Raw genomic sequence first — 72089 nt, forward strand, 5'->3', positions numbered from 1 at the left:
TGGACCTCACTGCCTCTGAGATCAGAATTGAATACCTGATGGGTTGTGGGGACAGGGCCACCCACAAGCTGTCACTCTACAACTATGCCCTGAGCCACCCCATCATCCCTGTGAACCTGGCAGTGGAGAACATCATGGACTATGCCACTCTGCTCCACCAGAAGGAGAAGGCCACCAGCACTCAGTTCTCCTGCATCATGGCCGTGCTGTACACCATCAACCACACAGAGTGTAACAAGGAAGACACGGAGGAGTGAGGCCCTCCATCCTGGTCCCCTGTTCCTGCTAGAGGTATGTGCCTCCTTCCTGACTGATGCCAGTGGTACAAAGGTGACCAGGCTCCTGGACACACCTCATCTACACCATGAATCTGGATGAGCCTAGGCCATGTGAGGTTAATTTGAGCAACCAGTCTGTGTGAGACACAAGGTGTTCTGGCTGATTAAAACAGGACAAGAGAATCACATCCCAACAATGGCAGGACTTTACTCATTCTCTTGGTGGCAACACAGTCTGAGAGGAGGCTGCAGATTTTTGCTGTATAGAGAGGAAAGGTTTCTACTACATGCTGACTAGGTTTTAATATATTTAACTTTTGATGTTAATTCAATTTACCTAATGGCTAGAGACAGTAATTGAGATGGGAGGGAGAGACAGATGGGGAGAGAAGGAGACACACCTACAGCTTTGCTTTCCAGCTTCTGAAGCTTCCCCCCTGCAGGTGGGGATAGGGGCAAGAACCCAGGTCCTTGCTCACTGTGGCATGTATGCTCACCAGGTGGGCACCACTTAGCCCTTTCATGTATTTATCTCCAAGGAGACATTCTCCCTTTGACTTATTTCTTCAGGAATAAAGAGTTAGCTAGTATATGTGAATGTGATTTGACTAAACAGCTCTCTGTTTTTCATTTCAGGCATGACATGAAGACAACCTCCTAATTCCAAGCCAGGAGAGTGACACCTACAAAAAGCAGCAGTGATGGACCAACTCATGCCTCTCTGAGCAGGATCCAGAGAGCCCCCTAGAAACACCCTGCTCAGCTTAAGGGCTAGGGCTCCTCTCAGCACCTTGCTGGGGGCTCCCCTGGCAAATCTGCAGTCAGTGAGGCCACCTGGGTGTCTGCTGGAATGCCAACAGACAGCTTCCCCTTTCTAGAACTGGCCCTTTCTTTACCCTGTTACTTTATAATATCCAATTGAGAACAATTATTCTCTTAATCCTTTACAGGATTTTGAGTTAGTCCTTAGTCCTGCCATCTATGTGAAAACTTCCTAGTGGAAGACATGAAGCCCTCTGACTAATAAAGTTCTTTTAAACTTTTTATCTAGTGTGGTCACAGTAAAAAATATCAACATTCTACATCCAGCTCATTTCATTTGAGGCATCTTCCTTGATCCCCTCTTACATCCTGCTTTGAAGGTCTTTTCACAGAAATCTCCCTCTTATTCCTTTCACTGTATGTATGTAGTTATAGAGTCTTTTGCTGTATTTTCTTCTTGTTTGTACTGCCATAATAAATATCACTTCCTCACTCTGTGCCTTATACGACCACTCTGTATGCACAGGGCTCATAGGAAACCTTGGTGGACTCCTCTGGGCAGCACTGCATTAGCTGAGGTCCCATCGTGTCTGCAGACAGCTAACACCTCAAATGGATCTATTTTCTGTGTGTTGCCTGTTCCTCAAGCTTCCACAGGGTGGCACCTAGATTCTTCAGTGCTGGAAGAAGGGCTCCCATACCATAGCCAGACAGCCACTGGGGTCTCTGCCTGCTTCCCATTTGTCCATGTTCCATGGGCCAGAGCAAGTACATGGCTGAGTCTGCAGTCAGCCCAGGAGGAGACAGTAGCAGAGACTAAAGTTGGCACACTTCAGACTTCTGGATGGCTGTTACTGTGATCAGCACATTTCACTGCAAAGTTCAAGTGACACTCCTAGTGCCATAGGCCCTCAGCTACTAGCCTTTTACTCCTTAGCCCAGCACTTCCCAGACAGTAGCCAAGTGTGGGAACAAATGGTCATGGAATAGCCACTCATTATGCTGACACTGGCCTCTCTGCACCACATGCAGGTCAGAAGTTCACAGGTCAAAACTGGCTTCCTGGGGAAATGAAGGTCACTGTTCAACCTGACTGCCCTTTCTCTTTTTTTGGAAAATTTAGTACTACACTAAGAACTTTAGTAAATATAACACCCAGGAGTCGGGCTGTAGCTCAGCGGGTTAAGTGCAGGTGGCACAAAGCACAAGGACTGGCATTAGGACCCTGGTTCGAGCCCTGGCTCCCCACCTGCAGGGGAGTCGCTTCACAGGTGGTGAAGCAGGTCTGCAGGTGTCTATCTTTCTCTCCCCCTCTCTGTCTTCCCCTCCACTCTGCATTTCTCTCTGTCCTATCGAAGAACGATGACATCAATAACTACAACAATAAAACAACTAGGGCAACAAAAGGGAATGAATAAATAAATAAATATAAAATTAAATTAAAAATTAAAAAATAATAAAAAAAGAAAATATAACACCCAATGTCCTTTCAAAGAGAAGTGACATTTTTAAACAAGCAAGTCCACATTTTCCAAAATTAAAAGCACAAATTTTCTAAAATTTCAGAGTATGCTTTTGTAAAAATTAAAAAAATGAAAACCTGTGTACACTACTACTACACCTGAAAATTATAAAAGTTTAAGATCAGGAGTTGGGCAGTAACACAGCTGCTAAAGCACAGGTGGCACAAAGCAGGAGGACGGGGTAAGGATCCCAGTTAGAGCTGCCAGCTCCCTACCTGCAGGGGAGTCGATTCACAAGTGGTGAAGCAGGTCTGCAGGTGTCTATCTTTCCCTTCCAGTCTCTGTCTTCCCCTTGTCTCTCCATTTTTCTCTATCCTATCTGACAAGATCAACAAAAATAGTAACTAAAACAACTAAACAAGGGCAATAATGGGAATAAATAAATTTTAAAAAGTTTTCACTCTCTGAAAGGCAATAAAAAAAGATAGATACAACGAGTTGGGCAGTAGCGCAACGGCTAATGGGCATGTGGCGTGAAATGCAAGGACTGGCATAAGGATCCCGTTTCTAGACCCCAGCTAGCCACCTGTGGGGAGTCATTTCACAGGTGGTGAAGCAAGTCTTCAGGTGTCTATCTTTCTCTCCCCCTCTCTGTCTTCCCCTCATCTCTCCTTTTCTCTCTATGCTATCTAACAATGATAACAACAATAATTACAACAACAATAAAAACAGTAAGGGCAACAAAAGGGAAATAAATATATAAATAAAATTTTTTAAATGCACCATAAAAATCTTTTTTAAAGAAAAGATGGAAACAATTATTTCAGTCAGTTCCAAATCACTGAGCACGGGAGTTTTCTTTTATATTTTTCAATACTGACCCACTTTTTTAAAGCTACTTATAAATACAATCAACATTATAGTTTCTTTTGCACCCCCCTAATAACAAGTGTAATATTTTTATGTATTTATTGTCTACCTGTACTTTTTCTGTACCCTATTCATAATATTTGAAAAACTCTAAAGGCCCATGTGTCTTTTTCTTCTTGATGTTTCACTATTGTTGCTAATGCTATGGCTTCTGCTCATTAGCTATAGACTCTATCATCATTATCAGCTATCTACATTTAATTTAATTTATTTTATTAATATATAATAAATATATCATTTATGTTATTTTTATTATTAGCTACAGGACTCTAACATCATCAGCAGCTGTCTTTATTTTATTTATTCATTTTGAATGTATGTAGAGACAAAGATGAAGAACCGAGGTGTGGAACTGTTCTACTATTTCGAAAACTTTCCCCCATCCACACCTCGCGGGTGGGGACTGGAGCTGGAACCCAGTCACCAACATGGCAACTTAAGTGCTCTACTGGGTGACACACAAACTGCCCACTTTTCTCAATTTTTAAGAACTCAGATGGTCTCCAGGCATGTCACTCATCTAACTTCCTTATCTTCCACTGTCCCTGCTGGGGAGCCAGCATAATGCTTCTATATGTCAAAGGCTTCCATGCCTGAGGCTCCAAAGTCCCAGTATCAATTTTCAGCTCCACCATAACCCGGAGCTGAGCAGTGCTCTGATCTTTCTCTTTTTGCATCTCTCTCATTAAAAATATAAAAAATTAAGAGTCGGGTGGTAGCACATCGTGTTAAGTGCACGTGACTCAAAGCACAATGACAGGCATCAGGATCCCAGTTCGAGCCCCAGGCTCCCCACCTGCAGGCGGTTTGCTTTACAGGCTGTGAAGCAGGTCTGTAGGTGTCTATCTTTCTCTCCCCCCTCTGTCTTCCCTTCCTCTCTCCATTTCTCTGTTCTTTCCAACAAGGACTACAACAGTAATAACTACAGCAATAAAACAACAAGGGCAACAAAAGGGAATAAATAAATATTAATAAAAATCTTTAAAAATTATATATATATATAATTTAGGGTCCAGGCAGTGACACATCTGGTTGAGCGCACATGTTACAGCACACAGTGACCCAGGTTGAGGCCTCTGATCTCCAACTGAGGTGGAGAAAGCTTCAAGAGTGGTGAAGCAGGGCTACAGGTGCCTCTGTCTCTTGCCTTTTCCACCTCCCCCTCCCTTCTAAATTTCTCTCTGCCGTTTCCAATAATAACTGTCTGTTAAAAAACATATATATGTACTTTAATTTCTAATATTTAATTGTATGCTAGTCCCAAGACATATGCATAGCTATGTTTATATAGCTATATATTGGTAAATCAAAATATGGAAGCAACCTAAACACAGACAACTAGGTAACCATATTAGAATGGGGCATGGCTGGTGATGCACACAGCTGAGACTGCTGTTATCATACACAGGGACCTGGGTTTGAGTCCCTGCTTCCCACCAGCAGGAAGGATTTTTAATGAGTGGTGAAGTAGGTTTAGAAGTCCCTCTCTCTCTTTTTTCATTTTTACTTAATTCCCCATGCCAGGGTAATTGCTTCAGCTCAGTGCCTATGCTACAAATCCACTGCTCCTGGAGGGTACTTTTTCCTTTTGTTGCCCTTGTTGTGTATCTTTGTTGTGGTTATTATTGATTTTTATTTCTGTCATTGTTGTTGGACACGACAGAGAGAAATTGAGAGGAGGGGAATACAGAGGAGGGAGAGAAAGATATGATTAGTGAAGTAAATGAATAAATCAATCAACAGATTTTTCCTTTTCCTTTTTTTTTTTGCCTCCAGGGTTATTTATTGCTGGGGCTCAATAAGAATCTACTTTTCCTGGTGGCCTATTTTTTCATTTTATTGGATAATACAGAAATTAAGAGGTGAGAGGGAGGGAGAATGATGTACACACTAGCAGACCTACTTAGACTCTTGTGAAGCGACCCCCCTGAAGGTAGGGAGTGGGGTTTGAAACTTGAACCTTGCATTGGTCCTTGTTCTGAGTACTATGTGTGCCTAACCAGGTACACCGCCAGCCCATTCAATATACGTACTTAAAAATATTTTATTATCTTTATATATTTATTGATGGGATAGAGACAGCCAAAGTTGAGAGGGAAGGGGATGATAGGGAGAGAGACACCTGCAGCACAGCTTCACCACTCATGAAGCTTTCATCCTACAGCTGGGAGCCAGGGGCTTGAACCTGTGTCCTTTAGCATTGTGACATGTGCTCTCAACTAGGTGCACCACCACCTAGCCTCTCTCTCAAAATATTTTTTTCAAGACAGCATTTCTTTGTGAAAAAAAAAATAGATAGGAGACTTCACCTCTCTGGCTAACACCATCAAGCGTGGTTAGAGGTGCAGAGGTGCAGGTCTGAGGCTTGTTTTTTTTTTCCCTGAGAAAATGTAGCTGAAATCATGGAAAATGGGATGAAAAAGATACTGGGAACAGGTGAGTTTGGGACAGGGGTATTGATGCCTTTACATTGTACAATGCCTGTTTTCTACTTTCATTATTTTAATAAATCATTTCACCTAAAAGAAATTACACTGTGATGACAAACAGAAAGACCCAGCAACTATAATGTTCCCCAGATGTACAAATTATTATATTATTGACAACAACAACAATAAAACAACCGTAAACTAGGTGTTTATAAAGTAAGACTCATCCTGCTAAAAGGTATTTTATGCAATTTTCATTCTTGGTGCAAAATCTTCCTTCTTAAGATAGAGACGAAAAACAGAGGGGCAAACAGACAAATAGACAGGGAGAGAGAGAGAAAGAGAAAGAGAGAGAGACAGTGCCAAAGCTTTTTTCATCGTGGAGGCTTTGAGGCTTTGTCATAAAAAAGCAATGAAGTACACTATCTAAGACAGCCTTTTGCCCTTCCTCTGATGCAAATTCTTATCAAATCATTTTTTTCTTTCGTAGGCATATTAGAAGCATAACATGTAAGCATGTGGGAATAGGAAGCTGGAGAATTACAAAAAAAAAAAATTAGCTCTGACCATCAACATCCAGTCAGTATGTGGGAAGTAAGTCAGGGAGGAGTGAGGTCAGAGCCACATTCTAGCTGAGTCAAGGCCACTTCAGCCCAGGCTGTGCTCAGAGTCCCTTTCATCCCCTCCCAATAGTCCCTGTGCATGGGAGTCCCCAGTATGGATTGACAGGCCTGGCAGTGCATCTGCTCCCGGGGTTGCCAGGATACTGGACATACCCTGGGGTGGGGAAGGCCTCCTCCCAGGTCCTAAAGGCCCTGCTCAAATGAGAGAACAAAGCACCTACACAGAAGCTCACGCAGAACAGGCTCTTGGCACCCAGCATAGGAGCCACTGTCACCATACACAGGTGGGGACCTCCAGCCGGTGGGCAACACGAGATAATGCAAACAATATTCTTCATAAGAATGCAGCTGTCTCTAGGAAGAGCCAGCTTGTTGGGGACCCTGAAACTATAATGTCTCATCACTTATGTGACCCATTTCTCTCGTACTGGCAGCTATGTATTAAAACTAGTTATGATACAAATTCTTTGTCATCTTTGTAGTTCTGTTTCCAGCTTTCACAGTGTTTTGGACACATCAGGGTAAACTCAGACAGTGGTCACCAGGGCCTTTTAGGCTAAAAATAAGCCTGTCTTATTTGATACCCCTGAATTATGCCTACTTCCTTGGCATAAGGTCAGAATTTGAAAAGTAAACAGAGAATCAGATATAGTCACTAAAATGGAGATAACAAGTCTGATATAGAACAGTTAAAGATGAGGAGAGAGACCATTCTACTGTGTATGCCCTTAAGATATTTATACTTGACATAGCTACATGTATACACAGTCAATATATAAAGAAAAATGCTGCCAGTGCAGAACACATACAGGGCAGACTCTTTTTTTTTTTTTTTTTTTGTCTCCAGGGTTATTGCTGGGTTCAGTGCCTACACTATGAATCTACTGCTCCTGAAGGCTATTTTTTTCTTTTGGTGCCCTTGTTGTTAGTGCTGACATTGTTGTTGGCTAGGAAAGAGAGAAATGGAGAGAGGAGGGGAAGACAGAGACAGGGAGAGAAAGATAGATACCTGCAGACCTGCTACACCGCCTGTGAATTGACCCCCTGCAGGTGGGGAGCTGGGGGCTAGAACCAGGATCTTCACTCAGTCCTTGAGCTTTGTGCCACATGTGCTTCAACAGGGCAGAATCTTGTTGTAAGAGGTACACCATGTGCCTGCCAATCTTCATTATAGAGCTCAGGCTCCAGGCATCTGGTCCTTAAACCCAACACTATTCTACAATACCAGCTACTATTGAGGGCATAGGAATAATTAGAACAATATGAACAAGAAAACTGGGATACGGTGCAGTGGAATAAGTGCTAGACTCTTGAGAATGAAGTCCTAAATTCAGTCCCCAGCACTGCATATACAGAACGATGCTCCAGTTCTCTCTCTTCCTCATATTAACAAATAAGTAAATTTTGGGGACTGGGCTGTGGTGCACCAGGTTATGCACATATATAACCATGTGCAAGGTTCTGGGTTCAAAGCCCTGCTCTACACCTACAAGAGGGACACTTCCCAAGCAGTGAACCAGGTCTTTCTTCCTTTTTCTCTCCATCTTTCTCAATTTCTGTTTCCTATTCAATCAAATAGAAAGAAAAGTAAATCTAACAAAACAAAACAATGTGTCTAAATGGTCCTGCTAAATTATTGCTAGCCAATTAAATTTTTATACTTATTTATTTTCCCTTTTATTGCCCTTGTTTTTGACTGTTGGTCTAGTTATTATTGTTGTCACAATTGATGTCGGCTTTGTTATATAGGACAGAGAGAAACGGAGAAAGGAGGGGAAGACAGAGAAAGAGAGAGAAAGATCGACACCTGCAGACCTGCTTCACCGCCTATGAAGCAACCCCCTGCAGGTGGGGATCCAGGGGCTTCAACCAGGAACCTTACACTGGTCCTTGTGCTTTGCGCCATGTGCGCTTAACCCGTTGTGCTACCACCAGGCCCTGAAATTTGATTCCTTAATAAATCAAAGATACAGTAAGCACATTCAGTAATATTACCTTAATATTTTGGACTTCATATACTACCCTGTGGTCAGTGACACTATTCTGGGTGATATTGTATGTCTGAATTCTTTCTGACTGGGTTCTTGTTCCAACCTGTGCAGACATAGAAAGGAATTCACATTTTAACATAATTACTATCTTTACTACAATGGAAAAGGCACCCGCAAATTCTTTTCTAAGAATTTCTATTTCTGAAGGTCAGGCACATACATTGACAAAGAGCAAGAATGGAAGGAATTTAATTGTTTAAGACTCTTGTTATGACAGGTTTATTTATGGAGTAAGAGTGTTTCTTTTTATTTTTTTTTCTTCCTACACTACAAATCCACTGCTCCTACAGGCCATCACCCCCCCACACCTTTTGTTGTTCTTTTTATCATTGTTGCTGGATAGGACAGAGAAATTGAGGGTGGGGGGAAGACAAGGAGTGGGAGAGAATGACAGACACCTGCAGACCTGCTTCACCACTTGTGAAGTGACATCCCTGCAGGTCGGGAGCTCAAAATGGGATCCCAACCCCTATCCTTGAGCTTTGTGCCATGTGCGCTTAGCCAGCTCGCTGCACTACCACCCAGCCCCCAATAGTCCTTCTTCAGTAGTTCCAATTCCAATCAAAGCCAAATTATCAGTGGTCTGGGAGAAGGAGGCAGAGTGGATAAAGTACAGGATTCTCAGGCATGAGGTCCCAAGTTCAATCCCCAGTGCCACATATACCAGAGTAACGTGCTGATCCTCCCTGCTCCTCTCTCTCTCATTAATGAATAAATAAGATCTTTAGGACAAAACAAAACTATCTCTGAAGATGGGTAGGTTGCACCATGGAAGAAATTAGAGCTTCTAAATTTTAGGTCCTGAGTCCAATCCCAATCACTGCATATGCTAGAGTGCTGCTTCTGTGCCCCTCAACCCCCTTCTGTAATTCATGAAATTCAAATAATTTAAAAACTCTATTTTACCCTCATCAGTCCGTTCTCCAGAAAGTTTACTAATGTGTTAACTCAAATTTCTTCCTCAAGTTATTTCTATTCAGGATTTGTATCATAACTGTCTAAAGAGAAAATTGGTTTAAAGGTCATTTTTATGAAATTTTTTATGGAAATTAAGATACTTTCAAGTTTTAAAATAAAACATATTATTACAAAATTTTATTACAACTCCTTGTGGGTTCAGAAATAAATAGCTCTGCCAAAACCATACTGCAAAGTGCAAGGACCAGCGGAAGGAACCTGGTTCTGGCCCCAGCTCCCCACCTGCATGAAAGTCACTTCACAAGCAGTGAAGCAGGTCTTCAGGTATCTGTCTTTCTCTCCCCCTCTCTGTCTTCCCCTGCTATCTCCGTTTCTCTCTGTCCTATCCAACAACAACAACATCAATAACTACAACAATGTTAAACAAGGGCAACTAAAAAGGAAAAATAAATTAATTCATTTAAAAACACCATACTGTAATATTTTCTGAGAGAATCTAAGGTCGAGGGTCAGGAAAGGGTTTTTCCCCCACTTCATTTTTCTCTATTTCCTAGATTTTGAATTACATATGTATGTAGTTTTATTCAAATGTATAAGTTCTACTAAAGTGTATGTATCATTTAAATAAGCAAAGTATACTCTTGTTCTCTTCAGATTGTATAAATCTTTTGCCTCTTAAGTAAGCAAAGTATCATAATATTTTAAATTATAAAAAAATAAAGGCTGCCACTGTCTGGGAGGTTGTGCAGTGGATAAAGCTTTGGGGTTCTTATGTGTGAGGTCTCAAGATTGATCTCTGGCATCAGATGTGTCAGAGTGATGCTGCGGTTCTCCTTCTTCCTCTCCCCTAATTCTCTCACTAATAAATAAATCTTTAAAAACTAAAGTAAAACCTGAATGTGGTTGAAAGAGAATTTTGGGGTTGGAAGCGCAAAATAGCCATGTTTTTGAGTTATTTGCAGTAAACCTTGTAGCATTTTTGGAAAAGTGGGCTGCATAACAGTAAGCATTATAATAACTGTCACAAGTCACTTTGATTTAGATATCTTAGTTTTCCCTACTTTTGGTCGTTCCACTTTCCCTACCCTTGTTTTAGCCTGCAGTAGTGTAACTGACAGCGCAAATAATATATTTATCCCTTGCCTGTGATGGTCTCAGATTGTAGAGGAGCATCAGTAGGTAGACTTGAAGCTATGAATTCACATTTCCAAACCACTACTTCTTAGCAAACCCCTTCTGGCACAGACACAGAGAGCCTAAACATTCAAGTTATTTCTGATCCTCCACACTCTAAGTGCACACCACAGGTAGGCAATGGGCGGGACTCCGTGCATAGAGGAGCAGTGCTTTGCATGTCTCTTAAAGGATACAGAATGGAGACTGGCAGGGAGGCTTCTCAGTTGTCCCATGCAGGTGCAAGGTTCTGGGTGGGATTGATCCCCAGGCACAATATTTGAGAAAAAATTTTAAAATGACTTTGTACTGCTTAAAAGATTAACAGTTAAGAGAACAATATTACCATGATTTTATTCAAAAAAGCCAATCTGCAGCCCTGGAGGCTGGTACAGTGGTTGGAGTTTTGGACTCAAGCATGAGGTCCTGAATTCTACCTCCAGCATCACATGTTCCAGACTGATGCTATAGTGTTTTTCCTCTCTCTCTCTCTCTCTCCTCCCTTTCTCCCTCACTGATTAATAAATCTTTTAAAAGAGCTTCAGCATATGTAGAACCAGAGTTCAGACAGACCTGGGATCCCACACATACAAATCTAGATCTCTTGCCACTGAACCACCTCCCAGGTTGCATTAACTGGCTCTTAAAAAGATTATAATTATTTATATGTGTGTACATATATTTTATTATCTTTTTTTTGAAAAAATATGGTATGCCTCATGAATCTGTGTGTAATCCTTGAGCAGGGGCCATGCTAATCTTCTCTGTTATCATGCCAGTTTTAGTATATGTACTACCGAAGCTAGGACTATATTATAATCTTATTTAAAAAGTGTTAAGAGATGGAGACAGTTGGAGTCAGGCAATGGCACAGTGGGTTAAGCACACATGGCGCAAAGCTCATGGACCAGAGGAAAGATCGCGGTTCTAGCCCCTGGCTCCCCACCTGCCCGGGAGTCCCTTCACAGGTGGTGAAGCAGGTCTGCAGGTGTCTGTCTTTTTCTCCCCCTCTGTCTTCCCCTCTTCTCTCCATTTCTCTCTGTCCTATCCAACAACAACATTAATCACCACACAATGTTAAGCAACAAGGGCAACAAAAAGGAAAAATAAATAAAAATAAAAAAAGAGTGGAAAAGAATAGACAAGAAAAAAAGAAAGGGAGACAATGAGACCTTGGTGACAACAACAACAAAAATAAAATAACCTATTTATACTTTAGAATTGCAGAATGGCTAGGGCAATGGATCTGTACGAATTAAGTCCTGAATTCAATCCCCAGATTTGCATGTGCCATAGTCATGCTCTGCTTCTCTTTTTTTGTATTAATAAGTAACATTTTTCCTTTTTTTAATTTCCTTTAAAAAAAAAAAAAAAACCACGGTTCCTGCCCGGTTCCTACCCAGCTCCAAGATCGGCTCTTGCCTGGCTCTGTGGGGCTCCTAGTGCAGCTCCCACCTGCCAGCACCCTGGCTGCCCCACTGTGTGCGCAGGCAGACTGCAGTCTCCCCAGGACTGTCCCCACAGACACAAGAACCCCAGGCAACCACTGCCCACCCCCCACCACACATGGAGCCTTGCCAAGCCCAGGCCACCTGCATGAGGGGGGTTGGGTGTGGGCGTTCACTGTGGCCTCCCAGGACCAGCAGGTTGCAAAGTGCCAGACCCTCAGCCCAGACCCAGTCCACAGCCCGGGCCCAGGGCTCAACAAGGGTTGGAGGCAGCTGGCCTGGGGCACCCCTCTGAAATGCATGTCTCTTCCGAGAGAGACAGAGTCAGAGAAAACACTCCAGTTCTAGAAGTGTGAGGAGAGCCCCAACCTGGACCTGCACCCTGTGCCCAGCCTCCTTCACCCTAGTCTGGGAGCTTGGCTCCCCATGTTGCCCCAGACCAAACTCGAAGTTCAGGATTCCTAACAGTCATTCCCCGAGGACCTCATAGTGGGCCACAGAGAGAGCAAGGACAATGGGCGCACATTTCGGGTGGGCGGGTGTGCGGAAAGTTCTCTAGGACTGGTCGCTCCCGAAGCCAGGTCGGTGGGTTCAGGGGTCCCCTCCTGCCCAGGCGATTGGGGTGGGCAGGAGGCGCACTGCCCGGACTCCAGCTGAGCTGGCGGGTCCTCACCCTCAGGGCGCTTGGAGCCACCAGCACTGACACACTAGGTGAGGCCCAGGGACCAAGGACCCCTCTCCCAGCAGGAAGGAAAGGGAAGGCCCACCTCACAGACTCTCCTGCAGGGTCCCTGCACTCATGGAAGCTGAAAGCAGCTCAATCTGAGGGCATGCAGGCACCCTTCCAGGGTGTCCCTGCCAGGAGTGTGGGGTCTGGGGGCTCGTGGACACCTCCCCTGGGTTCCCCCCTGCCGGGGGTGCGCATGGCCTTGATCCAGGGGAGCGCCCCGCTCAAGGCCACTGGGTCCTGCAGGTTTCTGGGTGTGTGCAGCCACCTCTAAGGGGTGCGCCTGGCCCAGAGTACTGGTTCCTTGGGCGCTGGCCCCTCTTCGGCTGTACCCCGACTTTGCCCCTCCCCCCACCCAGCACCTTCCCAGGCGGGCACAAAACCCAACCTTCAAGGGCACAGGAACCAGGGGCCACTTACTTGGAATTGGAGGAATCTCACTAGATGGGCTCCAGCACTATGGACCTGGCTGCTGGCTGCTGGCTGCTGTCTGGCATAGTACCTTGGGGAGTCCCCAGCAGTACTTCCACATGGGGGGCCTCCGCACAGTTCTGGCTGGGCGCTCAGGGCACAGGGCCCAGGCCCCAGCGCTGGAGCCTATGGGTGCGACCCAATTACCAAATAATGTGATGGTAACATTAACTATTGATTGTCTTTTTGAACCCTAAGACAGCAGGAACCTCACATCTCCACTATAGAACCTCTACTTCCCCCAGTCCTGGAACCCTTGGATAGGACCCACTTTCCTGTATGCCTCTCCCAATCCATATCAAATAATATTGCATCTGCCGATCACATCCTAATCAACACAACGATTGCCACCTCAACATGCTTCACTTCAGACTGTGTCCAGAGACTTCATGTGTGGAATGACAACCCTTCAGCTTCATTACTCGGGTGAGACATTTCCTTTCATAGTATACTCTAATTCCATCTCAGGTGGTTCACTTTCTAACAAAGTCCCATAACCTAGATATACACCAGATTCTGTGAGAGAGAGCATATGTTCACACGTATCCATAAACTACTGCAAAAATATATACCTGAAAGCAGAAGTACACTAGAGTTTGCAGTGAGTATCCCCCTAACACTTCCTCTCCACTACTCCAAGCTTTGGGTCCATGATTGCTTAACAATTTGTTTGGCTTTGTATGTTAACTCTCTTTTCAGTCACCAGGTTCCAGATGTCATCATCATGTCAGCCAGGCTTCCCTGGACTGAAGACCCCACCAATGTGTCCTGAAGCTCCGCTTCCCCAGAGACCCACCCTACTAGGGAAAGAGAGAGGCAGACTGGGAATATAGACTGACCAGTCAATGTCCATGTTCAGTGGGGAAGCAATTACAGAAGCCAGACTTTCTACCTTCTGCAACCCACAATGACCCTGGGTCCATGCTCCCAGAGGGATAGAGAATGGGAAAGCTATCAGGGGAGGGGCTGGGATATGGAGATTGGGTGGTGGGAATTGTGTGGAGTTGTACCTCTCCTACCCTACGGTTTTGTTAATTATTCCTTTCTTAAATAAAAAAGGAAAAAAAAGTGAAAGACTTGTATACTGAAAATTATGAGTCACTACTCAAGGAAATTGCAAAAGACACAAAGAAGTGGAAAGATATTCCATGCTCATGGGTTGAAAGAATTAACACCATTAAAATGAATATACTACCCACAGCCATATACAATCTTAATGCTATTCCTATCAAGATCCCAAACACATTTTTAGGAGAATAGAACAAATGCTACAAATGTTTATCTGGAGCCAGAAAAGACCTAGAATTGCCAAAACAATCTTGAGAAGAAAGAACAGAACCGGAGGCATCACACTCCCTGATCTCAAATTGTATTATAGGGCCCTTGTCATAAAAACTGCTAGGTACTGGAACATGAATAGACACACTGACCAGTGTCTCAATAGAATTGAGAGGCCAGAAGTAAGCCCCCACACCTATGGACAATTAATCTTTGACAAAAGTGCCCAGACTATTAAATGGGGAAAGCAAAGTCTCTTCAACAAATGGTGTTGGAAAAAATGGGTTGAAACATGCAGAAGAATGAAACTGAATCACTATATTTCACCAAATACAAAAGTGAATTCCAAGTGGATCAAGGACTTGGATGTTAGACCAGAAACTATCAGATACTTAGAGGAAAATATTGGCAGAACCCCTTTCTACATAAATTTTAAAGACACCTTCAATGAAATGAATCCAATTAAAAATAAGACTAAGTCAAGTATAAACTTATGGGACTACATCAAATTAAAAAGATTCTGCACAGGTAAAGAAACTACTACCCAAACCAAGAGACCCCTGACAGAATGGGAGAAGATCTTTACATGCCATACCTCAGACAAGAGGCTAATAACCAAAATATGTAAAGAACTTGCAAATCTCAACAAGAAAAAAATAACCCCTTCCAAAAATGGGGGGAGGACATGGACAGATTATTCACCACAGAAGAGATCCAAAAGGTCTAGAAACACATGGAAAAAAATGTTCCAAGTCTCTGACTGTCAGAGAAATGCAAGTAAAGACAACAATGAGATACCACTTCACTCCTCTAAGAATGTCATACATCTGAAAAGGCAACAGCAGCAAATGCTGGAGAGACTGTGGGGTCAAAGGAACCCTCCTACACTGCTGGTGGGAATGTCAATTGGTCCAGCTATGGAGAACAGTCTGGAGAACTCTCAGAAGGCTAGAAATGGACCTACCCTATGATCCTATAATTCCTCTCATGGGGATATATCCTAAGGAACCCAATACACCCATCCAAAAAGCTCTGTGTACACATATGTTGGCAGCACAACTTGTAATAGCCAAAACCTGGAAGCAACCCAGGTGTCCAACAACAGATGAGTGGCTGAGAAATTAATGATATATATATATATATATATATATATATATATATATATATATCAGTTATAAAAAATGGTGACTTTACCATTTTCAGCCAATCTTGCAATCTTGGATTGACCTTGAAAAAATTCATGTTAAGTGAAATAAGTCAGAAACAAAAGGATGAATATGGGATGATCTCACTGTCAGGCAGAAGTTGAAAAGCAAGATCAGAAAGGAAAACACAGGTAGCACCAGAACTGGGATTGGCATATTGCACCAAAATAAAAGACTCTGGGTTGGGTGGGTGGAGAGAATCCAAGAAGGATGACAGAGGACCTAGTGGGGGTTGTATTGTTATATGGAACACTGGGAAATGTTATGCATGTACAAACTATTGTATTTACTACTGAATGTAGAACATTAATTCCCCAATAAAGAAATTAAAAAAAAACACTTATGCATGCCCCATCCTCCCTCTGTACAAGGAGGGTGTCCTGGGGAGTCATTCCAGGCTGGTCCCTGTCGTTAGCAAGAAAGATGCTGCTAATCAAATCCAACAGGGACCCAAAAGAAAGGAGAAAAGATGAGCTGTTAGTCTGTTTTTCCCCCAAGTCAGTATTTGTTGCTACTATGTTTAATATCCTGTGCTACTTTTCAAAGTGGATGAACATTCTTATGAAGTCAAGTCTAAATCTCAGGAAAGTAAGGAGTTTTAGTTCAGGCAAGTGAGGGAGCCCTGGAAAGTATGACATGGTCTGTGAGGCTGGAACTCCAGATCTGCAACTTCTCTCAACTTCTGACCGAGAACCCATGGCCCAGGACTCTGGGGAAGGAGGGAAGGAAACTTGATTTGAGAATCATACAAAGGGGAAACCTGGGCCTATTGATTCACTCAACAACAGTGTGTGTGTGTGGGTGCAGGATTAAGGGTGATGGTTTATGGTCTAGTTGTTCTCACATGGGTAAAATTTCCCATCTCACCATGATAAGTGTCTGCAGTTTATGGAATTTCAATTCACCTTTGAAAATAGCTGTTGTCTCCAATCACAAGTTGTAAGGAAGGGAAAATAAAGAGTGCTGACCACAAGTCCCTCAGAAATCCATAATGGAGTATGGTACATATGTGAAGGAGGGACCAACACCTGCCTGATTGGCAGGTGGCTCTAAACCAGAACTCACCACCATGGGGCAGGGCAGGAGAGAGGGCCACACTGCTGTACAGATATCTGCATTATTTCATTACACTTGTACTGGCAAAAATACCTCTCCAGACAGGAATGCCACTCTTGCTTTTGCTGAACATACCTGCAGTGCAAGATCAACTCCACACAATACTGATGTCCATATTTTCTTTCTTTGTCTGCTGGCCCTCTCGTGCATGATTACACTGTCCCAGATGACCCATGCTTTCTTTTGTTTTTCCCTTTAAATGTTCAGAAGAGAAAGAGAGAGAAAAACAAAGACTTCATGCTTGAGCAATTGGCTTTACAAACAACCAGATAAAAATGTTTTAGATGTAAAAGTCATGACCACATGGAAAACCAAGATGGAGGTCTTACGAGAAAGTGACCACGAAGCTTTTCCTGGGCCAACCTACAATGAGTGACCTCCGGTCTCTGCTGGTGGCTCTCCTGGACCTCTCCAGGTAGGCAGACACCCACAGGCTACACAGGGGCACCGAGTGCTTGATCGTGAAGTTGCTTTCAAACCTGGAGAGACAGCAAGAAGACCTCAGTCACTCTGCCCTGTACTCCCAGCCGAGCCCATGAAGACCTGCTCCTGCAGCTCTGTCCTCATCTGGCAGCTCAGCAAGAGTGGGGAGAAGGGCCTGAGCACTGTGTGTGATGACTGATCCTGGAGACATCTCACCAAAGGCAGGAAGCAGCCAGCCCTCAGAGCTGAGGCTCCAGTGTGGCCGCACTCTGTACTTCAGTGTTTATAAATGCCACTCAGTGAACAATGAGTATCCTTTCCTGTTGCTGAAATTCTGACACTTATATTTTTTTACATTTAATTGTATATACTATATAAATAAAACTCATAAATTAATAGAAGTGATGCACTTTTTACTTCAGACCTGCTAGTTTATTTTAGGCCTTCATACAAAAGAACACAATTGGAAAAAAAATTCAATTCCTTTTCATAAAGGAAAGAAAAAAGATTATTTCCAGTTTTTTTCAAGTATTGATTTAGGATGAGAGGAATAGATCACCAGGTAGCCTAATTTAAAAATCCATTTGGTGACTGATGAGAGAGACAGAGAGAGAGAATAATACATGACACAAGCATATGCAGTGCCACAGACCAGACCTGATATTTATGCTGGCCAGTTGTTTCTACCCAGTGCCAGAAACTTCTCCAGTCACAGTCACTCTCCTTCTCTCTCCCCTCCTGGTATGTACATTTTTTTTTTTTGCACTGCTGGGGCCTTGCACATGCATAACGTAACCACTACAGCCAACCAGCCCAGGAGGTGGCACCAGGAGGCAGCATTCAGTGCTGCTTTGGCCCACATGGCCTGCACTGTCCCCACCCCCAGGTCATACGTGGAGATGGAGCATCTACATACTTTGAGCTAGAGATGAGCAAGACGTGTGAGTATAGGTGCAGCTGTGGCGCCTGCCTCCTGTGACCCCTTTTGACCATGGCTGTGGTGGCCAGCAGCAGCCTGCCACAGGGCCCCTCCCAAGCATACTCTCCTTCAGAAGTGGCTGAGTCCTCAGAAGACCCCCTGGAACACATCAACCACAGCCAGTAAGGGCTCAAATAGACAGCAGGTTTGTATGCTTGACATCCTCAGTGACACGACAGGCTAGTCATTTATTTTAATCTGCCAAACAGAAACCCAGACTTCCAGTCAGGAGTCCCTGGGTTATAGAGAGCCCCTGTGAGAGATGAGGTCGCTCAGGGACTGATGGAGAAGGGAGCAGTTTGAAGTCAGGACACTGGGCCTCGCCATCTTAGACGGGAGGGCAAGAGGAAGCAGCTAGGCCACTCAGAGCTGCGAGGAAGAAAACAAGCAAATAGACAAAGGGAGAGAGAAATAAAAAATCTCCAACACAATAAGAAGGTTCTCTGGGAACTAGCAGAGGTTACATTAAATGGCATGTAGAGCTGTGGAGAGGTGAGGGCAATGTGGCTGCAGGTGAGTCTAAAAATTTAGGTAACAGGAATCTGGAAAACTGACTCCAATCTTGTCTAAAGCAATTATTACACTTTGGGGAAAAATTATCAGAATCAGCAAATAACACTAAAAGATCCACATATCTCTAACTGCAAGGAAGTGGCTAGATAATACTGAACTATGGGTGGACTTCAATAGGACTGTCCAGTCTTAACAGCTATGACAACTCAATTCAATAGAACATGAAAGTTCTTGACAAACACGGCAGATTATTTTACTCATTTCATTATTTATACAGAAAACCCTCCCCTGGACCCTGAGAAGTGTCTGCCTAAGAAGGTCTAACCTGCTTTCTCATATTCCGCAGGACTGAGTGCCAGGAACAGGACTCTCTCTTCATGAAACCAGAGCTGAAGACCAGCAGAGTCTGTTCCCATGTTTCAGAGGGAATGAAGCAGAGCACTTCCCATCACTGCCCTGCTCCTCTGACAACCACACCCAGCACAGGGAGAGCCTACCTCAAGCAGGAGAGCCAGCCAAGACACCCTGAAAGCCTTGAGGACTTTTGGGTAGAAGCAGACATCCTTCACTCTTACTCCTTGACTTTGAAGTAAAGTAAGAGTACAATACCCCAAGTACTGCCAACTTCGTCCTCAAGTCTGAAGATTCTGCAGTAGCCTTGGCCACTGGAGCTGTGATGTCACAGTCTAAGGCTCTTGACATCACTGACACACTGCAGAACAGCCTCCTGGGACCAGCAGTGCCCCCAGCTATTGATCTTTAAAAACCAGTATTTCGCTTGTGAGATGATGGCAGCCTCACATGCAGGTATAAGAAAGGACTTTTAGTTCTACTGACCCAGTGGTAGTACTTGCCTAGATTATAGTATCATGGTCAGGATGTTCACAAGGACAGAGTCAGACATATATATTTATCTGCTCATGATACCTTTAAACTCACCTAAGCTTTTTTTTCCACCTCTATCACTACTTTCAAATTTCAAAAATGTTTTACTGAATTCCTCCTTCATCTCTTTTTTAAGGGGGGATTAATGGCTTACAATAAATGAAGTTGTTAGTACCTGTATAACATTCCTAATTTTTCTGTATCCTTCTGTCTCTGTCTTCCTCTTTCCTCCTTTCTTCTTTTTCCCCTCATTTAGGAATACAGTTTCTCACTGCTCCCATTACCAAACATCTGTGTCCCCACCTCACCCCCTGGTAACCACTATAGTTCTCCCACATTCTCAGATAAAGCTGAACATCTTTTTTTTTTCACATTTGTGTGTTTAATTCTCTACATTCTGAATGTGAGTGAAACCATTCTGAAGCTGTCCCTTACCTCCTTACTCATCCACTAAGTATAATCCATTTTATCCCAATGGACACAATATCATCTTTTTTATTTTCCAAGTGATATTTCATTGAGTATATGTCCCATAACTTTTTTATCCAGTGATCTGTCATAGGGCATTTGGGCTATTTCTAAATGGGGGCTATATAGTTCCTAAACTGGAGAACTGTGGGCTGTGGTTTTCCTAGTTGTTAAGGAAGCTTGATGGACACCTGTCTTTTATTTACCACTAGACACACAACCACCTCAACATTCTGCCTCTGTCAAGCATCATTAACAGTTTTGGATGAGACCTTGGTTTGCAAGACTGTATGTTTCAGACATGTCCATGCAGCTTCCAGGGGAAGTTTCCAACACTGTCCAGGTTCTGGACCCCAAGGTGCTAATGACTGTCCACCACAAGTGGCTACTAGTGAATTCTTATCTGCACCTACAGATTGGCCTACCTATTTAAGTTATTTTCCTGAAGAAATGAAATAGTGTCCTATAGTGAGAACAAAAAAAAAAGGCCCAATTCTCATGCAACCAACTTTTGAATGGGGAAGACAGAAATTCAACAGAAGAGACCACCAATCACAGTGTGATTCTAGACTCCTGGAAATATCACCCAGAAAAAAACAAAGAGGGAAGTGAGGGAGTAAAGGTGGAACATGAAACCTGACTGACACTGTGGAGAGGAAAAACAAGGAAGGCTCCTTGGAAGAGCTCATTAGAAAGGAGACTTATTTGAATTTAATTTCTTTTTTTTTTTCAGAGCTCTGCTCAGATCTGGCTTATGGTGGTAGGAAGGTTTGAACCTGGGACCCTGGAGCCTCTGACATAAATGCCATTTGCAAAACCATTATGCTCTCTCCCTGGCTCTTGATTTATTTTAATCACTGCAGGGAATAATCCTGGCCCTGCCATCTGTACAGTGCTACTGAGTGGCCCTAATGCCCAACTGTATAATATTTAAAATAAATTTTCAGAGAGAGAGAGAGAGAGTGCAGTTGGAGAAAGAGAGACAGAGTCATCACAGCACCTGTCACCACCCATGAAGGGACTGAGGCCATGTATGGTGCTGATGTTCCAATGCAGGGACTCAAACATGGGAGGCATGCACTCTAACAGATGAGCTATCTCCAGTCACCAAAATGTAGTAAACACACTTTGAATTCATCTAAAATGCCACTGTGAATAACTGCAGGAGCAATATAAACTTGGGGGAGGGTTTACAATTCTCTCTGGCATTTTTAGCTAAAATTAGTATAAGACCTGTTCCCAGACATCAACATTGCTAAAATATTTTATTTATTTATTCCCTTTTGTTGCCCTTGTTTTGTTTGTTTCTTTGTTTCAGCTATTATTGTTGTTCTTACTGATGTGGTCGTTGTTGGATAGGACAAGAGAAATGGAGAGAGGAGGGGAAGACAGAGAGTGGGAGAGAAACAGAAACCTGCAGACGGGCTTCACTGCTTGTGAAGGGACTCCACTGCAAGAGGGGAGTCGGGTTTGAACCGGGATCCCTACTCTGGTCCTTGTGCTTTGCACCACCAGCACATGACCACCAGTGCTACACATGGGTTCAAGCCAGCCAGCCTGGGGCACTTCTCTGAAATGCATGTCTCTTCCGAGGGAAACAGAGGCAGAGAAAACACTCCAGTTCTAGAAATGCCAGGAGACCCCCAACCTGGACCCACACCCCGTGCTCCAGCCTTCACCCTAGTCTGGGAGCTTGGCGCTCCAGCCTTCACCCTAGTCTGGGGGCTTGGCTCGCCATGTTGCCCCAGGCCAAACTCAAAGTTCAGGATTCCAAACCACCTTCCAAGAGGACCTCATCGTGGGCCACACAGAGAGGAAGGACAGCTGGCACACATTTCGGGTGGGCGGGCGCCCAGAAAGTTCTCTGGGCTTGGCCACTACTGAAGCCACAGCAGGCTGGTGGGTTCCGGGGTCCCCTCCTGCCCTGGCGGTTGGGGTGGGCAGGAGGCACACTGTCCGGAATCCTCCTGCATGGGCGGGTCCTCACCCTCGGGGCGCTGGGAGCTGCTGGCAAGGACACACTGGGGAAGCCCAGGGACCCAAGGACCCCTCTCCCAGCAGGAAGGAAAGGGAAGGCCAGCTGCCCAGACTCTCTGGCGGGGTCCCTGCGCTCCTGCTCCCAGAAGCCAAAAGCAGCGGGATCTGGGGGCGCCAGCCACCCTTCTAGGGTGTCCCTGCCTGGGGACAGGGTCCAGGGACTCTGGCCCCTCAGTGGCTGCACCCCGACTTCGCCCCTCCCCCCACCCAGCACCTTCCCAGGCAGGGGTAATACCCAAGCCATTGAGGGCACAGGGCCCCTGGGGCCACTTACTTGGAATTGGAGAAATCTCAGTAGATGGGCTCCAGCACGATGGACCTGGCCGAGGCTGTCCAGCACAGCACTGTCCTGAGTCCTCAGCAGTACTTACACGCGGGGGGCCTCCACACAGTCGTGGCCAGGTGCTCAGAGCACGGGGTCGAGCCCCAGCGCTGGGACCTATGGGTGCGACGCAATGCAATGCAGCATGGGGACGAGGAGGCATTAGGGCGCAGGCCGCTGGGCTCCATGGCGCTGCACTGGACGCAGCTGGGACAAAGGGAAGAAGAGAAGAAGGGAAGACCAGGAGAGAAAGACACTTGCAGACCTGCTTCACTGACTGTGAAGCCAGACCCCTGCAGGTGGGGAGCTGGGGGCTGGAACCAGGATCCTTATGCTGTGCCACTTGCGCTAAACCTGCTGCACTACCTCCGAACTCCCTTTTTAAAATTTTTTATTTATAAAAAGGAAACACTGAGTAAAGCACAGGGGTACAACTCCACACAATTCCCACCACCAGACTCTGTATCCCATCCCCTCCCCTGATACCTTTTTTATACTTTAACCCTGGGAGTATGACCCAAGGTCATTGTGGGATGCAGAAGATGGAAGGTCTGGCCTCTGCAATTGCTTCCTCGCTGAACATGACCGTTGACTGGTTGATCCATACTCCCAGCTTGTCTCTCTCTTTCCCTAGTGGGAAAGGGCTCTTGGGAGGCAGAGCTCCAGGACACACTGGTGGGGTTGTCTGTCCTGGGAAGTCTGGTCAGCATCATGCTAGCATCTGGAACCTGGTGGTTGAAAAGAGTTAACACTCAAAGCCAAACAAATCATTGACCAATCATGGACCTAAGCTGGAATAGTGCAGATGATGAGCTGAGTGGATTCTTAAGAAATTCTTTAATAATTTTAAAATAGACACAGGTGGTGGTGATCTCAGTTGAGCATGCACATAACCATGACTAAGGAACCAGGTTCAAGGCCCCAGTGCCTACCTGCTAGGGGGTGGGGGAAAGCTTGACAAGCAAGCTTTCTCTCTCTCTCTCTCCATTATCTCCTTTCCTTGTATGAACTGACTTGTTCTATCAAATCAAAATATAATTTTAAATATAAATTCCTTAAAATTAAAGGAAGTCAGGCAGCAGCACAGTGGGTTAAGTACACTGGCTCTCAAACTGCAGGGGGTTTGCTTCACAGGCAGTGAAGCAGGTCTGCAGGTGTCTATCTTTCTCTCCCCCTCTCTGTCTTCCCCTCCTCTCTCCATTTCTCGCTGTCCTATCCAACTACAAGGACATCAATAACAACAACTACAACAATATAACAAGGACAACAAAAGGGAAAATATTTTAAAAATTAAAAATAATAATTTAAAAATATTTTATTATCTTTATTTATTGAATAGTAACAGCAGAAATCAAAAGGGAAAGGGGAAGTAGAGAGGGAGAAGAGAGAGAGAGAGAGAGAGAGAGACCTGCAGCACTGCTTCACCATTCACAAAGCTTTTCCTCTGCAGGTGTGGTGGGGACTCAAATCCAAAATAAATTTTAAGAATCTAACTCAACTCATTTTGTGTTGATGGTGTTAGGGTTTAGAGACAGACTTAAGTTTGAATAGAATCTAGAGACAGGATGTAAAGTTCAAAATCTCAGAGCCAGAAAAAGAAATAGGGCTTTGCCCAGACCCACCCCTGCTACCTGCACGATGAGACTGCCTGAGAGGAGGACAAAGCAGTAGGAATATACTATCCCTTTGGAATATAATATCCCACTGGAATATATAACCCTTTGGAATAGAACTAAAATAGGCCTACTAGCTATCTTCAAAACAGAGACCTCAAATCTTCATCTGCAATATTCCAGCCTTTAGGTTCATGATTGGTCAACAATTTGGCTCTATATGTTAACTCTTCTTTCAGCCATCAGGTTTCAGATGCTACCAAGATGCCTACTGGACTTCCCTGGACAGACGACTCCACCAATGTGTCCTGGAGCCCACTTCCCCAGAGCTCTGCCCCACTAGAGAAAGAGAAAGACAGGCTGAGAGTATGATTCCACCTGTAAACACCTATATTCAGCATGTAAGCAGTTACGGAATCCAGACCTTCTATATTCTGCACACTATAATGTCCCTGAGTCCATACTCCCAGAGGGATAAAGAATAGGAAAGCTATTGGGAGGGGATGGCATGTGGAGTTCTGGTGGTGGGAACTGTACCCCTCTTATCCTATGGCCTTGTCAATGTTTCCTTTTTATAAATAAGACTTTAAAAGAGAATAGCATATATAGAGAGTTGTATACAAAAAAAAAATCAGTGGGAGCTTCTTTAAAAGACAAAAAAACGGGGGCAGTTGGTGGTGCACCTGGTTAAGTGCGTACATCATAGTGCACAAGGACCTGGGTTCAAGCCCCTGGCCCCAAACAAGCAGAGGGAAAACTTCACAAGTGGTGAAATGTAGCTACATGTGTCTCCATCTCTTTCCCTTTCTATATGCTCCTCCCTTCTCAATTTCTCCATTTCTGTCTAATCAATCAGTCAATCCAGACATAGATAATTAAAAAAAAAAGAGGCATCACATGCAGAGAAACTCCCCTCTCCCTCTGAGCTGAGGGGGGACATTTGCAGAGCTTCTTCTTGCCTAAACAAAGTGCTGGGTGAAGATTTTGCCTCTTATTTTGTATTTCCTCTCACCTATAAAAGAATGCAAATGGGAGGGTGGAGTAGGTGGGGTGCACTGGGTTTAGTGCACATAGTATGAAGTACAAGGACCCATGCAAGTCTTAGCCAAAAATAAATAAATAAATAAATGGCTGCCAGGACCAGTGGATTCATAGTGCTGGCCCTGAAACCTGGCAATAAGCTCAAAAGCAAAAAAAGAAAGACAGGAAAAATAGACAAAGAAAAGCCAAGAGAAAAGGGGGGGGAGATTCAGGCACTGGTATACTTGGTTAAACACATAACAATGCACAGGGACCTGGGTTCAAGCCCCTGATCCTCACTGCAGGAGGAAAGCTTCAAAAGTGACTAAGCAGGGCTGCAGGTGTCTCTATGTCTCTCCATCCCTCTCGCTCCCCCTTCCATCTCGAGTTCTGGCTGTCTTTATCCAATAAATAGATAGTTTAAAAAGAAAAGGAAATTAAAGAAAGGAAAAAATTAAGCTACTGAAAACAAGGCTTTCCAGAAGCAGTTTGTTTCCACTCATGTGCTCCCTAACAGGGGACCTCAAAAAAGAGCTTTCTTATTTCAAATGCCAATTTGATGTAGACTTCTATCATGTAAATTAATTTTCTATTATTATCTTTATTTTTATCACAATCTACTATACCAGGGTTTCAAGGAAAGTTATTTTATGGTAAGCAGGCAGCCAGTCACCACCACACTCTGAATTGTTGTTGTTGTTATTATTGGATAGAGACAGAGAAATTGAGAAGGGAGGGGGAGATAGAGAGGCAGAGAGACAGAGACACCTGCAGACTGCTTCACCACTCACAAAGCTTTCCCCCTGAAGGTGGGGACTGGGAGCTTGAACCGGGTCCCTATGCACTATAATGTGAGCACTCAACCAGGCACTCCACCACCTGGCCACCACGGTCTAAATTTAAGGATAACGAATAATAAGGGTAACATGGCACAGAATAACTGGCTCATCAGATGAGAACCAAAGGCAAGATCCACAAATTATCTTCTTCCTTGTGTGCCCTTTCAAGCTCCCCAGAGTGCTTCATAATTTTTTGTTTGTTTGCTTTTTCTTTCCTACTTTTTATTTAATAGGACAGAGAGAAATGAAGAGAGGAGGGAGAGACAGAGAGGGAGAGAGACAGAGAGGTACCTGCAGACCTGCTTCACTGCTTGTGAAGCTTCCCCCCTGCCAGTGGGGAGCAGGGCCACAGAGCAGGGGCTCAAACCCGGATCCTTGCACATAGTACTATGCACTTCACTGGGTGAACCAGCACCTGACCCCTATTATTAATTTTTGTTTGAAAATCAAAGTTGTATTTATTTCTGGGTATCAAACCATAAGATGACTAATAAACTGACATTTATTTATCGGAACTTTTTTTTTCATATAAATGACTTGAGGTAAAACATTTTCTTTTTTAGTAGATGCACTTCTATATTTATTAGTGAGAGTAAGAAGCAGGTCATCACTCTGGCATACATGGCATCTAGGATCAAGTCTCCTGCCAGCAAGTTCTATGCAGTGCTGCAAGCCACCTCCTACTGTTTCCATAGTTTCTAAACATCACCATAGGTTTATGTTAAAAGAAAAAAGCAGAGAGTCTAGCTGTTACACAGTGGGTTAAACACAGGCAGCGCAAAGCACAAGGAGTGGCATAAGGATCCAAGTTGGAGCCCGTGGTTCCCCACCTGCAGGGGGGTTGCTTCACAGGCAGTGAAGCAGGTTCTGCAGGTGTCTCTCTTTCTCTCCCCGCTCTGTCTTTCCCTCCTCTCTCCATTTCTCTCTGTCCTATCCAACAACAATGACATCAATCATCAATAACAACAAATAAGTATTTAAAAAAGGGCAACAAAGGGGAAAATAATTATAAAAAACCAAACTCATCTATTCTCCAGTCAGATCACCTTTGGAAACTAAAAACTAGGAAGGGTAGATGATAATTTCAGTGTGATAAATAAGTTGTCAATTTAAAATCCTAGGGGTTATATTTTTAATTTTTTAAAATATTTATTTATGTATTCCCTTTTGCTGCCCTTGTTGTTTTGTTGTTGTTACTGATGTCATAGTTGTTGGATAGGACAGAGAGAAAGGGAGAGAGGAGGGGAATACAGAGAGGGGGAGAGAAAGATAGACACCTACAGATCTGCTTCACTGCCTGTGAAGTGACTCCTCTGCAGGTGGGGAGCTGGGGGCACAAACCAGGATCCTTAAGCTGGTCCTTGCATTTTGCTCCGCTTCCGCTTAACTCACTGCGCTACAGCCCGACTCCCCATTCTTAATATTTTTTTTCACAGTTTAAATTTTTTTTTTGCCTCCAGGCTGGGTGCTGGCACTACATATCCACTGCTCCTGGTGGCTATGTTTTCCATTTTACTTTTTTATTTTTTATTATTATTGATTTTCCCATTTGTTTTCCTTGATTTACTGTTGTCATAGTTATTATTGTTTTTGTTGATGATGTCGTCATTGTTGGATAGGACAGAGAGAAATGGAGAGAGGAGGGAAGACAGAGAGGAGGAGAGAAAGAGAGACACCTGCAGACACCTGTGAAGCGACTCCCCTGTAGGTGGGGAGCCGGAGGCTGGGACAGGAATCCTTCTGCCAGTCCTTGCACTTCGGGCCACGTGTGCTTAACCCACTGCGCTACCACCCGACACCCACTCTTTTTTCTTTATATACTATTATTTTTCATTTAATTTATTTGTTGATTACTAGAATACTGTTTAGTTCTGGCTGATATTGCTGCTGGGGACTGAACCTGGAACTGTGAAGCCTCAGGAGTGAAAGTCTTTTAGCAACACCACTTAACTGTCTTCCCAGCTCCACCACATACCTTTTAGATGTTTTGATAGTATCAAGAGTTAAACTATAGTGATATCAACTTGAGTATCGTCTGTTTTTTAGGATTGCTTGATAGTGTTCCTTAAAAAATTAAATGTTTTCCCTCACAACTATATGCTTTCAATATTTAGATTAATTAGAAGATTATATTACCTTTATACAACATGTTAAATTGTAATTCTCCTCTAAGAAATGTAAAATAAAGGTGGGGTAGATGGCTTAATGGTTATGTAAAGAGACTCTCATGTCTGAGACACTAAAATACCAGGTTAAATCTCCTGCAGCAGTATCATCCAGAACTGAGTAGTGCTCTGGTAAAAAAAAAAATGGGAAGAAAGAAAGAAAGAAAGGGAGAAAGAATATATATATATATATATATATATATATATATATATATATGGAAAATACTTTGTAAAACTCAGATTATACTTTGATACAATAAAGGAATCTGATTTTCACTGCAAAAAAAAAACAAAACATGAAACAACTTTCCAAGATGACAAATCAGTTGTCAGAATCCAATCCTGAAGATGTTGTGCTGTTATTTACATAACATGAGGTTCTGGTCTCTCTGGGTTTTCTTCTCTGATCTCTGAGAATTGGGCCACCTATTTCCTCTAGTCACAACCACAGATTTCCAGCTCACAGATCTGAATGTCATAATGCATGTTTTTTTGGGACACTGTCTCAGAACCTCCATGCCCGGTACTTAATGGCCAACCCTATTGGTGCCCTTTGAGGTGAGCCACAGAAGAAGAGAGGGAGAGAGAAAGACACCAGCAGCACAGCTCCACCACTTGTGCAGGTGGGAACAGGGTCTTGAACCCAGTAAACAGAGCATCTGTTAGCATCTCTTAGGATGGTAAACGTCACATAAGCACAGAGTACAAGTAGCTCAATAAATATCTCCTAGTTATGCAAAAGTAAACTAGGCCCTTCAGTTCAAACATGCTGGTTTAATATTTCTAATTTTTTTATTACTTTTATTTACTGGATAGAGGCAGCTAGAAGTCGAGAGGGTAAGGAGAGGTAGAGAGGGAAAGAGACAGAGACACCTGCAGAGACACTCACAAAGCTTTCCCCCTGCAGGTGGGGGATGGGGACTTGAGAACTGTTCAGTTCTGGCTTATGTTGGTGTGGGGTTTTGAACCTGGGACCTAGGAGCCTCAGGAATAAGTCTTTTTGCTGAACCATTATGCTATATGACCCTCTGAAGTTTTTATTAATTTTTTTCAAACATGCTGGTATGACTCACCATAGTGTCCAATGTCACAGCAGGTATGTATCACTAGATGAGAAGGTGACCACCTTCTCTCCGGCCCCACATGTGGGTGGGGCAGGGCACTCCCGGGGTCTGCAGTCCACAGACCTGGCAGCCATGCAGGTGCACTGGTGGCAGTTGGCCGTCCATGTGTCTCCAGGCTATGGGTCATGTCATGTTATTCAAGTGAGGGGTGACAGCAAGTGTGGACTCAAGCAAAGAGAAATGGGATACTCACCACTTTTTCTTCTCCCAGTGGACAACGGCACACTGTTAATATGAAGTTAATAAAATGGAGGTTACATCTGGCAACATGCAACAGGTTATTTGTGGATAATGATCAGGCAGCCATAGTGGCCACTGGCCTTGGCTTTCAGAGTCCCTGAGTATGTGCTCCCACAGGTGCATAAATGACACCCATCTACCAGGAAGAAACCATCCTAGTCAGCATGCATGAGCACATGTCTTATTTTAATTAATTTTCTTTTTATTTCTACCTCCAGGGTTATTGCTAGGGCTCTGTGCCTGCACTACAAATCCACTGCTCCTAGTGGCCATTTTTATTTGATAGAACAGAGAGACTGGGAGTATGGATCGACCCATGTCAAGGCCCATGTTCAGCGGGGAAGCAATTACAGAAGCCAGACCTTCCACCCTCTGCAACCCACAAGGACTCTGGATCCATACTCCCGGAGAGATAGAGAGTGGGAAGGCTATCAGGGGAGGGGGTGGGATGTGGAGATCAGATTATGGGAATTGTACCCCTCTTATTCTATGGTTTTGTTAATGTCTCCTTTCTTAAATAAGTAAAAAATAAAAAAAAAAGATCAGAGAGACTGAGAGGAGAGGAAGAGACCAGCAGACCTGCCTCACTGCTTGTGAAGCTTCCCCCTGCAAGTGGGGAGCCAGGGGTTCAATCCCAGATCCTTCACTGGGTTCTTATACTTAGTACTATGTGCACTTAACCAGGTGTACTACTGCCCAGGCCCCTTTATTATTTTTTCTTTATCTTTTTAAAATCACTTTTAAAAATATTTTTATTATTGAATAGAGACAGAGAAATTGAGGGAAGGGAGAGATAAAAAGGGAGAGAGAGAGAGGCACCTGGAGCACTGGAAAAGCTTTCCCCCTACAGAGACAGAGAGACACCTGCAGCCCTGCTTCACCACTTGTGAAGCTTCCCCCCTGCAGGTGGGGACCAGGGGCTTGGAGCCTGGTCCTTGTGCACTATAATGTGTGTTTAACCAGGCGCACCACTGCCTGGCCCCCATGTCTTATTCTATAATTTTAAGTAAAGGGTAATTCTTGGTTGCTTCCGGGAGTGGTCACTAGATCTTCTAGCTACCACTTTTTACTGTTTTACAGTCCAAATTCTGCCTCTGTAAACCTACATGTCACCCAAGACTTCTTAAAGGATCAGTTCCAAGGGCTTTCTCAGTTTTCAAATTCTGGGCAAGCAGTGAATTTTAAACACTTATGTTGAAACTGTCCTCTTTAGGGGGCCAGGCAGTGGTCCACCTGGTTAAGCAGACACACTACTGTGCGCAAGGACCTGGGTTCAAGGCCCTGGTCTCCAACTGCAGGGAAAAGCTTTGCGAATGGTAAAGCAGGGATGCAGGTGTCTGTCTTTTTTAACTAAATTCTGACCATACAAATGTGTCTTGCTACAATTCAGGGTTTAAAAAGAGTGGGGGGATAAGTTACCTAGTTTTAAAAGTATCACTGAGATTTTTTTTCAAGATTTTTGTTGATAGCATCTGATTTCATAAAGCAGTAGTTAAGCTGTATTTTCACTCAAGTCATGAAACCCACTTCTTTTGTCTGACTATTTATCTGTGATCAACATTCACTGTGCATTTGGGGACAAAAAGCTAAATGTAGTCACTCAGGTTTTCCCTTTCAGCAACATTCCCACAGGAGTGGCATTCACCAGATGATTCCTGACAGGTGAGGCCTGAGAGGACCAGTGAAGCCTACAAGTCAGCTCAGAGCGAGGATACATACCTGGAGGCGGAGGCAGGGCAGCTGGACAACCTGTGGACACAGAATCTTAGTCAGTCAGGCCTTCAGGTCACCGGAACAGTCACTGACACACCTGGCTCACTGATCTATCACGGGAAGATGGTAATGTTGGTTGAAAGAACATAGGAGAATCAAAAGAAGAAATGTACAAATTTTTTAGTCTCTTTTTTTCTTAAAAGAAACTTTTCTCCCTCATTTTTAAAAGCTGATTTTTTAATTATCTGTATGTATTTATTGGCTAGAGACAGCCAGAAATCAAGAGGGAAGGAGTTGTTAGAAAGGGAGAGAGACGCCTGCAGCCCTCCTGCTCAACCACTTGTGAAGCTGTCCTCCTGCAGGTGGGGACCAGGGGCTTGAACTCAGGTCCTTGTATACTGTAATGTGTGTGCTGAATCCAGTACACCACCGCCAAGCCCCTTTTTATTTTATTTACTTATATTTTTGTCTTTATTTGATAGAGACAGATAGAAACTGAGAGGAGAGGGGGAGAGAGAGAGAGAGAGTCAAGAGAGAGAGAGAGAGAGACACCTGCAGATCTGCTTCACCAGTTGCAAAACTTTTCTCCTGCAGGTGGGGACCAGGGGCTTAAACCCAGGTCCTTGTGCACTGTAATGTGTGCACTCAACCAGGTGTATCACCACTCAGTCCCTCACATATAGTTTTATATTAAAATGTTAGTTGAATAAGTTTTAAAATTGGGATTTTATATTTTGCTTCTTGGTCTTCTTCTCCTTTTCCAGTGGTTTCTGGGAAGAAATAAGATGATATGTCATTTTCTTGATTAAACCCCCTGCCAGCTTAGCAGTCTCTGCAGAAATGGTGCTCAGCAGCAGCTTCCGGGACTTCCTGAGGACCATGCCACCTCCACTTCACAGGGTTGCTGCACTTTACCTAGAATCACCAATGTCAAGATGTGTAACTATGTTGTGAAGACAAATATAGTTTTTTTTTTAATCAGTATTAAATCACCAGAAGCCCAGGAGGTAGTGCAGTAAATAATGTTGGGCTCTCACATACAAAGGCCTGAGTTTGAAACCACTGCATGTGCCAGAGTGATACTCTAGTCATCTCCTCTTTCTCCATCACTAATAAATATCTTAGTGGCAATTTAAAAATAAAATAAATAAAAAATGTGGGGCCAGGTGGTGTTGCACCTGGTTGAGTACACATGGTACTGTGCAAGGAGCAGGGTTCAAGCCCCCGGTCCCCACCTGAAAGGGGAAAGCTTCATGAGTGGGTACACAGGGCTGCAGGTATCTCTCTGTCTCTCTCTCTTCCTATCTCTTTCCCTCAGCTCTCAATTTCTGTCTCTATCCAAAAAAAAAGGGAATGTAATTCACAATAAAGCAATGAAACTTAAAAATAAAAAAGTAGGAGTTGGTGTACTGCACAGAATTAAAAGACTATGGTGGTGGGGGGGGAGGGTTTAAGTCCTGGAACATGATGGCAGAGGAATCTAGTGGGGGCTGAATTGTTATGTGGAAAATTGAGAAATGTTATGCATGGACAGACTACTGTATTTTACTGTCGATTGAAAACCATGAATCCCCCAATAAAGAAATTTTTAAAAAGTGGTTTTAGTAAGAGAAAGGAGGACAAGGGAAGATGGAGAGTCTGTAGCCAAGGCCATGGGCTGTGCCAGGGCCTGGGGGCTCCCACAGGAACTTGCTGCCACAGTCACAAAGGGAAACCCAAGGCGGAGGTCCTCCAGGGAGCAGGGAGGGACAGAGGAGCAGAGGTCTAGCTGAGTCCCCCCACATAAAGCATCTGCAAGGCTTTCTTCTGCCACATTTCTCTCTGCACACTCCAAGGGAAAATGACTCCCTCCTAGTAAAATCCAGCCTTTTGGAATCTTTTCTGGAGTTCAAATTTGTATGTAAAAAATGTATATATATTTACCAGGTCTTGTTGGTGGTGGTGGTAGTGGGGGACTTTGGAGCCTCATGCATGAAAGCCTTTTAGCTCAACCAGTAAGTGCTAGGAGAATGCAAAAAGGGCAAATAACAAAAAATAAGGTATTCTAAAGAACTTGGTTGGGGGCAGACAGTATAATGGTTATGCAAAGAGACTCTTAAGCCTGAGGCTTTGAAGTCCCAGATTCCATTCCTCCACTCTACCCCACAACTGCCAAGCATCAGCCATCAGCCAGAAATGAGATTAAACTTTTGCTTACTTCTATCCTAAACTAAACAGAGATGTCGGTTGCAATAAAATCTCATTTTTTCTTTATGGAAATAGTAAGTCACAAATAACATCAGTATTATTTTAAATAATGTGAATATTCTTAGGAGTTATTTTCTTTATTTGATTGACACTGAAGACTGTACAAAATTAGTACAGACTTTATATTATGAAAGGAAGTCAACACAACTTTGTTATAATGTAAGAAGGTGTAAAAAAAAGGGGCCAGGTGGTGGCACACCTGGTTGAGCACACGTTATAGTGTGAAAGGACCTGGGTTCGAGCCCCTGGTCCCCACCTGCAGGGGGAAAGCTTCACAAGTGGTGAAGCAATGCTGTAGGTGTCTGTCTGTCTCCTCTCTCCTCTATCTCCCCCTTCCTCTCAATTTGTGGCTGTCTCTGTCAAATAAATAAAGATTTAATTAAAAAAAGGTGTAAAAAAGGTGGTAGTGTAGCAGGTGGTAGTGCAGCAGGTTAAGTAGACATGGTGGGCCAGCTTAAGGATCCTGGTTGGAGCCCCACCTGCAGGGGAGTCACTTCACAAGCAGTCTCCCCCTCTATGTCTTCCCGTTCTCTCTCGATTTCTCTCTGTCCTATGCAATGACGATGACATCAATAACAACAACAATAATAACTACAGCAAGGGCAACAGAAGGAAATAAATAAATATTTTTTTAAAATTTCTAAAAAAAAAAGGTGTAAAAAAAGAAAAAGTGGACAGGGGTAGACGGCATAATGGTTATACCAAGAGACTCATGCTTGAGGCTCACAGGTCCCAGGTTCAATCCCCCACACCACCATCAGCCAGAGCTGAGCAGGGCTCTGGGAGAAAAACAAAAAACAGAAAAAAGTCCAGCATCTACTCTGAAATTCATGTGTTGCTGATCTGGTAAGTCTGATGTTTGGTATCCTGTTTCCTATTCTGTTCCTGTCATATCAGTTCTTTCAAATGGTTATCTACAGTCCTATGTTTTCTCACCTGTTACTTCTGGCTGTTTTGATGGCACTGAAATTTAAAAACACAAATAGATTTATAAATATACATTTTAATATCTAAATTTGTAATGATGAATCATACTACATTTTAATAACTTCTTATTTTGTGATAGTTGTTTGTACAGTTCTTAGTTATATTAGATTATACTTTGGAAAGAAGACCATAGTTCTATAGATATTTTTAATGCTCAATTGGAGTAGACAGAAATGCTACATCTATTTTTTAGAAGCAGACAGAGAAGGGGAGAGGGACACACACAGAGAGAAGCCACAGCACTGAGAACACTTTCAATGCAAAGGGTCCAGGCTCGGACCAGGATTGCACATATAGCAAAGCAGTGCACTATGCAAGTGAACTATTATCCTGGCCCAGAAATATTATTTTCAAGCTCTATTATGCAGAAGGATATGCATATTATATTCTTCTCATGTTAATTTCAACTTACATTCAACGAGTTCTGGAGGAATTCCATTGCTTGAGACTAACTAAGAAAAAGTAAATTCATACTTTAAAGCATACAGGGGAATGGGCAGCAGTGTAGCAGGTTAAGCGCACATAGTACTGAGAGATGGTTAGGTCTTCAAGGAAACACAAATAGAATGACTGTTTAGTACAAAAATTCTTTTTACAAATTGTTATCTGTGACCACCTGTGGCCAGTAGTTTTGTATTCTTTAGGTCAGTTCCTCGCAGTGCTTGCTACTCCTCCAGCAGAGACCCTCAGACTCTCTTCCTCCTTTCCTTATTTAGACAATGAGGAGACTGTGAGCTCTGTAGCCCAGCCCAGGGGTTGAGGAGACAGTTCTGATTCAAGCATAAAAGTTGGGAGAAGGGGGGTGGTGGTGGAGAATAAGCTCCTGCCTGATGGTCACTGTTGGCGGCACACCCTTTTGCAAAAGCATAAACGCCTTGCTTCAGGTCCTTAGTTTTTTGCTTTGACAAGTAATTTTAACTGGACTTCATTTACAACAGTATTAAGCACAAGGACCAGTGTGAGGATACCAGTTCGAGCCCCCGGCTCCCCACCCTCATCCTCTCTGTCTTCCTCCTCCTCACTCAATTTCTGTCATCCTATTAAAAAGAAATGGAAAAATGGCCACAGGAGCAGTGGATTCATAGTGTTGGCACCAAGCCCCAACGATAACTCTGGAAGAAAAAAAAGAAAAAAGAAATAATATATTTAAATTTCAGCATATAGATCTGCTAGCAGATAGATAAGGAGAAATTGAGAGAGATGGGAAGATAGAGAGTGAGACAGACGAAGAGTCACCTGCAGACTTGCTTCACCACTCGTGAAGCTTCCCTGCAGGTGGGGTCCTTGTTCATAGCAACATATGCACTCTACCACAGGCACCATCACCCAGCCCCTGAATACTGACTCTCTATCCTAGCATCCACAGCTCAGATTCCTGGAGTATACAGAGGTCAGAAGCAGCTCTAATAGCAATGGTAACTGAGTCTTAAGTATAAATGACAGTCCTGTGGTTACAGTGACATATGTATTAATGAAGGGGACCTCAAGGGACAGACACAGAGGGCACAGTATCCCTGTAGCACCCGAGATGGCAGGAATAAACTAGGACCTCAGGTCCACAGGTGAGATGCTCCACCTACCACGCCCACTCCTGGACCACAGCCCTGTTTTAAGGAGAGGCTTCCCGTGTTACATCGTTGATACTCTCACTTTCTGGGAGGGGCATTAACAGACTTTGTGTCTTCAGGTGTGCTGCCCCTTAGAGCTGCTCAGGTCAGAGAATGGATAGGGAGAACCTGGAGAGTATAGACACTCCCTGGAGCACCACTGCCAGAACATGTTTCCCAAGCCAGTGGGGAAGGAAGGAAAGAATGGGGGAGTCTGGCAGTAGTGCAGCAGGTTAAGCACAGGTGGTGCAAAGCTCAAGGACTAGTGTAAGGATCCCTGTTCCAGCCCCAGCTCCCCACCTGCTGGGGAGTCCCTTCCCAGGTGGTGAAGCAGGTCTGCAGGAGTCTATCTTTCCCTCCCCCTCTGTCTTCCCCTCCTCTCTCCATTTCTCTCTGTCCTATCTAACAATGATGACATCAACAACAATAATAACTACAACAATAAAAAACAAGGACAACAAAAGGGAAAATAAATGAATAAATAAAATTGTTAAAAAAGTAAAGAATGCACAGGAAATGGGAGTGGCAACAGGTATGGGCATGGCTTAGAAAGAAGGTGGAGGCGGGGCTTGGGAGTTGATAAGGCTTTGTTACAGGCCTGGTTTCTCCCTTTCTAGCTCTGCTAACATGGGGCCCTCAACATATCAGTAAATTACTCCCACGCTCATTTCTCTCTCTCTCTCTCTCTCTCTCTCTCTCCTCTCTCCACACATGTACACTAAAATGTCTGTTCTCAATTTTCCTGAATAAAGCTTGAAATTTCAGGAGTTGGGCAGTAACACAGTGGGTTAAGGACATGTGACGCCAAGTGCAAGGACCAGCGTGAGGATCCCAGTTCAAGTCCCAGTTTCCCATCTGCAGGGGAGTCACTTCACAAGCGGTGAAGCAGGTCTGTAGGTGTCTCTCTCTCCCCCTCTCTGTCTTCCCCTCCTCTCCCCATTTCTCTCTGTCCTATCCAACAATAATTACATCAATAAAAAATACAACAATAAAACAACAAGGGCAATAAAAGGGAATAAATAAATAAATAATTTTTTTAAAAAGCTTGAAATTTCTAATTCTTGGTTGAGTTTATGTGTGACAAATATACACTCAGGTAGGTAACAAACTTGGCTATACTCCACCATCACTGAGTAGCAGTGGAAAGGCCAGAAGTGATTAATTGTTTGAAATAGGGGAAAAACAAAACCAGTGATAAGGAGTATATCATGGACCTACATATTGTAATCTTAATAGATTGTAACCACCATTAATCACAAATGAAAAGGGGAAATAAAGCCTGCAGTATTGATAACACAGTGAACCATGCTACTAAGTGTCCTATGCTTTACACTGGTTTGTTCTAGCCCTCCCCCGCCAAGAGAATTGGATCAGTCCTTTTAATTTCGCGGGCCTGCTTGGCCCCGCCCCAAGGAACCCCGAGAGAGGGTTCCTGAGTAAGAGAGTTCCTGAGTTCGAGAGTAAGGGAGAGGGTTCCTCAGTTCGAGAGTGCGAGAGTTTGAGAGGGTTCCCCAGTACGAGAGTTCTTGAGTTCCAGAGTAAGGGAGAGGGTTCCTGAGTTCGAGAGTAAAAGAAAGAGTGCTTGCGCCGCCGCAAAGAGACAGCAGAGTTCTGTTTGGTGATTAGTTTGTCTTAGTTTGTGAATCGTTGTTCCTGAATAAAGAAATACAGCTTCCCTGCCCAGCCGTTGTCTCCGCGTCTCTGTTACCCGCCCGTGAAGCTAGCCCTGCCGGCTGGAGCCTACGAATTTTAACAACAACTAAGTGAGGTCTGTGCTACATCTTATTATTATTAAGCATAAAACAGAGTGGATAGTACATTCTACTTATGGAAGAATACCTGAGTCACATTTATTAATCATTGCTTTTGTACTGCAAGTTCCAGGGGCAGAGGGTGGTTGGATATACGTGCTATACCCAGATTGTTCCTACAGCCACTGGAGTGAGGAGGGTAGGGGCTGAGAACAGGACTGGAGACTAGACAGCCTAAGCTTCAGTCCTCATTAAACCCTAAAAATATTATTTCTTGAGAATTCCATTTGAAAGAGAGGGGGAAACAAAAGAGCATGTATCACAAGGGTTAGGGTAAAAATAAACTTGTTATGTAGATGAATTATCTGCAAGCATTAAAATAATTCCATTGTAATGTTGGGTTAAATAAGAACAACTAGCACACTTCTAAATAATATATTGATAAATTAAAAGACCAGAACCTGATGAGCCAGGTGGTGGTACACCTGGTTGAGCACACATATTACAGTGCTCCAAGACCCAGGTTCAAACCTTTAGTCCATACCTGCAGTGGGAAGCTTCACGAGTGGTGAAGTAGAACTGCAGGTGTCTGACTCTCTCCTCTATGGCCCTCTCCCATCTCAATTTCTTTCTATTTCTAATAATGAAATTAAAAAAAAAGACTAAACAGAACATGATGTATAAATGATGAATATATGATGACCTGACTTAGAATATGAAAGCTTCATTATTTTAAGAAGACTCAGGAAGCCATTAACAGCTCAAAATGGCCTGAAAATACCAAAGAGAGAATGTAAAGGAAAAAAAAAGACGTTTGTATATACTGTGTGTAGGCTTACCTCCTGGAGCTGTGTCAGCAGAGGATCCCTGAGGAAAAACTCTTGTGGTTGTGACAATGCCCACCAAGGAAGCAGTAGTGCCCAGCAGGGTAGAAGAGAAGCCAGTGGTGCCCATGGGTACACCAAGGAGGTTGAAGTGGAATCAGATCCTATGACAGATGAGCCTGTGGATTCAGATCCTTCCTTAGACTGGCTTGAAGTCTGAGAGACAACAAAAGATGGTCCAGTGGTGCCAGAGCCCTGGGATGATGGAGCCGTGGTCTGGCGCCCTGCTCCTGCTGTTCCAGCCCCAGTGGGTCCACTGCTACTGCCTGCTGAGCCAGGCCGGTTGGTCCTGGAGTCTTGCACGGATTGCCCTGTGGTTCCTGCCTCCATGACAGATAGCCCAGTGGTTCTAGACTGCACTGCAGCTGGTTGAGAGGTGCGAGGTTGATTGACAGATGAGCTTGTGGACTGACATCCTTCCTGAGGCTCGCCTGAGGTCCCAGAGCTTTCTGCAGGTGGCCCTGTTTTTCCAGAGTCATTAGGTGCTGGTCCAGTGGTGCTAGAGCCCTGGGATGATGGAGCCTTGGTGTGTTGCCCTGCCACAGATGATCCAGACACAGTGGAGCCACTGGCACTGCCTGGAGAGCCTGGTCGAGTGGCCCTAGCGCCCTGATTGGACTGTCCTGCTGTGGTGCCCTCTTCTATGCCTGTGGTCTCTTGCTCAGTTGGTGGAATGTGTGCTGTGGGAGCCCCTGTTCCTCCTGGTTAAGAAACAATGATGTCAGTGCATTGGAATCCTCTGAGCAGGTAAGATTCCCACTCCTGGTCAGTACCAATGGCTGGGGGTACTGACACAGGTGTCACAATGAGTTCCATGAAGCTTTCTTTCTTTGTCAGGAGGCCAGGTCGTGGTGCACCTGGTTGGGCACATGTATTACAATGTGCAAGGACCCAGGTTTGAGCCCCCAGTCCCCACCTGCAGGGGGAGGGCTTTGCGAGTGGTGAAGCAGTGCTGCAGGTGTCTCTCTGTCTCTCTCCCTCTCTATTACCCCCTTCCCTCTTGACTTCTGGCTGTCTCTACCCAATAAATAAAGATTAAAAGGACAAAGGGTAGATAGCATAACGGTTATGCAATCACTCTCATGCCTGAAGCTCCAATGACCCAAGTTCAATCCCCTGCCCCACTATAAGCAAGAGCTGAATAATGCTTTGGTAAAAATTACATTAAAGAAATAAAATAAAAGGAAGGAAAATTATTAATAAATGCATTTTTTAATTTTTTAAAAAAATATTAATTATCTGTAACTCTGATGTTTGACTCCTTCCATGAGGGCTTTGGGGTTTGTGCAGAAAATGACCTAAGAATAAACAAATATTTCTTGGAGCATCAAAAAAGTGCATATTGAGAGAAGACTATCATAATTAAGGCCAACACATTCTTGGTGTCTCCCCTACCTTGAAAGTAATTTGTACCTTGACAATTGTTCCTGATGTATGTTCAACTAAAAACATCTTTGATCTTCTTGTTCCTTTACATGTGGTTTTATCCATAAAATCTTTGATGGAGTTCTGATCAGTGATACACCGGACAGTCTCCCATCTTGAGGTATCTGGGAACATCCCTCCAGACTTCCTCAGACTAGCTATTTGGATGGGTGGGATCTCAGTGTCCTAGCATATGGCTAAGGTTCTCCATCTGAGTAGTAGCCATTGCTTCTTGCATTTAATAAGCAAAGTAGAACTTTGAAAGTCTGTGTTTCCATGGGACTACCTAGTTCCATTCCAGATGGCACATATTCTAACAAAATTACAGATATTAAATACAGGCAAGGGCCTACATGTACCTAGTATAAGCAAGGGACAATTATATACCTCAAAGTAAAAGTGCTTAATAAATAGCCCTTTATGATTAGACTTAGATAGCATAAGCCTGGTATTCTAGTAGAATGTCCTAAAGAAGGCATCATAAATTCTCTAATCACATATTTATTATTTAGGCTTATACACCCTCCTCTCCTACCCCTTACTTCACTTCTCTCAATCACTTTATGTAGTTAATTGAGTATCAAATAACTCAAAAATAATTTAAGTAAGATATATTCTTCCATCTTTTTAAATCTCTTCTGACAGAGCATCAGCATTATTGTTACCCTTAGGTTAATTTTAGAAGAGACACTATACAACTGGCCAAGAGATATACAGGCAAAAATTACACATCAAGTAAAGGACAAGTACTGTCCCAATGACAACCATTATTAGAATCATTAAAAAACGAGGGGGAGATAGCATAATGGTTACGTAATCAGACTCTATGCCTGGGGCTCCAATGACCAAAGATCAACCCCCCATACCACCATAAGCCAAAACTGAGCACTGATCTGGTATTAAAAAAAAAATCATTAATCAAGTAACTGAAGAAAAACTTGAGGCTAACTAAGACCTCACTAAAATCCTAGGTCTATTTCCTCCCCAACATGAGGCCATATTCCATAAATCCAATACTGGTTTGGATACAACAAATTACACTCAACATGGGGAGAAAGTCTAATCTTATCAGATAAAGGGACTACAAATAAGGGCAAAAGACTAGGTCACTTATCTATGACCTTTTTGGCCACCATTAGGCCATGTTATCATCACCTGGGGTCCTAGACAGGGAATCCTTGAATACCCCATAGATTCTCCCCTAGACCTCTCTCTATTATAACTGGTTATATCTATTAGGAACATCATCATAAGCCCTTCTGTGGGCTTCTCAGGACCATACCTTCACTATGAACTACTCTCCAAAGGGAGGCTGGATTATCCTATTCTGCCACTCAAAGAAGACTGTTTCTGAAGTGAGTGTATCCTAGAATGTTCTCAGATGTGATTATCAACTGTGAGCTAAGCCTGACAGAGACTTGGAAGTTGCAGAGGCTCTAGTGCTAAACATGAATAAATATGAGCCCCAGGTTAGCTCACTGAGGTAAACAGTTAATTGCATTTATATATTTTTTTGTTAAATTTGCAAGCAACTCTCTACCTTAATCCTGATTTCTAGTACTACTCTCAACTCTGACACCATCTTTTCAGACAATATTGTTAGTCCACCTCCATGTTAGCTCATAAGCTCAAGCAAAGATTACTAAGACATAAGTTCCTAGGAACACTCCTAAAATAGACTTCCTAGCTCCCTTGTACCCTAAGCTCTGTACTTTCATCTGCATTATACTTACCTTATGGTTCCTGTTAACTAAACATTTTGTCCTGTTTTCCATCTTACTGACTTTCAGCCACCAAATTGCAGGTGCTACTGTGATTCCATCCTGACTTCCCTGGGAAGATGATCTCACCAATGCTTCCCAGAACTTCACCTCTCCAGAGCCCTACTCTACTAGAACAGTCCAGGGGTAGAGACTGACCGACCAACACCTGCCGGGATAGCCGGAGGGTGCTTCTTCCCGAGCTAGTGCTCTCTGGGTTGGAGAGAACTCAACTGGAGCCGATCTAGGCTGCTGCATGGGAGAGGGATCAGGAACTCATGCTGCACTAACTTCGCAGGAGATACACTCTGGAACTCTCGGAGCTGGAAAGCAATTTCCAAATGTCTTTAATCAGAAGAGAAGCTGTTTTTATACTCTCTGAGTAGGGTGGAAACAGGATGTGACATAGAGGGTGGAGCGAAAAGTGACTGGTGGAAGATCAGGGTGTGACAAGGAGAGACCTTCTAAGTGGTAATAGGTGTAGGGCTGATCTAGAAAGGAAGTGAAGGTAGGACTACAAAAATAATGGAGAAAAATATATATATATATATATACATAGATAAAGATAGATTTTAGATAGACAGGCAGATGGTAAGTAGTAGAATCAGCCCATATCGGTAACATTGGGAGACTGCAGTTTTCAATGCAGGGAATGGGACACAGACCTCTGGTGGTTGAAACAGTATGTAATTATACCCCCATTATCATACAATTTTGTAAATAAGTATTAAGTTGACAATAAAAAAAAAGTCAGGATTTGGCGGTGGTGCACCTAGTTAAGCGCACATATTACTAAGCACAAGGCCCACGCAAGAATCAAGGTTCTGGCAGTCGGGCTGTAGCACAGTGGGTTAAATGCAGGTGGTGCAAACCCAAGGACCTGCATAAGGATTCCAGTTCAAGCCCCCAGCTCCCTACCTTCAGGGGAGTCACTTCAAGGCAGTAAAACAGGTCTACAGCTATCTCTCTCTCTCCCCGTCTTCCTCGCCTCTCTCCATTTCTCTCTGTCCTATCCAACAACAATGACAACAATAATAACTACAACAATAAAACAACAAAGGCAACAAAAGCGAATAAATAAATTAATTAAATTAAATTAAAGAATCCAGTTTCTAGCCCCCACTCTCCACCTGCAGGGGGGAATGCTTCACAAGTGGCAAGGCAGGTCTACAAGTGTCAATCTTTCTCCCTTTCTATATCCCCTAACCTCTCAATTTTTCTCAGTCCTATTAAATAAAATGGGGGAGGGAATCTGTGTTTACAGAAAAGGAGCTTTCCCATGTGTCTGTATCATCTCTTTGTCATAAATGACAGTTTTACTGCTGGGATTCAGTGCCTGCACCAGAAATCACCACTGTGGATGTGCCGTGGCGAGAAAGGAGTAAGAGGCCCAGAGGTAGTCTGAGCACTAACTACTGTGCCAGGACTGTGGGGCTGTTCACCCATTCACCATGGAATTAAGTGCCTTATGTATCTTGGGACTGAAAGTCTGGAGCTTTAATTCTAGTTCCATCTCTCTAGCCTGACACACTCTCTATTCTTTTGCAATTACCATCTGGATATTTCTGAATGTATCCTGTTATGGCTGGCTTTTCTACCACAGCCTCTGTTTAGATGCTTTAAATAACTAGGTTCAACACTCAGAGTGATCTGATACCCATCCACATCGAGGTGTAAAGATACAACTTACTATCCACAGGCACTACTATATGTATAATTTCATTAAAAAAAATACACACACCATGATGCCAACCTAACTTCCCTGAGCAGACAACTCTACCAATGTGTCCTGGAGCCCCAAATCCCCATATCCCTGCTCCACCAGGAAAAGAGAGAGACAGGCTGGGAGTATGGATCCACCTGTCAATGCCCATGTCCAGCAGAGAAGCAATTACAGAAGCCAGACCTTCCACCTTCTGCACCCCATAATGATCCTGGGCCCATACTCCAAGAGGAATAAAGAATAGGAAAACTTCCAAGAGAGGGGGTAGTTTGGAGATATCTGGTGTTGGGAATTGTGTGTGGAATTGTACCCCTCTTATCCAATGGACTTGACCTTCATATTTAAAAAGGAGAAAAATACACATAACATTGAGATTCACAGCTACAACATCCTTCTTATCTTACACACCTTCCAATGGCCATAGGCTCCCTGAACTACAGTTCATTTAAAAAAAAAACTCTGTTTTCCAGTTTTAAGCACTTACTTAAGGAGAAAGACATCCTCTGGCAAAGCAACTCATCTCTCACACAAGCAGTGCTGGTTTAGAAGACCTCACACATCCAAGTTCAGTGTCACAAAGGCAAGCCTGGGGCTCTTCTTGCTGAGTTACTGCCAAGGCACAAGGACAACCCCACCCTAACCCCCTTTCAGCTGACCCCTTCACTGTCCTCAGGATGTCAGTTGTCTCTTCTCACACCATCCAGTTGCATGCCTTGCTGCCTCTGCATTTGCTGCCTATTACTTCTAAAGGATAGTTCTTGCCCAAATGCCCAAATCCACCACAGTCCTCAACCATCCACCTCAGTGTTCTTGTCGCCAAAAAGGAACCCACTGCCAGCAGCTTCTCTCCTCAAGGTGTAAGCTTTCTACTTTTCACAACACCTCAGTGCCCATCTGCCACATGGCTGAGCGGTTTCCTCCCCTAGCAGACTGAGGTCCTGCTTTCATGGGGTCAAATCTTGGAAAACAACAGTCCCTGCAGGTTCTGGCAGGTTCACTGACCTCACCTTCACAGGAACGAATACTTAGGAGACAGGATTTCAAGTGCATGAATGAGCACCACCACATCTGTAAACTGGACAGAGCCAGGTTGTCTCTACCAGGCAGGGAGAAGCCTGTCTGCCTACCTTGTCTGCAGCATCTTCTCTGGGCTTGCTTCTCCCCAGCGCTGAGCTGGCCTGGCTAAGGCTGCACTTCTGTCCCAAGGCCCTGCTGAACATGGTCACTGTGGGCTGTGGATTGAGGGAAAAGTTGTCTCTGGGTGAGGATGAGCATGAGCTGGGAGTGTGACCCACGCCAAGGGCAGTGGCGAATCTGCTCTGAGCCCAAGGGGCAGGACAGGGACAGGGGCTGCAGTTCTCCATCACCCTCACATGGAGAAGGGCCCATCTCCACCCAGCGCCCTGAATTTTATTAAGTGCGCTCTTCCTGCATAGTAGGAATAATGATGTTTAAGTGCAAGGACTCCAGGATTTTCTCTAAAGGCATTTATTTATTTATTTTACCACCAGGATTACCACTAGGACTTGGTGCCTGCATGAATGACGAATCCACAGCTGCTAGTGGTCTTATTTTTTAAAAATTTATATTTATTACTTATTTTCAATTTTGTTGCCCTACTAGGGGTCATTTTTTGTTTTATTTTTGATAAATATAGAGAGAAATTGAGAAAGTTGAGATTTAAACTCAACAAAAAGAACACAATAAAATGTGGTCAGAATATACTAGTAGGTGACTCTCTAGAGATACCCCTGGCCCACAGACATAGGCAGAAATGCTCCAGTTCACTCATCATCAGAAATGTGCAAATCAAAACCACTTTGAGATACCCCCTCACACCTTTGATACGGACTCCATCAGTAAAACAACAGAAGGTAAGTGTTGGAGAGGATGTGGAGAGAGGGGAACACTACTGCACTGCCTGTGGGATGCAAACTGGTGAACTGAGTATGGAGAATCCTTAAACAAATAAAAAAGGAAATACCACATGACACAGCAATTCCACTCTTTGGCATATACCCAAAAGACAGAAAAGCACTGGTTCAGAGGGATTTGTGCACCCCCATGTTCACAGCTGCTTTAGTCACAATAGCAAAGATCTTGAAACAACCAAAATGTCCTTCTGACAGATGCTTAGATGAAAAAAAGAGTATTATGCAGTAATCAAAAAGGATGGCGTTTTGTCCTTGAGATAAAGTGGCTGAAACTGGAGAAGATGATGCTCAGTGAAGCAAGTTAGGAGTAAGGACAACTACAGAATGGTTTCACTCATATGTGGCATAGTGAGTCTACATGTGTGGGAAAAAACAAACAAACTGTGAGCCTATTTCTAAGACTGTGTGAGCACTCTAGTGGTTTATCTATGGGTGTGGGGTTGGGGACACAGACTAAATGTTTACTAATAAGAGGCTTCAATAACCCCACTAACTCCTGCCCAACTAGACACCCTCCCCCACCACCAGTGGGTTCTCTCTTGTGGAGGCTAAACTTTCTTTCCCAGGCACAGCTCTGCTGAAAGATAATAATAACTAAGGCAAACAGACCTTGAGCAGTGGGTCCAAGTCCCACCCCTTAACCTTGCAGCCTCTGCTTCTGGGATGATGCCTTTTGTTCTCCAGCCTGTGCCCTGATATAAGGGTGTACCGCCCCTTTGTCCTGTGCCAGACTTATGAGAAAGATCTGAGACCCTGGCTCAAGCATAAATAAAAGGCTCCTTTCCTCCTACACCCACGTCGGCTTCAGTCATCTTGATTATAAATAGTGTTCCTCAGCAACCTCACTCTTGTTCAATCCACAGACCTACAGCACAGCTCTACTGTCATGGGGGACATGGCCCAGGGAGGGGCTGGGCTCCGGGATGGGTGGCCGTGATGGCACCTGTGATGCAGCCCACAGAGCTGCAGCCTCACTGCTCATGATGGCTCTACCTGTGCCCACTGTGACAAGGACCACTTGAGAAGCCTCAGACATGGCCAACCTCAGACTAAGCAGCTTATGCTCTTTCCTCTCCTTCCCTGCTGCTGGACAACTCTGTCCTCAGACAGCCTCCTACTGGGTCCTGAAATGTCAAGGCATAACACCCATGGGAGGAGAGGTAGAAGCCCAGCAATGCCCAGGGGGACTGATGGCCACATGCCTCTGAAGCTCCAGTCGCCATTCCTTCTACAAGGAACATTTCTGAGCCAGAAACTAACTAGGACAGAACTGTCTGTGGGATTGAAAGTTGTTGGCCTGTTGGTCTCTGTGTTCAGAAGCAAGGGTGAGCCGCCACAGATGACCTACTATGAGATTCCGGCCTCTGGCTTTGGGAAACAGGATTATGGCTGGTGTTTTAATTCAAACACTAGGGTGCAGCCCTCTTCATATTTGCCAGGGCCTGGAAGAATGGGTTCAATCTCTGTGAAGGGCTTTGCCTTTATAAAGCTGGAGGCCTATAAAGGAACTGGTCTGACACCAGGACAGCAAGACATGAATCCGACTTGGCTAGTCTAGAGCAAGGTCTGCTACCTCTCTGGGGACAGGGTCATCAGGCATCATTATCAGAGCTGATTATGACTCAGGAAACTCACAGGCCTTCTCCCTGTTTCTTTCCCTCTCTCTATTACACCACACACACACACACACACACACACACACACACACACACACACACACACACCATGCATAAAAATATTGACTTTTCTGTCCAGATACTATGTATTCATTTTCTCATTACTATATTTGTGATAACCAAGAGTACATTTTGCTTAAAGGAAAAGATTTCTTTGAAAGGAAAGAGAAGAAAGAAATAATGAAAGGCAAAGGGGTATAAACTAGTCCTTTCAGTTCCTTTGACACTCAGATACTTAATGCACACACAAAAAAAGTGGTGTCTAGAATTTAAATAATAGTACCAGATAAACAAAAAGATAATATAGCTGAGATACCTTTCCTTCCTAGAAAAACTGAAATAACCCTTTTTAGTGAATCTAATATATTGTCTTGATAATGACTTATAATATTACTTATTTCTAAATGTATAGACTGTTCATGTAGTACAAGCACAAGTATGTTATATAGAGGGATATAAGTAGATCTGTAAATTTTTGTACATCTGTTTTCATTCACTTATATTATTACTATCTTAGAATATATTGAGGAAGACTGAGAGCCTAAGGGAAGGAAATAGAGTGGTAAGAAAAAGGAGAGAAAATCCTGGAAGACTGACCTTAAAAGAAGACTCAAACTGTGTACAGTGATGCTGGATATGTGTTGATGGATGGATCAGGGATGTTTTTAGATTTCTCTAGTGTCGCAGGCAATCCAGGAAGTGATGCAGTGTGTGTCTGGATTAGGCATGGACTCTATTCTGAGACTGGGATGAGGTAGGATTCCGATTCCCATTAGAAAGAAACTCATCCCACAGTGCCTAACCATGAATACCTGCTTCAAAACCAGGTTATTTTGAAAGAAGACAGGGATGTTTTTGACCAGTTTCTTTTTTTTAAATTTCTTAGGAGCCATTTTCTCCCTACCATTCTAATACTCTCCCATCAAAAATTATATATTGAAAAACCATATTAGCTTGCTATGTAGTATGACCAGACTAGGATGTCTAGTTAAATAATTTTATTATTCTGACTTTTTTCTTTTTTTTTTTAACCACCAGTGTTATTGCTGGGGCTCATGCTTGCACTATGATTCCATTGCTCTCCGCAGTCATTTTTTCCTTTTCTAATTTGGCACGCCAGAGAGATATAGACATGGGGAGAGAAGGATAAAGGCAGACATCAGCAGCACTGCTCCCCCACTTGGGAGGTGTTCTCCACTCCCTCCCCCACCCAGGAATAGGGTCCAGGGACTTAAAACAAGGTCCTGCCCCTGGCTCCTATGTGTGCGCTACCAGGCGCACCACTGCCAGGCCCCTGGTGACTCTTAAAACAAATACTGTCCATTAAAAGGCAGAAGCCTGACAGACAGTATGTGACACAATGCCCTCTCTGCTTTCAGTCTTTGCTCATAGTGGCGTCCTTGGATGTAGGACTGTATGTAAAGGAAACATTTCCATGGTGAGGTACATCATTCTCCTCCTGGACTTAAGACTGGTTGGGCTTTCTTCCTTCTCTCCTTCTATAATGCTCTCAACTAGAAAGTGGGCCTGGCGGCCTCCTGGCTCTCCACCTCCTGTCAGCACACAGGTCATCAAAGAATGTCCACAACTCCTTTGCCAATGGATTCATTCTTTCAAAAATGGTTTTATGAGGATAACCTTGCTTTTGTGTATGTACACACACACACACACACACACACACACACACACACACTCTTATGCTCCTGGAAATAGTGTGTCTGTGACAGCATCCATGTGGATATCCTACAGTGATATTTACTGTTTAGAATTATATAATTAGATGACCACTGCATGAAATAGGGGCAATGCTTGTGGAATATCTATTTTTTCCAATAAAAGCCTGGGAGTCTATAGTCATCTCAAAAGGAAAAGATTAAAAGACTCAAAGCTGTAGGTGCAACTGGCTTCAGAGGGTCACTCTGTCAACTCTCAGTTATGACACTGACCTTTGACCACTGACATCACAGCCCAGGGTCCTTGGCTACAGTGGAATCTTCAGTCTCGGAGACTGAGCTGAACAGTGCACGCAGTGCTGTGCCCAGCTTTCTCTTTCGCATCAAGGAGTGAAGAGTAGAGGATGTCTGCGTCTACCAGAAACTCTTCCAGGCTTTCGGGGTGTCTGCGCTGGCTGCCCTGCTTAAGGTAGAGTCTGTTCACATGCCCTGTGTGACCAGCAGAGGAGGAGGAGGGTGGTCCCAGGAGGTGCTCTGTGTGATTCCCACTAACAGGATCCTCAGCTTTAGCTCTGGTCTCATCAACAATTACTTGTGCTCATGAGATTCCCTTCTGCTGATGCCAGAGAGCAGGCTTGACCTGTTAGGATCTGAGTCCTGTGGGCTACTATGGGCACAGCTAAGGAATAGCTTAGTACTTCTTTGAGTTGAGAAACATTTGAATGTTTGGTTTATTCTCGGCTGATCATGGGATTCCTGCCCCCCTCAACCCCAAAGTGATGACTGACTTAAAGAAGATTAGAGTCAGTTTTCCAGAATCCTGTTATCTAAGTGTGTATGTTAACCTGAGACCACAGTGGAATGACTTCTTCACACTCTTGGATCTATGCAATCTGACCCCTATAGGTCACACATAGATCTGTTTAAAATTATTTTTATTAGAAAGGAATAGAGAGAGAACAAAAAAGAAAAGAAGCAGAGAGAAATGAAAAGGGGGAGAGGAATGGGTAGGGAGAGAGGCAGAGTCACTGAGGCAAAAACTGCAAATGATACTTGGGGTTGATTATGTTCAGCAACACTCTAGACACTGTGCTGCCTTCAGGCCTTGGCCCTGTGTCCCTGAGTTGGTTCTTTGAAACATTTCTCATCCTCTCTCCTTTGACCTCTTAGTGTCCCCTTACATTTTTTATCCTTATATTGGGGGTCAGTGTTAATTCACTACAGTGTGATTTGTTGACACAGGGTGTCTGCACAATACTCTCACCCCCACTGAGGTCCTCTCCCAGCACCAAGCACCAGGGCCCCAATACCTCACTCCCCCTAACTCCCTCTCAGTGTCTCCTTTCTACCATGTCCTGAGATTCTGCTACTTCCTTGTTCCCTGACACAGAAATGACAGGCCATGTGCCCTGTCCTTGAAGCTTCCCTCCATTACCACCAGCCCTGAGTGACCTCAACTCTCACAGGAGCTCTGTCTAGCTCAAGACTCCTGAATTGGGTTGCTGAGCCCTTCTGGGGAACTAGACTCCTCTGTAATGCTCTGTGAGTGCTGACATCAGCAGGAGCCTGTGTTCCACCTGCCAATGACAAACTGCCCTGTGGGTCTGCTTTGTTGCAGCTCTTCTGTGGAGGAGGGTAGTCCAGAAGAGAAGAACCTAGTGTTGCCTCATGGCCATATCCATTTCTTCGGCTCTGGCAAATTCCAGAAGGGTCGGAGGTGGCAGAAAAGGCAACTGATCTTATACTCCAACGTTTTGCTCATCTCCAACACAAAGTATATACCTGCTCAACCTGAAGTTGGTGTAATGCAACAAAGTAAAAAACTCTGGGGTGGAGGACTGGGGGGGGGGGAATACAGGTCCTGGAAAAGGATGGAAGAGGACCTAGTGGGGGTTGTATTATTATGGGGGAAACTTTCAGGGAAAACTGAGAAATATTATATATGTACAAACTATTGTAGTTACTGTCGACTATACATTAATCCCCCAATAAAAAATGACTAAAAGCAAGAAACACACCCATCATCTCCTCAGGAGAAACCCAGATGCTCGCAGATCGCTGGGATACAAGCTTACAGTGCTGTGCTCTATTCCCTCCCAGGTACAAGAGTCACTTCCGAATCAAGTACTTGGTGCCCCTGATGGACATGAGGGTGGAACCCAACATAAAGAAAGCCGCGAGAACCCGCACATCACTGGTCCTCGGCTGGGCTGACCACAGCTTCATGGTGTCTTTTCAGTAAGACTGCAGCCAGGCCCTGCCTATCTCTTCATGACTCTCAGGGGGAGCACAGCTCCATCTGGGGGCCTCTTAGCCACAGGTGCTCTGACCCCCACAAGTACAGCTGTGTGCTCTCCATTGTCCTCCAGTGGCTCTGATTCAGGCAAACACATGTAGCTGCTAAGATCTCTGCAAGTAGGGACCCAGGGATTGAAACCAGGTCCTTGTGCATGGTAGCATGTGCAGTTAACCACCAGCACCACCAACTGACCCCAAACCCAATTTCTCCTCCATTTAGAAGATTTCCTCGTCAACCCAGCAAACTGTTAAAGAGCAGGGCCCCTCAGCACCCAGTGACCAGGACAGGCCTCCTGGATCACACAGTCCCACCAATAACAATCAATGATGCTGTTTATACTGGCTGGCATTATAATATGTTTGTGTGAATTTTGTGCATTTTAACTTTTTTTCTTCCCTTCTCTTGGATTTCAGATCAGTTGAGAAGATGGAGCAATGGTACAACAAGCTTTATGAGTATGTCCTTATTTCACATATTTCAAATCTTCAAGTTCTCAGAATGCAGAGTCCTAGCAGTCAATGCCCATCGCTCTTTTCCCCCTTCTCTCCACGCGGTGATGGGAGCTAACATCACCCTGCACCATGTATTAAATGGCCCTGACTTAAGGGCAGATTTCTTCACGGGCTGGTTCTCAAAGGAAATGTACCTGCCAGCCCTACAGCCCAGGGAGGTTCTGGCCTGGACACCAGGCAGGAAAGCTGCCAGGAGGATGGGATCTACAGCCCTGGTCTCAGAGACCTAACACCATAGACATGTTTTCTTGGATCTGTCTCATTCTCTGGAAATACATTTGCATACTGTTTCTCTTATTAGATCTTGCATATATCTTCAAAAAGTTGGTATGCTGAAAAAGCATTGAAAAATGCTGAAATGATTAGCCAAACACAAGTCATTTGAAAATAGTTTAACAGATCATTTCTCCTTCTCTCTTTTGGGTCACTGTGGAATCCATTAGAAAAATTTACACTGCCGTTCTCGACTACCTGTACACCATCCTAGAGGAGGCAGAAGGCAACTGTGTGAGTGTTTCTAACACTAGAACTCACATCCCATGTTCCTGCTTTACATAGAAAGTGGTCTAGAGATGAGGGAAGAATCCAACACTTACCATCCAGAAAGATGTGTTTTCCTATTTACACACATCACTATAGACACAAAAAAAGGGAGTCGAGACTATATGCAACATTCTCTTGCACATAGAGTGGTTTGCATTGCTCCCTGTGGATTATTTCCCCCTGGAATGGGTGACTCTAATAATTAAAGAGAAAATAACAAGCTCAGTTTTCTTTATGTTACTGGATCAAAAGCAAGCTAGGAGGGACCAGGCAGTGGTGTACCTGGTAGAGTGCACATGTTACCATGCAAGAGGACCTGGGTTCAAGTCTCTGAGTCCTACTTGTGGCAGGGGGAGCTTCATGAGTGGTGAGGCAGTACTGCAGGTGTCTCTCTACTTCTATGCCCCTTTCTCCCCCTTCTTCTTCCCCTTTATCAAATAAAATGAAAAAAGAAGACAATGACAGCCAGGAGCTGTGGAGTCATGATGTAGCCACCAAGCCCAGTGGCAAAAGAAAGTACTTTGAGTATCATTTGTTTTCTGGAATTGCAGTACAATAGCTACGACATTTACTATGGGGAACTAAGACATTCTCTTACCCACATTTTCAGTAGTGACTGAATAATGGTTAATAAGCTTATACAACTATAGGGGTAGAGTTCCATGCTCACCCCACTCCAAAGCCCTGTGTTTCCCATAAGAGATAAACCCATAGTTGTCGTAAACCTTGAGATAGCTTGGCACTTCCATTAGGGGGGAGGGGCTGGAGGTGATTATGTTTAAAGAATTGAGGAGGTGAGAGCTACTAGGTGGTTTCACACATTTAGGAATATAAAGAAATGAGTCATATGAACTTGAACAAAGTAATTCAGAGTATCTTCTCCAATTTGTAAATGTACTTCTTTCACTAAGTTAGAATCTTTCAGTCATGTGACCTTGGATATTTTTTCTTTATCATCTTAAATCTTTCCCCATTTTCAGGTATGGAAACCATCTTCTTCCTTTGGAGTTCTTTTGTTTGTTTTACTATTGATAAATACACAAAGAAATTGAGTGGGGAGGTGAGATAAAGAAGGAAAGAGACAGAGTCACCTAGAGCACTGCTTAACTACTCATGAAGTTTTTCCATTACAGGTGGGGCCTAAGTGTTGAATGTGGGTCCTTGTCCATGGTAATGTGTGTACTTAACTAGGTGTACTGCCTTGCCTGGCCCTGAGGAGGGTTCTTTCTTCCTTTCTCTTTTTCTTTCTTTTTTCCAGAGCACTGATCAGCTTTGACTTATGGCTTATAGTGGTCTGGGGGATTGAACCAGGGACTTTGGAGCCTCAGGCATGACAGTCTCTTTGCATAAACATTATGCTAAGAGGTCCCACTACGTTATTCTCATAAGATCCCACTTACAGATATACTAGACCTATGGATTCTGTCTGCATGTCCCTTGGATACTGTGTGCTCTTTTTACAATTATTTATTTTATTAGGATGGGATCATTTTTAATGATCTATCACAAACCAATTCCTCCTTAATTTCTCATCTTCATTAACAGCTTAGTATGTCAATAAGGCTTTCTGGCAGGGCAGTGGCACCCAATCCTGGGTTCTGAACTTGGTAAGGTGTGTGCCGAACCAGCTGGACAATTGCCTAGCCCTCTTTTTTTTATTTCTTCTTTTGCATAATTTGAAAACTGCATCATATCAGGGTTGGCCTTCACTCTGCAGCGTTGATGCCATTTTCCTGCTTCTTCATACACCAGCCAATGCTTCTCAAGTGGAGGGGGCAGTTCAAAGCATTTGATTAGATAGTTGACATTTTAAATTAAAAAGTATTTAATCAGCTGGGAGTTACCTGTGTGTATATCCCGAGTCTAGAAAGCAAGCAGGAAGAAATCCACATATCCTTGTCAACACACTTCTGAACATGCACTGAAAATCCAAGGATTCACTAAAATCTACAGTGTTGACTCTAAACCACAGTCACTCCCAGGGGTCAAGTAGCTTTGTTACTGGACACAGGGCTCTCTCTCTCTCTCTAGGGAAACTAAGCTGCTGGGAATGTGTTCTTCCACTCCTCACTCCAAAGGCTTATTGTGACCCTGACTTCTTTCTCTCCCAGGAGTTTGAGGAACCTGATCAGGGGTCTGTGAGTTCCAGGATGGAAGAAACCACAGAGCCACCTGCAGGTGAGTGTCAGGGCAATCTACAAAGAGGCTGACAGGAGTGAGACATTAACTGAAAGGCTCAGGGAAAATGGTTTCCAGCTTAGCTTCAATACCTTCTGACAGGGAAAAGGGCAGGCAATAGGCCTCCATGCATTCAGCAGACACTGACCAACTCACTGCTCTGTAACAGGCTCTAATGACAGCCCTTGCTTCTTTACTTTTCTGTGGCAGACAGGGTTGCTCTATAGAGCTCTTTCTCATGAGGAATTCATTGCATTCCAGGCACAGGAATGTATAAGAGCATCTTCCTCTTTACTTTGTCAACTCTTTTCTTGGGCACATGCTAGGGCAGGGTCTCCTGTCAGATTCATGGACACAGAAACACAGCCTTCTTTGCACAGATGGTTCAAGAGAAGGCCCTTCTGTCATCTTCTACAGTGAAGTGAGTCTCTTCATGGTCATCCTGGACCTAGATTCAGTTTCTCTCCATGTAGGTGGCAAACATCTGCATGAACATGAAGTGGGCCAAATGCCAGCCACTGAGGGGCTTCCATTAGAAGCACATGACTCTTGCAGCCTTGCATGTGGAGACCAGCAGGGGAGAGGGGACCTGCTGGGTTCCTGCATATGCCTCCTGGCAGGTCATATCTTCTTCCTGAAACAAGCTCATGACACTGAAAATCAATCTCAAGGAGGGAGTGGGGGGCAGGATTGGCAAGGACCCAGTAGCCCCAGAGAAAGCCATGCACGTCTCCCCAGAAGACACTGCTTCCTTGCCATACTCTAGCTACATCCTGTGGTCATGATGGGCTCATCACAACCACCTCAGCCTAAACATATGCTTGGATTTCTCTCCATATAGATGGTGAATACCACCATGACAATGGAATGGCTCCACTGCCTGTAACTGAGGACCAGTTACAGGAACAGGAAGTCTCTGGCTTGGATTCCAGCTGCCAGGAGTCCTTCCTATTGGAGCAGCTATTTGAAGACACCCCAGGTTAGTTCCTCCTCAAGCCCAGATCCCAGGTCAGGACCAGCAAAGGAGAGGGAAATTGAACACTTTGCTGCAAGTGCCACCTCTCTGGAAATTTCTCCCCTCCTGAAAACAAGCTCATGACATTGAAAACCAGCCTCACTGGGGAAATGGGACCAGAATATACACCAGAACTAATAGTGACCCAGCATAACTTCTACTTCCAAGTTTCTAGAAACCTCTTATTTTCTGAAATAAAAAGGCAAGGCCAGTCACACACCTTCAAATTCAATAAAAAGTAGGGAGTCCAGGTCTCCTTTCTCAAATCCTCAAAGATTTTCCTGCTGATATGCAGGAATCATCTCCTACACTTAACACTCGATTTGCTTTCTTCATCTGTCCCTCTACAAAGGTTTCAGTTAGGAAGTAGACCCTCAGCCCCTTGTTTCTCTATGTCCTTCATCCTCTCACTGACTCAGCTCCCTAGGGCCCCTCCTTTGTCCATTGCTAATCCCACTACTATGTTCACAGGTGTCTGCACTGGGGGTGACTCTACCTGGACCCTGGACAGCTGTTGACAGAGGCCACCACAAGAGCATCTTGGTGGCTGTGGACCAGAGGCATGACACTGTCACCACCCTCCATGATGGGGAAAGCATCAGGCAGAGCTCCGTGTTCAATCGTCTGCACGGGGGCCCCTCATGGCCACCTTTGCTGGACCTTACTGCCTCTGAGCTCAGTACTGAATATCTGATGGGTTGTGGGGACAGGGCCACCCACAAGCTGTCACTCTACAACTATGCCCTGAGCCACCCCATCATCCCTGTGAACCTGGCAGTGGAGGACATCATGGACTGTGCCACTCTGCTCCACCAGAAAGAGAAGGCCACCAGCACTCAGTTCTCCTGCATCATGTCCGTGCTTTGAACTGGCAACCACAAAGAGCTTAACAAGGAAGACAGGGAGGAGTGAGGCCCTGCATCCTGGTCCCCTTCCTGCTAGAGGTAGGTTCCTCCTTGCTGACTGATGCCAGTGGTACAAAGGTGACCAGGCTCCTGGACACACCTCATCTACACCATGAGTCTGGATGAGCCTAGGCCATGTGAGATTAATTCGAGCAACTAGTCTGTGAGAGACACAAGGTGTTCTGGCTGACTAAAACAGCACAAGAGAATCACATCCCAACAATGGCAGGACTTTACTCATTCTCTTGGTGGCAGCACAGTCTGGGTGGAGGCTGCAGAATTTTGCTGTATAGAGAGGAAAGGTTTCTACTACATGCTGACTAGGCTTTAATATATTTAACTCTGTTCATAATAATTCAATTTACCTAATTGCTAGACAAAGAAATTAAGACGGGAGGGAGAGACAGAGGGGGAGAGACACCTACAGCTCTGCTTTTCAGCTCCTGAAGCCTCCCCCTTGCAGGTGGGGACTCGGGCTAGAACCCAGGTGCTTGTTCACTGTGGCATGTGTGCTAACCAGGTCGGCACCACTTAGCCCCTTCATGTATTTATCTCCTTGGAGAAATTCACTCTTTGGCTTACTTCTTCAGGAATGAAGAGGTAGCTAGTATATGAGATTTTGATTTGACTAAGACAGTTTTCTGTGTTTCATTTCAGGCATGAAAAGAAGACAGCCTCTTAATTCTAAGCCAGGAGAGTGACCCCTACAGAAAGGCGCACTGATGGACCATCTCAGGCCTCTCTAAGCAGGATCCAGACAGCCCCCTGTCTACACCCTGCTCAGCTGATAAGGGCTCAGGGCTCCTCTCAGCACCTTGCTGGGGGCTCCCCTGGGAAGTCTGCAATCAGTGAGGCCACCTGGGTGTCTGCTGGAATGTCTACAGCCAGCTTCCCCTTTGAAGAACTGACCCTTTCTTTTCCCTGTCAGTTTATGATATCCAACTGACAACAATTATTTTCCTAATCCTTTGCAGGATTTTGACTTAGTTCTCCGTCCTGCCATCTATGTGTAAACTTCCTGGTGGAAGACATGAAGCCCTCTGAATAAGACAGTTCTTTTAAACTTTTTGTCTTGTGGGGTAACAATGAAAAATGTCAACATTCCACATCCAGCTCATTTCATTTGAGTCATCTTCCCTGATGCCTTCTTACATCCTAGTTTGAGAGTCTTTTCACAGAAATCTCTCTCTTATTCCTTTCACTGTATGTATGTATTTATAGAATCTTTTAATGTATCTTCTTGTTGATTGTATTGCTATAATAAATATCACTACCTGACTCTGTGCCTTATATGACCCCTCTCTTTGCTCAGGGCTCTGATGAAACCTTGGTGGGCTCCTCTGGGCAGCTCTACATTAGCTGAGGTCCCATGTGTCTGCAGGCAGCTAACAGCTCAACTGGATCTACTTTCTGTGTGTTGCCTGTCCCCCAAGCCTATACAGGGTGGCACCGAGCTTCTTCAGTGCTGGAAGAAGGGCTCCCACAGCCAGACAGCCACTGAGGTCTCTACCTCCTTCCCATTTGTCCATGTTCCATGGGCCAGAGCAAGGACATGGCTGAGTCTGCAGTCAGCCCAGGAGGAGACAGTAGCAGAGACTAAAGATGCTGCACTTCCGATTTCTGGATGGCTGTTACTGTGATCAGCACATTTCACTGCAAAGTTCAAGTGACACTCCTAGTGCCATAGGCCCTCAGCTACTAGCCTTTTACTCCTTAGCCCAGCACTTCCCAGACAGTAGCCAAGTGTGGGAACAAATGGTCATGGAATAGCCACTCATTATGCTGACACTGTTATCTGTGCACCATGTGCACGTCAGAAGGTCACAGGTCAAAACTGGCCTTCTGGGGAAATGAAGGTCACTGTTCAACCTGACTGCCCTTTCTCTTTTTAGGATAACTTAGTACTACACTGTCTACTAAGAACTTCAGAAAATATAACATTCAATGAATGCTCTTTCAAAGAGAAGTAACATTTTTAAACAAGCAAGTGCACATTTTCCAAAATAAAAAGTACAAATTTTCTAAAATGTCAGAATATGCTTTTATCATAGTTAAAAAAATGAAAACCTGTGTGCACTACTACCACACCTGAAAATTATACAAGTTTAAGGTCAGGAGTTGGGCGGTAGCACAGTGGGTAAAGCACAGGTGGCACAAAGCAGAAGGACGAGTGTAAGGATCCCAGTTAGAGCCGCCAGCTCCCCACCTGCAGTGGAGTCTATTCACAAGTGGTGAAGCAGGTCTGCAGGTGTCTATCTTTCCCTCCTCATATCTGTCTTCCCCTCCTCTCTCCATTTCTCTCTGTCCTATCCAACAACATCAACAAGAATACGAACTACATCAACTAAAAAAGGGCACAAAAGAATAAATAAATAAAAAGTTAAAAAGCTCAGAAAGGCAATAAAAAAGATAGAAACAGGGAGTTGGGTAGTATAGCAGTGGGTTAAGTGTATGTGGCTGAAATGCAAGGAGTGGTGTAATGATCCAGGTTCTAGACCCCAGTTCCCCAACTCCAGGGGAGTCCCTTCACAGGCAGTGAAGCAAGTCTGCAGGTGTCTTTCTGTCCCCTCTCTGTCTTCCCCTCCTCTGTCCATTTCTCTCTAACCTATCTAACAAGGACAACAACAATAATAACTACAAAAATAAACACAACAAAGGCAACAAAAGGGAAAATAAAAAATTTTTAAATGCACCTTAAAAAATCTTCTTTAAAAAAAGATGGAAACAATTATTTCAGTCCCAAATCACTGAGCATGGGAGTTTTTTTTTTTTCAATAGTGACCCACATTTTTATGCTACTTATAAATACAATCAGCATTAGAGTTTCTTTTGCACCTCCTAGATCATAAATGAACAAGTGTAATATTTTTATGTATTTATTGACTACCTGTACTTTTTCTGTACCCTATTCATAATATTTGAAATCCTCTAAAGGCCAATGTGCCATTTTCTTCTTGATGTTTCATTGTTGTTGTTAATGCTATGGCTTCTGCTCATTAGCTATAGGACTCTATCATCATTATCAGCTGTCTTCATTTAATTTAATTTTTATTTATTTTATTCACATATAATTTATATATCATTTATGTCCTTTTTATTATTAGCTACAGGACTCTAACATCAAGATCAGCTGTCTTTATTTTATTTATTCATTTTGAATGTATGTAGAGACAAAGATGAAGAACCGAGATGTGGAACTGCTCTACTATTTCTAAAACTTTCCCCCCTCCCCGCCTCACGGGTGGAGACTGGGGTTGGAACCAAAGTTACCAACAAGGCAACTTAAGTGCTCTACTGGGTGATACACAAACTGCCCACTTTTCTCAATTTTTAAGAACTTCCCATAGTCTTGAATACTCACATTGTCTCCAGGCATGTCACTCATCTGACTTCCTTATCTTTCACTGACCCTGCTGGGGAGCCAGCATAATGGTTCTGCATGTCACAGGCTTTCATGCCCGAGGCTCTGAAGTCCCTGGTTCAATTATCAGCTCCACCATAACCTGGAGCTGAGCAGTACTCTGTTTTGTCTCTTTTTCTTTCTCTCTCATTAAAAATATAAATTACATATTTATATTTTTAGGGTCCAGGCAGTGGCACACCTGGTTGAGCGCATATGTTACAGTGCACAATGACCCAGGTTCAAGCCTCTGGTCTCTGCCTGAGGTGTGGAAAGCTTCAAGAGCAGTGAAGCGGGGCTGCAGGTGGCTCTCTGTCTCTCGCCTTCTCCATCCCCCCCCCCAGATTTCTCTCTGCCCTGTCCAATAATAAGTAAATAGTCTGTTAAAAAACATATATATGCACTTTAATTTCTAATATTAAATTGTATGCTAATCCCAAGACACATGCACAAGCTATGTTTATATAGCTATATAATTGGTAAGTCAAAATATGGAACCAACCTAAAACAGACAACTAGATAACCATGTTAGAATGGGGCATGGCTGGTGACGCACACAGCTGAGACTGCTCTTACCATACACAGGGACCTGGGTTTGAGCCCCTGCTCCCCACCAGCAAGAAGAATGTTTAATGAGTGGTGAAGTACGTTTAAAAGTCCATCTCTCTCTTTTTTCTCTTTTTTTTAATTCCCCCCCCAAGATAATTGCTGGGGCTCAGTGCCTGTACTACAACTCCACTGTTCCTGGAGGCTATTTTTTCCTTTTGTTGCCCTTGTTGTTTATCTTTGTTGTAGTTATTATTATTGTTATTTCTGTCATTGTTGTTGGACAGGACAAAGAGAAACTGAGAGGAGGAGAAGACAGACAGGGGGAGAGAAACACAGACACATGCAAACCTGCTTCATCCCCTTGTAAAGTGACCCCTCTGTAGGTTGGGAGTGGGTGGCACCAATGTGGATTCCTAAACTGGTCCATGAACTTCCTACCATGGGCTCTTAACCCACTACACCTGTCCCCTTCCCTTTTTTCTTCCCACTCACCTCTTAATTTCTTTCTGTTCTAACACATAAAACAGAAAAATAATGACCATTACTCATTCTACCACACCACTGATAAATTTGTTGATAATAAATAATAATAATAATAATAATAATTTCAGGTATATAGTTATAGAAAAATATTTTCTAATTTAAAAAAGAGATAGCACCATGTCCTTTTGGACAAGGAATATAGAAAACTGAAACAAATGAACTTGGAAAAAAGTGACAGAAACAGCAGCAGCCAAGCTAACTTCTAAGATTTTGTGAAAACTATGGTGGTTCCTCTTGTGGACAGCAGTACAGAACTTTGGCAATAGGTTTGGTGTCACATCATGGCTGTGCATCTTATAATCTTATAAAGCATTACTAAATCCCTAATACAAATGTTAAAAAAGATATTTAGTTATAACTATCATTTTCCTCTGGTTAGTTATAACTATAACATTTAGTTATAACTATCATTATGCCTCTGGTCTTTTTAAAACAGTTTTCGCAGTTTTAGCTCAGGAAGACTAAGTGCCATTGCAAAGCAGAATAAATTTAAACCTGTAAGTTATAAAAATGAAAACAACAAAAAATAACTACATATCATACTCAATCAGAAAATCCCTTGGGAAGGAAAAAAGACATGCACAGAGCCAGAGCAATCTCTACTTATACTAATATGAAAACAGAAAAGAGAAGCATGAAAAGTTGTTTGTGGCTACTAGTGATTTTACAACTGCGTAGTATCAGACACGACTTAGGCTCTGAGAGAGGAAAGAAAGCACACATCTTCTGCCCACCAGAAGCCACAATTCAAGTGTAAACAAGCATAATGTTAGCAACATTCAAGCAGCAGTGATTCTAAAGAGTTAGTGATGAGCTTCAAACCAATGGAAGTCATGATGCTGAGAGTACCATGACGAAAGGAATTCTAGTGGTTCTGAAAAGAGAAGAGTACCAAGCCTCCTTTAAAGAACACCTAGACTTTGATGAAAGCATAATGAAGGGAGGAAAAGCACAGGTGTCACAATGAGTTCTGTGAAGTTTTCCTGACATGGTAAACTAACCTCCAAACCCAGCTTCAGCTCACAACAGCTACATGGCAGCACTCAGGGCTGCTCCTTGCTCCTTCAGGTCCCTGCACCAAACCTTGGTGCTACAAGTCCATTTTGCAAACACAACTGCAGCGACTGGGAGGCATAATAGTGGTTATACAAAAGGTTTTCATGCCTGAGGCTCTGGAGTCCCAGTGGAACCTCTGGCATGACCACAAGCAAAGCTCAGAGGTGCTCTGGTTGTTTTTAAAAGCAGAATTACTGTGACCCAGGAGGGAGCTCAAAAGTCAGAAAGCAGGATCTGCAAGCATAGGATCCTGAATTTGGTTCCAGCACTGAATGTGCCAGAATGATGCTCTGGTATGTTCTCTTGAGAAGAATTTGACACAAAGAAGTCACTGTTCCAGCAGGTGTAGAGAGCACATTGGTTCTGCAAAAATACTCTCACACCTGACACTCCAAAGTCCCAGGCTCAGCAGCTTATACCATCATAAAATGAGCCAGAGTTGAGCAGTGCTCTGGTAAAACAAACAAACAAACAAACAATACAGAGAGACAGAGAGAAGGAGTGGGGAATAATAAAGAAAAGGGAATTTATAATAAAGCAATATCCATGATGTAGAAAACTGAATTTTCACTAATTTGTAAAGAGCATCTATGCCTATAACTGGCATCTAAAGTCAACCTATCCTCATTCCAAGACACTGTTTTGCAAATGCTACCTGTGAAAAACAGTTTAAAATAATGTGGAAAATGAACCCTTTAACACACATAGTTCACCAAGTAGAGCAGGCTGCCCAGAATTGGGCCCTGGCCCTACATGGGAAGAGAATGGACCAGGAGAAGTTTGAATGTAGTCAGTACACCATCTGTCTCTCTTCACCTCTCTTGTCCCTCTGTCTGAATGAAAAAGCAGCCTAGAAGTGGTGAAATCAAGCATACAGGAGGTCCTAGATCCACAAGGTCAATAATGCTTGAAGTATAAATGCAGTTCAAATCCACTTAACTAGAGAGGGACATTCACTGATGGAATGAAAAACCATAAATGTAAATAAAGCCCTCACACTTCAGGATTATGCAGTACATAAAACAATCTTAAATGTTTCTTAGAACACTGAGTTCCTTAGCGAAAACTTCTCATACAACTATGTGTATGTGTATATATACAGATACACACTTCCTTACAAGCTGAGATTCATTCATGATGCTACCTAATCAAGGATGGTTTTTGTATTACTACAGCCTTTGAATATTTCCTATGACTAATAGCACTAAGTTAATACTTTAAATTCTTGGAGATAAAATAATTCTAGCAGAGACACCAGATGTACTGCAAAACCTTTCTAGAAGGGATTTCAGAAGAGTATTAATCCTTACTGTGTTAGGGCATTCATAGTCCAGACTAAATGGAGTTTTCTCATGTGTGCTTGGAATGGTATTCTAATCTTTTTTTTTAAATTAATTTTATTTATTTTTTAGAGCAATGCAGAGAGACACACACACACACAGAGAAACACCAGAGCACTGCTCAGCTCTGGCTTATGGTGGCTTGGCGGATTGAACCTGGGACTTAGGAGCCTCAGGCATGAGATTCTGTTTGCATAACCATTATGCTCTCTCCTCCACCCTGTATTATTAACTTTAAGAGAAAGGAAACAACAGTAACTCACTCCCTGGCCCATTTTGGAAAAGGTTGTTACCCACTAGATGATGAGACAAGGACCCGCAGAGTAATTGAATTCCAGCCAAAGCCAAATGGGCAAAATCTAAAACACATGAGGTATTTGTAAAATTAAGAACAATACATTTGGGGAAATAAAAATAAATGACTGAGAGGCTATTACTATGCACTATATACTGATCTAAAAACTGTATTCTACATAACTTCAGTTTAATCGTAACAATACATAAGTGAGCCACCTGAATTAGGAAAGTAACTTCTGTCCATAAAATCTAGTTTAAATTAAGGACAGTAGAAGTTCTTTGTGTGGAAAACTAGAGTTTAGTGCTTAGACCCCAGAGTCTGCAGATGGGGTGCAGGGGGTTCAGTGGACTCTGGTGGAAGATAAGGTGTTGCAACACATTTTGAAAAAGGGAAGATATCAATTTCTGAAACACTGGTTTATGAATCTACCTCAACTCAAAACAGCCTACTGTTAATCTTCAAAATTCCTTTCCGTTTTTTTTTTTTTCTACTTGGGAAAGAATGATTTAAAAATAGTAGTTATCAAGTGGGCACAATTTCTCCGCGTCTCTGACAGTCACCTGCACACTGACTCCACAGCCATCTTAGCCTTTCTGCCACCCTTGGGCAGAGTGGGTATCTCCAGCACCCACTCTTCCTCTTCCTGTTACAGCACAAGGCCTGGTCTTGTTGCAACAGGCCAAGCCCAGTCTAAATTCTGCCATGTATCTGGCTTTTTCTTGCTATTTTTTTTTTTAAATGAAGGGAAAGGGCATTTAAAAATATAATTATTGGTTTATTCCCTTTTGTTGCCCTTTTTGTTTTATTGTTGTAGTTAATGTTGATGTTGTTGTGGGATACAACAGAGAGAAATGGAGAGAGGAGGGGAAGACAGAGAGGGGGAGAGAAAGATAGACACCAGCAGAATTGCTTCACTGACTGTGAAGAGACTCCCCTGCAGGTGGGGAGCCAGGGCCTTGAACCTCTTCCTTATATCTTAAGCTCCATCTATAAGTGAGATTGCCAAATACTCATCTTTCTCCTTCCAACAAATGGTACTAAACATGGCCACCTGAAGTTCCATACAGCAGGACGCAAGAGGATGATTTCTCCATCTTCAATGGGTGAGTAGACTTCCCTTGTGTATATGGACCACAAGCATTTAAAACACTCCCCTCTGTTAACCTTCGGGGTTGCTCCCGGATTTGGACCCACCTGTGCACTCATCACTTTGGAGACCTCTTTGTCTCCTTTTGCATGGCAGTTTTTTAATTCCTCTGTTTATTTCCTTTCTGTGTGTGCCTAAGTTGGGCGTGTGTGTGTGTGTGTGTGTGTGTGTGTGTGTGTGTGTATTTCCCACAACTAGAAGGCATTGCTGTCTCAACTTACCTGACACCAACATTTCATTCAAATGCTTCTAATGTAACACTGACTCTGACTGGCCCGCTCTGGGCTCCCAATGTGGGAAAGGGCCCACAGTCCCTCTGTGACACTGTGTCTATCTGTCTGCAATCACAAGGCCAGCACTGCCACCTGGCCTCTCTTTGGTGGGGATCAGTCAGATTCCTCTCTTTGACATCAAATGGGCCAGATTGTTCCTTAGTTCTCATTTCTTTTGTTTTCTTTATACTTTCCTTCTCTTCCCTCCTTCATGTCTCTCTCTCTCCCTCTCCCTCTCCCTGTTCCTCTCTCTATATATATATATTTGTAAACTGCCACATGTATTTATGACCAGAAAGCACCTCATCAATACCCTTTGCTACCTTGTGTGAGTTGAGTAACTGTTGCAAAGTTACCAGTCACGAGCAGACTCTAGCAAGTGTTCAGACTGGTCAGGACAGGCAATGCAGACAGGTTGTTTATAGTGACTTCTCAGCTGAAATTGAACAGCCAAGGTTTTAACACAATGGCTCCCTTAATATTCTGTGATGTCTGAACTTGATCCACTGTGGGAGCCTGGCCTTGTCGGTCCTCTAGCTACAGCCTGAGCCTTTCACAAACAGGAGGTGATGAACACCTTGCTGCTTTCAGAAATTCCAAAAGGGACCAGGGTGAATCTGGGATAACAGAGAGCACATGTTCCCCGGCATGAAGACTGAGTACAAATCCCTGGGCCCTTTACAAGGGGAAATGTGAGGATTTATGATATGTATACATTTCACTTTCTTTCACTTTGGTCTGGTAAGAGACACAGTGTACAGAGACAGAGTCCTGTGTGAGACAGGCTCCAGAGACAAAGAGGAGGAGCCACTATCTACCTACAGCCACTGAAAAATAAGCGCCCTCCCTAGCAGTGAGCTGGGTCTGATTTCACAACAGGAAGTGTCCCCAAGTTGGACTGTGGGTGGGTCTTGGTCCCTGCCTGTACCACCCCCTCACCCCTACAGGTGGCTTTCAATGTCAGGAGCCACATCAGGATGGCAGTCATGGGCCCAGAGGGGACACTTGCAGAATGGCTGGGGTTCACCAGTGCTCCCTGCTGGTTCCTACTCAGTGTCTGGGCCTGAGGACACACTGACCTGGGGTCTCCTCAGAGGTCTGCTCCAGATGGCAGGGCTCTACAATGATGGAGACAGAAGTGGAGTCTTGTGGTCCCCGGCGCAGCAGCTCAGTAGTTGACAGCTCACTCATTTCCTATCCACAGTCTTGTTGATGCCCTACAGGGAGAACAGTCAACATGCAGACTCAGGCTGAAGAATGGTACCAATCAGGCCAACTCACCTTGAGCTAGTGCCCACATGGTGCCTTAGGTCCTCCCTCTGGGCCTCAGGATGGAGCCACTGTGTCTGTGGGAGCATCACTGCATTCAGCCAGGGAAACCCTACAGAAAGCAGGTGCCCAGGCATAGAAATTGCTGAGTCTGTGGGAGCAGGCTTCCCAGGTTCCCTTGCTTAGAATGCAGACATCCCTTGGTACAAGGTGCAATAGGAACTTTATATTACGTGATATCTGGGGTGACATTGCACTGGGTTTGTCTTTTTTCCAGTAGAGGAGGGAGATAGATCAAAAATAACAACAAGAGGCTGGGAGGTGGGGCACCAGGCTGAGTGCACACATGAACATGTGCAAGGATCTGGGTTTGAGTCCAAGTTCCCAACATGCTTAGAGATGAAACACACTGCAGGTGTCTATCATTCTCTATTCTCTCTTTTCCCCTCCAATATATCTTTATTCAATAAAATAGAAAAAAGAAAAGGAAAATGACTGACAGGATCAGTGAATTCATGGTGCCAGTAACCAGCTCCACTGAATTACAGGATAGCAGAGAGAGAGGGAGAAAGATAGGGAGAGGGAGAGGGAGAGAGAGAAAAGCAGCAACACAGCACTGACACTTATTTCCATCATGTGGTGAGGATTGAGCTTGAACCTGGATCTGGCACAGGAAAAGCAGGCGACTGTGCAGTATGAGGGCTCTTCCCCTGGGCCCATTAGTAACTTCTGCTAGGATCCTGTCTGAGAACACTCCTGCTCATCCATGCCCAATACCATTGAGATCTTTATTTCTATGGCAGATTATTTGTCAGTTCTGACACTAAATGTGTCCTTCTTTAGAAAAGATTTGATTTACTATTTCTTGTGAATAAAGATAAGAGATATTGAGAGGAGAGATAGGGGGGTAGAGAGATAGACTGGAGCCTGTAGTTCTGTTTCACTGTCCATCAAGGTTCCCTGTTGCAGGTGGGGGCTAGGGACTTGAACCTGGATGCTTGTGCACTGTAATCTGTGCGCTCTACCAGATATGCCACTGCCTGTAAACTTACATTGCCCTTCTAAACTGTTCCTTTACAGAGATCTGTTAAGGAGTCAAACAAATGAAGGTAGGAACACTGATGACTGCTGTGATTAAATAACTGCAACGCATTGTGTGGAATTGCTCTGCTCACTATACTGACACATGAGGTCAGTCTAAGAGACTTTAAATGTTTCTTTTCTTTTATTATTTACTTAACTGCTATGTCTTGTGACCCACTATTTCAGAAGATCTTTTCTTTTAAATCCTTTAAAAAGAGACAAGTTGGCTGGGCGCTAGTGCAGCAGGTTAAGTGCACATGGTGTGAAGCTCTAGGACTGGCCTAAGGATCCCGGTTCGAGCCCCTGGCCCATAAGTGCAGAAGCAGGTCTGTAGGTGTCTGTCTTTCTCTGCCCTCTCTCTCTTCCTCTCCTCACTAGATTTCTCTCTGTCCTGTCTAACAACAATGATAGCAATAACAAAAACAATGATAATAACAATAAAGAACAAGAGCAACAAAAGAGGAAAATAGCCTCTAGGAGCAGTGGATTCATAGTGCAGGGCACAGAGCCCCAGCAATAGCCCTGGAGGCAGAGAAAGAGAGAGAGACAGAGGTTTTGAGATAAGAGATCCAGGCTCACTGCAAGCCTCCACTGATCATGGAGTCTCCCCTTTGTGCTGTTTGAGCTGATCTGATGTGCACCTGAGGTGTGAACCCGGGGCTTCCTACACAATAAAATGAACTTTGCTGTGGGAGCTCTGTGCCAGTCCTAGAGTATCCTTCTCCTTGTCAGGGCTACAAAGGATCAGCAGGCACCTTGCTCTATGCTCCCATCCCACTGCTCCTCCCAGCCCATGAAGTCACCAAAGAGAGGACAGAGGGGACTGAAAACCCAGAAGCCAAGTACAAAGCCAGAGCTGACACAGGGAGTAACTGTGCATAAAAACAGTGGCTAGTACTTCATGCTTAGAATTGCTTTCCCTTGCCCTTCCCAAATTAGAGAAAGACAGTTTGCTGTGGTGTGGATTTGAGTTTTAAAAATGTGGTACATTTCTTTTTCTTTTTGTTTCCTAAAATGTTTTCTTAAAGACATTTTAAATTATTTATTTATTTCCTTTTTCTTGCCCTTGTTGTTTTTATTGTTGTAGTAGTTATTATTGTTGATGTTGTCATTGTTGGATAGGATAGAGAAATGGAGAGAGGAGGGGAAGACAGAGAGGGGGAGAGACCTGCTTCACCACCTGTGAAGTGACTCCTTTGCAGGTGGGACGGTTCATTTCTTAATGAGAGAAAGAGAGAGAGTAGAGAAAGGAGGAGGAGGAGAAGGAAAGAAAGTTGCAGACTGTCATTCTGGATGGGTGCCCCGACCAGCAGGGCGGTGAACAGGGGCTAGGAACGAAAAAAACCTGCAATGAAAGGGACACAAGACACGAAGAACGACAGCAAGACAGGTTTCTGATCAAGCTGCAAAATTTGATTGTGTTCACAGGCATTATAAGGCTTTGGGGAAGGAGAGGGAATGCTGGAGGAATGGGGAGGGGGAGCAATTCACTTTTGCCTGCTAGGCATTGCCCTTTGAGGCAAGAAATGTTCCCCTTGGCAACACACTGGTTATTGCTGCTCGCCTATTTTGTTTTCCATGTCTTATGCCAGTTCTTTTGAAAACGCCTGTATGATATAGGTTTCTGTTCACCACACAATCCTGATACTATGGCCATTAGTTAAAAAGAAAGGGGGATTAAGCACAGGTCGCGCAAAGCACAAGGACCGGTATAAGGATCCCGGTTCGAACCCCGGCTCCCCACCTGCAGGGGAGTCGCTTCACAGGCGGTGAAGCAGGTCTGCAGGTGTCTATCTTTCTCTCCCCCTCTGTCTTCCCCTCCTCTCTCCGTTTCTCTCTGTCCTATCCAACAACGACGACAACAACAATAATAACTACAACAATAAAACAACAAGGGCAACAAAAGGGAATAAATAAATAAAAAATAAAAAAAAGAATTGCCTAAAACAAAAAGAAAGGGGGAGTTGTTGGTATGTTTCTAATTCTACTTCTAAAAAACTTTTCTGTTTCATTTGGTTTAAATACCCCTGCTTAACACTGCATTCTATTTACATAACAGTGTATTCTATTTACATAACCTCTGTTAATAAGCACCACCCTCCCTCCAGGGCATTGGTGGTTTAGTGGTAGAATTCTCAGCTGCTCTACCACCTCTCCTTGTCATACCCTGATTTTCACCAGTCACTTTTCTCTCCACCCTCTCCACCATCTTGTTTACACCCTACTTGGAAAATATTTAAAGATAGCATTGTTCGTTTTAGTGAGTTGTGAGTTGGTAGTTGTGTTAGTTTAGCTTAGCTTGGTATAGATTGTGCTGTGTCCTGTGAATAAAGAGATACTGCATACAGCTCAACCATGAGTCCCTTGTCGTCTGTTACCCGCCCATGAAGCCAGCCCGTCGAAAAAAACAACCTGTGTATGTGGGAGGTCACTTCACAAACAGTGAAGCAGGTCTGCAGGTGTCTTTCTCTCCCCCTTTCTGCTTCCTGTCCTCTTTCAGATTCTCTTGTCTTATCCAACAACAACAGCTATAACAATAACAACAGCAACAACAATAAGGGCAATGAAATGTGAAAAACAGCTTCCAGGAGCAGTGGATTTATAGTGCTGTCACCAAGCCCCAATGATAACTTTGGAGGCAAAAAAAAAAAGACAAAAACCCATAAGGTATACATGAACTTCAGAGACAAGCACATACTCAGTGTATATAGAAAGGGAAAAGAGAGGAGTTGGGTGGTAGCGCAGCAGGCTTCTCGGCCATGGCATAAAAGGCAATGATCTCGGTAAGAGCCCCTGGCTTCCCACCTATAGGGGAGTTGCTCCACAAGCAGTGAAGCAGGTCTGTAGGTGTCTATCTTTCCTCCCCTCTCTGTCTTCCCCTCCTCTCTCCATTTCTCTCTGTCCTATCCAACAATGAAGACATTCGTAACAACAACACTAATGACTACAACAATAAAACAAGGGAAACATAATGGAATAAAAATAAATAAATAATTTTTTTAATAAAGGGAAAAGGGGAGCTGGGTAGTACTACAGCAGGTTAAGCAATGTGGTGCAAAATGCAAGGACCTGCTGAAGGATCCCAGTTCGAGCCCCCAGCTCCCTGCCTGTAGGGGAGTCACTTCACAGGCGGTGAAGCAGATCTCCAGGTGTCTTTCCCCGTCGTCTGTTCCCCTCCTCTGTTTCTCTCTGTCCTGTGTAACAATGAAGACATCAATACTAATAACTACAACAACAATAAAAAAGGGCAACCAAAGGGAAAATATAAAAAAAATAATAAAAGCAAAAGGGAAAAGAAACACTGAAATGCCCAGCAGCATATGACTAGTGGGTGTCCCTAGGGGATACTGACACATATTATGAGGCCAGTCACTGCAATGAAGATGTAACTGGGGCAACGCAGGGCCATCCTGCTGTACTGTGGTGCACTGCAGCACCCAGGCTACTACACACCTGCACAGATGGGGGACACTGAGTTGTACCCAGGGCCAGCATGGACGGGCCCCGCAGTATCACCAGGGCCACGCGCATCTGCATGAACAGGGATTGCTGCCAGGTGGCTTCTTGCTGATACAGGGGGAGAAGTTCTGCTCATCCAACAGGGTTCCCAGGGCCTGGGAGTTCCTGGTAATGCCCTGGAATCCCGACCAGGGGACTCGCCCATCAGCAAGGACACCTGTCAACAAGACACTGAGCTCTGGGAGGAGCAGAGGAAGAGGTTCCTGTCTGCTCAGTAGAGGCTTGGAGAGAATGGAGGACAGCTAAATATGGGGCCTGGGGCAGGTCCACTTCCTACTGAGGCTCAGTAGGACAGAAAGGAGGGGACAGCAAACTCCTATTTAATACAAGAAGGGATTCTCCTACATCAACATGGGAATATTTGTTAATAGATGAGTTGATACATGCATCCTGGTTTTCCTACCTGAGACCCAAGACTTCTAAAATGGAACCCAAATATAGTCCCTTACAAAGGCTTTCGGCAAGAACGCTCTATTCCTTGATGGAACAGAGCCTTTGTGCAATCTTATAATAGTGACTCCAGAACACCGACAGTCAGAAAAGGAGTCTCATCCCGAGAAGGACTGTCAGGCTCAGCTGTATTGTTAATTACAGATAGACATGCCCTGGTGTAGACTCTGATTTTCTGTGACTGATGACAATAGATGGTCTATTTTATTTTTGGGGGGGCAGGGCAAATGGAGATGATTAAACAAGTTAATTTAATGCAACCTCATCATTCATCATCTGTTAAGGCAAGATTCAAGTACAGTTTCCTCAGGTTTCAGTAAAGTAAACATATTATTGACAACAACAACAACAAGAACAAAAAGCTGAACTATATGTTAATAAAGTAAGAGTCACCTATATGTTAATAAAGTAAGAGTCACCTTAATAAAGGGTATGTTATATGATTTTCATTCTTGGTGTAAGATCTTTTTTCTCAAGATAGAGACAGAAAAACAAAGGGGCGAAGAGACAGACAAATAGACAGACAGAGACAGAGAGAGATGGTGCCAAAGCTTTTTTCAACATGGAGGGTCTAGGCTTGAGGCTTTGTCATACAAAAGCAAGGTAGTGCTTTACCTAAGAGAGCCTTTTGCCCTTCCTCTGATGCAAAAGCTTATCAAATCATTTTTTTTCTGTTGTAGGAATATTAGAAGCATAACATGGAATCATGAGGGAATATGAAGCTGGAGAATTAAAAAAAAATTAGTCCTGACAATCAACATCCAGTCAATATGTGGGAAGTAAGTCAGTGGAGTGAGGTCAGAGCCACATTCTAGCTGAGTCAGGCTGTGC

General features: G+C 43.9%; 1 protein-coding gene and 1 non-coding gene across 2 annotated transcripts; both read right to left on the reverse strand.

Annotated features, from left to right (window-relative positions):
• Positions 1 to 11328: 11328 nt before the first annotated feature.
• Positions 11329 to 11436, reverse strand: LOC132537254 (U6 spliceosomal RNA). Its single transcript, XR_009548715.1, has one exon. It is a non-coding gene; the product is annotated as a U6 spliceosomal RNA (small nuclear RNA).
• A 22404-nt stretch (positions 11437 to 33840) lies between these two features.
• LOC132537016 (mucin-19-like) lies at positions 33841 to 39324 on the reverse strand. The gene is made up of 3 exons (XM_060186465.1): positions 38645 to 39324; positions 34860 to 34895; positions 33841 to 34423 (listed from the first exon to the last, which is right to left on the reverse strand). Exons 1-3 carry the CDS (start codon positions 39017 to 39019, stop codon positions 34400 to 34402), a joined length of 435 nt encoding a protein of 144 aa, XP_060042448.1. The 5' UTR covers positions 39020 to 39324; the 3' UTR covers positions 33841 to 34399.
• Between the last annotated feature and the right edge of the window lie 32765 nt (positions 39325 to 72089).

The sequence above is a fragment of the Erinaceus europaeus genome, chromosome 2, assembly GCF_950295315.1.
Source record: "Erinaceus europaeus chromosome 2, mEriEur2.1, whole genome shotgun sequence".
NCBI lineage: Eukaryota > Metazoa > Chordata > Mammalia > Eulipotyphla > Erinaceidae > Erinaceus > Erinaceus europaeus.

What these genes read in the sequence shown, in the direction of transcription:
- LOC132537016 (XM_060186465.1), bottom strand. Translation starts at nt 39,019, where the DNA reads ATGGAGGCAGGAACCACAGGGCAATCCGTGCAAGACTCCAGGACCAAC. An exon ending in TGCTGACACAGCTCCAGGAG is followed by an intron (nt 34,896 to 38,644) that starts GTAAGCCTACAC and finishes TTTCTTAGTTAG; the next exon opens with TCTCAAGCAATGGAATTCCT. An exon ending in TCCTCCAGAACTCGTTGAAT is followed by an intron (nt 34,424 to 34,859) that starts GTAAGTTGAAAT and finishes TTTAAATTTCAG; the next exon opens with TGCCATCAAAACAGCCAGAA.